At 43.4% G+C, this 72,089-nt stretch overlaps 1 protein-coding gene across 2 annotated transcripts; it reads right to left on the bottom strand.

The window, feature by feature from the left end:
- Positions 1-32,308: 32,308 nt before the first annotated feature.
- On the bottom strand, positions 32,309-71,267 carry CRK (CRK proto-oncogene, adaptor protein). 2 transcript variants are annotated; one of them, XM_082247801.1, is made up of 3 exons: positions 70,897-71,267; positions 57,354-57,886; positions 32,309-33,151 (listed from the first exon to the last, which is right to left on the bottom strand). In XM_082247801.1, exons 1-3 carry the CDS (start codon positions 71,108-71,110, stop codon positions 33,014-33,016), a joined length of 885 nt encoding a protein of 294 aa, XP_082103927.1. In that variant the 5' UTR covers positions 71,111-71,267; the 3' UTR covers positions 32,309-33,013. The 2 variants fall into 2 exon arrangements, with proteins under 2 accessions (XP_082103927.1, XP_082103928.1); XM_082247802.1 differs by having other exon boundaries at positions 33,031-33,151; positions 57,524-57,886.
- Between the last annotated feature and the right edge of the window lie 822 nt (positions 71,268-72,089).

The following is a 72,089-nucleotide window of genomic DNA, read 5'->3' as shown; positions in this document are numbered from 1 at the left end:
CCACCACAGTGTCATCCATCCAAAGATTAACAGGGAATAAACCTTCCCACAAACGGGGGATTCCAAATCAATCAAGGATGGCAAATCTACCAGGAGGAAATGCATGTATGTAAAGTAATTGAGAAAACAGCAGAGATATGTACAGTCTCAGTACCTATAAAACATAAAGGACTGTGCCATTATGAAGAGATCTTACAAATATGGACAGTTAGTGTAATCATAAATTGCTGATTTCTCAAGATTTAAAAAAACACACATATAGGAATTTTAACAGAGATCTCTCAGAGATCAATCCAGACCAAAGAAGAGCTCATCAATAGAAAGAGATCTGGATGCTGTATATTTTCTTTAGATCTTACTCTCCCATATCTGACTGCCTAAACATTCAAAAACACCATAAATATAGTTAATTAAGCCAGGTGGTCCACATATTTTTCTCATAGTGCCAACTCCTGACCCAATCAAGGTTGGAGGGAGAAATTCTATTCCCGGAAAGCTCCCTAGGGCTTTTGGGGTCTAAGGTTCCAAAAATACCTTGAGGCTCATCTCAGTGTTAAGTCCACAAGATGTCCCCCACTCTATGCGTTGCCTCACTGTACCCGTTTGTATATTGGCCAATCATAGGCCTTGATTCCGGGTATATATAGGGATGGCACGCACGACGTAATTACGTCCTGACGAAACGTGCTGGGTTACGTGAAACGTGTTGACGTCACACGCCGGAGCCTCTTGGTCCACCCCACGCGCGGGCGGTAACGCCGCCACCGCCAGCCGTCCAAAGTATGGGGAATCTTTCTGATGTCTGTGATACCTGCTATCTTATGTGCATGGAAGCGGTAATTAATTGAGCCCACCACCATCCACCTTCATTCCTCAGCTTTGTAAAGACGGGATGTCAGCCTGCTGGGAGCATCAAAAACGGCCTGTATCGCCATAAGAAGACATATAGTCTACACCTGCAAACTGGCCCCCCTTCACTTTACCGCTGATAAGAGACATTCTCATTTTATTTACGTCACGCCAGAGACTGTATTGACTGAACCAGGAGAGTATCTGGACTGTTTTCACATGTGTTTACCCTGGCAAAGGTGACCATTACTTAAAGTTACAAATTACCAGCGTGTTATGAAAGATGAAACATTGTGGCCTTTCACAGCAATGATTCTATATACTGGAGTAATAGCTTGAAGTCCTTTCAAGCCCCACAGCTTAACATCTTCATGTTCCCCACTTCCCTGCTGAGGATGGACAAATGTTTTCAGTACACTAAAATCATTGTAAATGGTTAATCGAGTTATCTGATTTTTATCAACTCCTGACATTCTGGATGACACTGGTGTGGCACATATCAATCCTTAGACCGCAACAAGTAGATCATACCTTTATCTGTGTTTCCAATTGAACACCTACCTTTTGGAGAAAAAAAGGATCTGATTCGTGTGTTGGTTATCCAGCACACACAGCATACTGGATTGTTGCCTTTGTTCCCCCCTGTGGATCTTATGACCCCCTGATCCTACCCAATACTTCACTCACCAATATCACTCCAATGGAGCTGTTGATTTTCTACTAAGGTGTTTCCTTACATGAAGTTGTGTCTGGTTCTGTACTGGAGGGGTTTTTTGCTGTGCGGGGTGGGTGTTGTGCGGCCTGGGCGTGGGGTGGAGTGTTTTTTGAGGTCTATTGTGTGATTTATGAGTAGGGATGTGGTCCACTTGGGATATAGTTCACAGGCCTCTGAACATACCTCAATATTTTCATGATATATTATTTGTCTCAACCTCAATAAAGTATATTCTTTTACTTAGTTTTCAAAAACCTGTGTCTGAGCCATTCTTGCAACTTTCTTTTTGCTCTTTTTCTACTGACCCCTGTCTGACCTGTCTGCCCCACTATAATCTAATTCACCCTCCCCCCTCATTTCAATCCACAGCTGGAGTGCAGAGTTCAGTATTTACGTATGGCTCCTGAAAGAATAGGGCTTAACAGGTACCAAGTTACTGCTTCCCATGACATAGAAACCAAGAGCGACATATCTGAAGCTGAAGCCTGCCTAGGAATGAGACAGAATCTGGCAGGAAGGTTTGAAGTTATATTTGCAATGGCTGGGACTCTGACTGGTTAATGGATACTTCTCAGCAAGAGGGGAAAGTGAGCCTGTATAACATCAAACCTTCCAAAATAAACAGCAATGATCTTCTGGGAAATATCAATATATTTCCTCTCCTCCCTATCAATGTTCTTTGGGAGGGTCAGAAGTGGATACAGGCAGGTGGCAAAATGTAAGTCTGAGATCCAGGCAAGAATCCAGTAAGAGGAGAGATTGTATCTAAAGGGTCTGGGTCTACTGTTTATGTATTATTAGAAGGAACAGATAATCCGCTTTGTTTTCCAACCCACATGCTGTCTCCGATTTGATCCATAGGAAGACCAGAGAAAAGTGGCTTAATGATGGACAGAATGATGGAAGACTGCAAGAGCTGTTGAGAGCAAAGCCTTTGATGTATTACATGTGGGAGAGGATTGCATTCAAGACAAATTAATTTTTGAGCATGAGTTTTGCTAGTAATGAAGTGATTTTCTGTGTGGAGTCTGTGAGAAAAATCAAGGGCGGAATGTGTTGTGTTTGAACTGTATACTGTATATATATATATATATATGTGTGTGTGTGTGTGTTTTATGATCTCAAACAAATGCCTTGGTAACAATTACACAGGCTGTCCTTTAAACCAGTGTTTTTCAACTCTGGTACTCAGGGCACACTAACAGGCCAGATTTTAAGTATTACCCTGGGGACATGCAGACTAGAATACTGCAATCACTGAGCAGCAAATGATATCACATGTGATGCATTTCAGTTTTCTTGCAAACCTGGCCTGTTAGTGTGCCCTGAGGACCGGAGTTGAGAAACACTGCTTTAAACAACGGAAACTTAGATACCATGGTTGCATTTTAGTTGACAGTTAGATTAGTTTATTGTTCTATAACTACAGTAAACAAGTTTGTAATCTGGGAAAACAATAGCTTGTTTTTTTTTTTACATATATAACCTATGGCATGTATGATATCATAGTGCCATCTTGAGGTCGAATTTGAGAATGTTTCTCTAAATCAAACCAGTATTGGGAATGGGGCACACCCATGTGGGGATGGTAAAATTTCCAAATAAAAGGATGCCAGGCATATGATTACAATGAGGATTCTATAATGACATAACACCAAGGAAGGTCTGTGCCAGCCAGTAGGGTTGCCACCTTTTCCTCAAGCCAAACCTGAACACTGTAGCGGCACAGGGATGGGGGAGACTTTACTCGCAGTGGATGGATGGTGAGCACCTGTCGGCACCTTTCCTCTTCTGGCTGCTGGGCTTCAAACTTCCTGGCCCACATTTCCCTTTCTCTGAGGCATAGCACTGCCAAGGAGTGTGGGCAGGGCAGACACAGGAGGAGATGGCAGGAAGAAGGGGAAGATGATCAGCTCTCTCTCCTCTCCCGTCTGTGTGGTGGGAACTGTCAGTGCTGGGCTGAGAGAAAAACTTGCAGTTTAGAGCTATGTAGCATTGGGAATATAAGTCCCCCCCCCTCCCCAACAGTGGTGAAACTCCTGGGCGCGGTTGCAAGTGCGATCTTTGCAACCCTGGTAGTTCCAGCACTGGTGCAGGCCATTTATGTGCCTCATGAAACCTGAATGGAAAACTTCTAGGACACAGCTAAGAGAAGCCTAGCTGTTACAACTAATCTTCACCATCACAAGCTTTTTCTCTGATTCCAACCCCCTCACCTGCACTGTCCCCTTATGCAGTAGCTCTGAGCTCAGCCTTTGAGCCTATGTAAACAAGGCAGAGCTCTGTTCTGACAGGGGGGAAAGAGATGGATTTTGTTTCCCTGCAAAGCAGGTAAAAAATTCCATCACTTGCCTTAGTAGAAGCAGCACGCAATTTACACAAAAACACTGTTCCAGTCATTAGTACAGTGACAGTGCATATTTTTAGCATTGATCATTATATTAGTGTCGCTGGTTCCCAAAAAGCTGTCAGTTAGTCTCCAGCTGTGAAGTAGCTGATCGTGGTCATTACTAGTAAAAAAAAAAAAAAAGTTTCAGTATATACAGTATATATACACACCATTGTTTATGGACACTATAACTTTTGTGTAAACCGATCAATATACACTTATTTTGATATTTCTTTTATCAGATATGTAGCAGAATACATGCTGGTCTAAATTTATGAAGAAATGAAGAAATTCGATTTTTAAAACATTTTTTATAGCAGAAAGTAAAATTATTATTATTTTTTTTTAATTTGTTGGTCTTTTTTTGGTTTATAGCACAAAAAAAAAATGTGGTGGTGATCAAATACCACCAAAAGAAACCAAAAATGACATAATAGTATTATTTAATTCATCAATTTTATTAGGCTACAGCGTTGCATGAATACAAAATTGTCAGTTAACCTGTTCCAGACTGCCCATCACAGATATACTGCGGCAGGCAGCCCCTCCTGCACGAACCAATGTAGCCCTATGTCGGTTGCATGCCTGCTGCTAGGGGGCGAGCGTGCGCGGGCGGCGGTGCACTCCTGCCCTTACCCAGCAGCAGGGACTCCGATGCATGGGGCCGGCGGCTCCAATTGCCGCCAGCCACCCGCGACTGCTCCCCGCTGAGAGAGAAAGACGGTCATTTATTGTAAACAAAGCTGACCATTCTTCTCTCTGTAATGATCACAGAGTGCCTGTGATCCTTCTATATAGGATCACAGGTCTCTGTGGTCATTTCACAAGTCCCTCCCACCCACAGTTATAAACACTCCCCTAGGCTTACATTTAACCCCTTGATCACCCACTGTGTTAACCCCTTACCTGCCAGTGTCATTATTACAGTAACAGTGCATATTTTTAGCACTGATTACTGTAGTAACGTCACTGGTCCCTCCCAAAAGTGTCAAAAATGTCAGTTAGGGGTCCGACCTGTCTGACGCAATGTGGCAGTCCCACTAAAAATCGCAGATCACCGCCATTACGAAAAAAAAAGAAACACAATAAAAACCAAAAATTTGTAGCAGAAAACAAATTGCCCTAAAATGTTAAAAAAATGATTTTTTCGTTTTTTTTTTTTTTTTTTTGGGAATGTTATATAGCAGAATGTGAAAAATATTGTTTTTTTTTTCAGAATTGTCGCTCTTTTTTTGTTTATAGTGCAAAAAATGAAAATCGCAGAGATGATCAAATACAACTGAAAGAAAGCTCTATTTGTAGGGATAAAAGGACATCAATTTTATTTAGGTACAGTGTTGCACGACCGCGCAATTGTGCGTTAAAGTAATGCAGTGCCGAATCGCAAAAATGGCCTGGTCATTAAGGGGGCAAATCCTTCCGGTCCAGAAGTGGTTACAGTAACGCAGTGTCGTATAGCAAAACAAGGCCTGGTTATGAAGGTAAATCTTATGGAGGTCCAATGGGTAAGGGTTCAATCACCCTGTTGTGGAGGCTCATACAGAACGCAAAATTGAATGTGTTTATGTGCCCAAGAATGATCTTTTTGAGATGGGAACAAGGGAAACCAAGGGAAACCTATTAGAAAAAGTACATAGGCATAGGTCACACCCTCTTAAAGGAGAATTAAACCAAAAAATGATTCGTTTTTTTTTACCACTTGTATTCTTTTATACTGGCTTTTGACATTTACAAAAGCAGCCATTTAGAAATTGGATGAAAGGTTTTAGGGCTGAAACAACTAATCGATTAATCGATTATGAAAATAGTTTTCAACCATTTTCGTAATCGATTAGTTGGTCAGCCAATTCATTGTCCTGCATATAGAATGCATTATTTGTTAACATATCAGAAAATACAGTGCAACGCACATAGATCTCAGTACACCATCCATACATGTCAGTAGATGGCAGAGAACTTGTAAATGTGTTAGGAGCAATGCCTCATGGGAAATGTAATCCTGGGCAAGAGAAGAAACCAAGTGATTCTAAAAGCAGAGGTTTTTTTTTTTTACCTTGCTATAAGGACACTCTATACAGTACTATACTTTGCTGCTTCCTATAGGGGCACTTTGAAGGCAGGAGGAGCCGGAAGTGCCATGGGGAGGCAGAAGAGGAGAATCAGTGCTGCTCTGTGCAAAACCATTACAAAGAGCGGGTAAGAAGGACAAGTTTGTTGTTAAAAAAACAAAAATACAATGTGCGCGGCCTGGGCTCTCCTTCTAACACAGTAAGTTGTGGCCTGACACTAAACAACTGGGGGCACACATTCTCTTTTTACAGGAAACCCATTTCCGTGCTGACTCAGTCCCACATCTGCCAACCCATCTCTATGACCAATGGTTCTTTAGTAACACACTTAGACCTAAATGGGGGGGGGGGGGGGGTGGCTATTGCGATCCACAAACACTGCCCCTTTATCCCTCTGGACCACTATTCGGATTCGGAGGGCAGGTTCCTCTTTCTGAAGGGGACATTATTCACCCTTAAATTTACTCACTACCCCCAACACTCGGCAGCTTACATTTCTTGACCGGGTTTTGGACTCTCTGTCTGACTTTAGGGAGGGGCGCCTTGTGGTTGGCGGTGATTTCAACCTCTGCCCTGACCTGATTCTGGACACCTCCTCTGGACAGACGGTCCACTTCTTTGCATCTCTCAAACTTTTCTGCAAATCCTTGCAGTCCCACCATCTGGTTGACTGTTGGCGGTTGCTTCACCCCACGGTGAAGGATTATAGTTTTTACTCTGCCCCCCATAATGTTTACATGCGGATTGATCTCCTGCTGGTAGATCACCATCTTCTGGAATCGCTTACGGGCGCGTTTATTGGTTCGTTTACCCTATCGGATCACACCCCCATCACCGTGACCCATAATTTGCCATGTCAAAGCGCTCGACAGTGGACATGGCGCCTAAACGAAAACCTCCTGGATGACAAGGTTGTGGTGAAACAGGTATCTGACACAATTTCTCACTATTTCACTGAAAATGTTCTGGGGGAAATGGGGATGTCTTCAATATGGAAGGTCATAAGGCGGTTGTTCGTGGGGAGTTGATCTCCCAGGGTGCTCATCTGAAGAAGGCACACTAGGGTGAACTGCTGACTTTGTTGGCTAAACTGAAAGAGGCGGAACTCAAACACAAACGTCATGCGGATGCGGCACTTACAGCTGAACTTCTGACCATTCGGGAGGAACTGTCCTTTCTTCTTGAAACGCGTATATGAGCGCGGCTGAGACATGTTTCGCATACGTTTTACGAGTACGGGAATAAATGCAGGAGGTTCCTGGCCAGGGCACTTTGCAGGCAGAGAGGGTCGGGTTGTGTGCATAAACTGACTGACGCACCAAGTTCCTCCACAGTGCTGCCGTCTAAAATTGCCACTCAGTTTCACAACTTTTTACACCCGATTGTACCAGCTCCCTGCTACTCTCCAAGGGTCGTCAGCCAAACAGAAGGCTGTGCTCCTTTCCAAATTCTCGGACGAGGCACGGGCTCGCTTACAGCTCAAGTTAGTAAACAGCTTGATGAGCCTATCACCTCTGTGGAGATTAGGGCAGTCATCAAAGATCTCCCTAATGGCAAAAGCCCGGGACCGGACGGTTTTACCGCTGCCTATTATCGTAAATTTCTACCCCTCCTCTCTGGTCAGATATGCATGTATTTTAACGCCCTGGCTTCTGGCGCCCTCATCCCGCCGGAAGCCCTTACCACCCACATCACTGTTATTCTGAAGCCTGGGAAGGACCCGTCCATACCTGGTAGTTATCGGCCCATTTCTTTACTGAATACCGATATAAAGATCTTGGCGAAGGTCCTAGCGAACTGTTTGGCACCCTTTTTATGGATTGTCATACATACCGACCAGATGGGCTTCATACAGGGGAGGGAAGCCAGGGACAACTCAAATAGGGCTATCCAATTGATTTACTGGGCGCGATCCCAGCCCAACTGCCCCCCCCCCGCCTCCTGCTGTCGACAGACGCCGAAAGGCGTTCCAGAGGGTGGACAGGCAATATCTTTGTGCCTCGTTGACCAGACTAGGATTGGGCCAGACCATGCTTAGGGGGCTGGAGTCATTGTATAGCTCAACATCCACACGTGTTGGAGTAAACGGGGTTCTCTCTGACCCCTTCTCCATTCAAAATGGGATGTGACAGGGGTGCCCCCTGTCCCTTCTCATTTTTGCCCTCACGCTGGAGCCTCTCCTGAATAGAATTCGTTTGAATCCAGATATACAGGGCTTCCGGGTGTGCACGACTAAATACAAACTGTCGGCGCACGCGGACGATGTACTATTCTATGTGGCTAACCCTCAAATCTCGCTCCCTAATATTATGGCTGAGTTATGGGGGTTCCAATCCTTGTCCAATTTCAAGATAAACTATAGCAAGGCACCTTTCGTCCCTGAAATACCTATGGATTAAATTGACCCCCCACATTTCTCAGCTATATGCTCATAATTTTATGTCTTTGCTCTCTGAGGTGAGGGCAGATCTACAGCGGTGGGACCGCATAACGTTTTCCTGGATGAGTCAGCATAATAAAGATGAATGTGTTGCCGAGAGCGTTGTTCTACATGCAGATGATTCTGATCTCTCTTCACAGGTCCTTCTTCTCAACCTTAAACAGCTTGTTCTTGAAGTTTACTTGGCAGGGGAAACACCCTCGTATAGCACTTGGGGTGCTACAGCGTTCTAAGGGGACGGGAGGCCTAGGGGGCCCCTTCGCTACAGCGATACTATGAAGCTATCTCACTGCAATGGATCCTGGACTGGCATCATCATGTCAGATCCAAGGCGTGGGTGCCCCTTGAAAAATTCTTGGCAGGTAGGAACCTATCCCACGCACCCTGGCTGCCCCGAGATTCTTTGTGTCTTTCTAGTCTAGTGTCCCCTACTACCCTCCATGCACTTAGATTGTGGGATAGGCTGCACGAATGCGAGGAGCTGTCCCTATCGGTGTCCCCACTCGCACCTCTGTGGGGCTTCCCGTGGTTCCCTCCTGGAGAGCAGGTATCTTATTTCAGATCTTGGATGGGCGACGGCGAGGTGCCGGAGGTTTGTGCAGGGTCGGGGCCTGGTGTCTCTGAACTGGCTTCTCGACCAGTTTGGTAGTTTCCCCATGAATGACTGGCGCTATAGACAGCTGTACCATTTCATTACTAGCCTACCTCAAGTGGTAAGGCCCGCATCCTCCATGACCCCATTTGAGAAATTGTGTATATCGGCTGAACCGATCCCCCGCTCTATCTCGCTGTTGTATGGGCTTTTGCAGGCTCCTGACGCAGGTGATAGACCCATGTACATTCAGGAATGGGAGAGGGACCTGCGGCACACATTTACAGAGACCCAGCTATGTTATTTATATGTTTCTACTCATAAGAGCTCAGTTGATACCAAGATGCAAAAAAACAGTTATAAGTTGTTAACTAGATGGTATAGGGTGCCGACCGTCTTGACTAGGATTTTTCCGACACTCTCGGACTCTTGCTGGCGGGGGTGTGGGCTCTGGGTTTCTATCCTCCATATTTGGTGGGAGTGCCCTAGACTCCGCCCCTTCTGGCGAGATGTTCGTAAACAGATTAAGGTCATTTTAGACATTGAAATAGATGATTCCCCGTTGTATTTTTTGTGCCACCCATCCCTCTGCGCAATTACCGAAAGTCGGTCTTACCTCACTTGCTAAACGCGGCCAGGCAATTGATTTCTGTGTATTGGAAGTCTGCTCGGGTCCCGGTGCGATCTGAGTGGATCCGCCTGGTCAACAGCATTATGGCAGCGGAGGAGTGGGTCGCGAAATGCAGGGACCGTTATGAGCAATTTCACAGTATCTGGGCCACTTGGATTCATTACACCTCAGTCACTGACTCTGTGCCAAAACCTTGAAGTGCTCCAGGCCATGCTATCTACCCCTGTACCAGTGGACCCTAGGCTTACACCGGGCGAGGCCATATAGTTTTTGCAGAATTGTATATCACTACATCGCTTATTACTATCTTTGTACCTCTGTGTATAGTGGACCCATATGGGAAAGAATTTTTCATACTTTGCTGTTATTTCTGGCGCTGTTCTAGGACGTTCTACTGGCTGTCTTTTCCCCTTGTTTTTTTCTAACTCTCTTCTTCTTAGGGTTTCCCCATACCCCTCTTTCTATTCTTCCCCCTGTAGCTCCAAGCCTCCCCCCCCTTCTTGCCTTCTTCTTTTCCCTTGGTTTCTCTCCTCTCTTTACCTTTTTGTGTTCTCAAGTCGTACCTTCCTACCTGGCTGGTCTGTTTAGTTCAGAGGAGCCAAGTTATATGTAGGCGGATGGCACCCTTGGGGGGCCACTGCACTCCTTTCTATATGCTTTCTGTACGAGTTTACATTCAATGGCTACCTTCTGTACTGTTTCTCTAATGTTATTAAACTGGTTAGTGCCTTATGTGCCTTGGTGGATGGGCCTTTGTCTTGCCCTCCACGCCCAGCCTACTTGGTTGTATTAACAGAGATTCATGTTTTCTTTTTTTGTAACCTGTGTTATTTGTTTTTAAAAAGGAAAAAAAAAAGATTATTGGAAAAAAAAAAAAAAGTTTACAATCACTTTAAGGGCTCTGTGCAGGGAAGATCAGCATCTGAACCCAGAAAAGCTGGAGGCTGATAGACTAAAGGTGATTATTAAATTATTCTATCCATAAAAAAAAAAGTCTCAGATTTTAGTACTACTAATATAAAATTTTTATCCCCCCCTCCACCCTTCATATAGCTTCATGTCTGTCTCCCAGTTAAAATACCCTGCATATCCAACTTCTGGGTAAATTTATTATATACTGTACATACACCTGATACAAGATATAATACTTTCACTGTTTCACAGTAGAAATTATATTTATATTATAGTAGTCATTATCTGCTGTTTTGTATGAATATTTGTACAAAAATTATTTGTATATTCGTTGAATGGACAAGTGTTTGAAAATTCCACTTGCGTTTAACATTTAATTTTAAAATGAATATAACTTCTGAGCAAAAACCACAAAAACACTATTTGAAGATTTGTTTCATCGAGAAGTTTTCTATCCTGCTTCGAATTTTCCTGTCACTGTGGTTGACGATGAACACCTAATGGACCCCACTAATCGTTAGAAAATCAGATGAATGTTCTTAAAAGAAAAATTAGTTGGTGTATGGCCAGCATAAGTCACAACAGGCGCAGGGAGCTTGTATCAAGCTACCTGCCTATTACAAGGGTGTCAGTCATGAATATTATATAACAATCTGGTCTGAAAATTTGCAAGACAGTGTTTTAGGTTTTTTCAAATTTAAAAAATGTTGATTTCTGAGTCTGATATGTACCACATTTAAACCTCTAATAATATATATATATATATTATGTCTCAGAGTGGATTAAATATCCAACTGTATAGCTGGATATATATATTTTTAACACTGCATATAGATATTCAAGTATAATAACTAAATTCTACACCAAACCTTTTTTTTTTTTTTATCCAATTAGTTGTTTAATTAAAACAATAATCAGCCAACTAATCAATTATGAAAGTAATCGTTAGTTGCAGCCCTAAAAGGTTTAGCACTGGTAAACACGTCTTTAAAGATAAATAGCGCATTTTTTATAAAACTATAGATATCAGACCAAAATGAGGGAAAATGAGGAGGAATGAGGGACTGTTCAAAATCAGGGACAGGTGGGAGTTATGTGAGTGCTTTACACAATGTGGTCAGCAGCCTGTAAAAATCAATGACAGGCTGACAGATGTTCCCACACATTAGAGCATTAACATCCATACAGGGATGGATACACAGCCTGGGGCAGAACAGTGTGCATTAAGATCTGTATAGCTGCTGCATCTGTCAGCCTGCTATTGTTTTTAAAATGGCCTTTCTGCATGCTGTGCAGGTCTCTGCAACCATGAGAATAAGTCCAACTAATCAATGGGCTGGAGAGGTCTGTCAGCTTCAGTGAGTGTGGCCTTTTCTTTTCTCAGATGATTTGCCCATATTCTACAGAGACAGAAGCCCAAAGAAACACCTGGAACATTCAAAGTGAACCACTGCTTCTAGAGTTTGAAAAACAACAGCTATTATAAATTCCTCTTCTGCAAAGAAGAGTTAAAGAGGAGAGAGCAATACCTTTCGGGCCATTTAATTAGACATTAGGTTGCCAGGATAATTCCAATACAGAATACCTGCAGGAACAGGAACCTCAGAGGTGTCCTGGCATTGGGCAAAATCACGATTACGTGAGAGACGTTCCCAGCAGGAGACACTCTGCCTCCTCATACTCATCAGTTTGCACTACAGGCAGCAGAATGAGATGGGGGAAATGCCACTCATAAAGGTGCCACAAATTGATGACACAAAAAGCTGCTGAAAAACAAATCTTGGGCGTCAATTTGCTGCCTGGGTCCAATGGACCCAGTGGGACACATGGTTTTGCAACCTGCTGTGTCTCCAATGCCTGCAGTGTAGAGCTAAAGCAGCTGGGAAACATAGGCACGCAGGAGAGGTTTACCCCCCGGCGGTATTCCCAAGTGTGGCTCGAGGTTAACTTTCAGTACCAAAAGCAGTAACCCTGAGCCACACTCGGGCTTACCCCGCAATGTTACTCACCTTCCCTGCACTCCCCCGCCATCATCACACTCTCTCCCCGCTCTGCGCATGGCCGAATGCCGGCACTTGCCTTCCAATTCCATTCCCTGCGAGCGTTGCGACGCAGGGGGGTGGAACTGGCGGCAAATTCAAAAGTGTAAATACACGAATGACATGATACAAAGCTGTGATCTTAACGGATTACACTGTATCATGCCATCTCACCACAGGATTTCACCTGGGGACTTTTCCAGTGCCCTGCCTGTGCTTTTCCAGGGGCCAGTAGGGTACTTCTTGAAATCATCACTGCACCCTGCCTCGGTACTCCTCTCAAGAACTCTCAGCTCTGATACAAGCAGTGGGTTGGCTTTTGGAAGGAGTGTATATTGAAAGGGGTCACAAGCACTGGGCACCCAGGGCTTGCTCCCCGCATCCCCAATGTCTCATAGACTTCAGAGCCAGGGGAAGCTGCACCTAGGCTCCTCCTTAGCTATGATTTGTCACATGACACAAGATGAGAACCTAGAAAGAGCATCATACCCTAGCTATCTGCCATGCTGTATCTAAGATCTGCAAGCAGAGGGAATTGTACTGGGTGACTAAGGCAGATGGGGAAAGTTGGGAAAGGCAGGCATAGGGTAACATATTTATAAAGGGGGGGGGGGGCTGAGGGACATAGTTGCTCTTAGAATGGGCTGTTTTTGGTGGCGGTGGTGGGGGGTTGTACTGTGAGCAGGACCAGAACTAGGGTGGGGGAGCATGTACATCAGGCATGTCCAACCTGCGGCCCGGGGGCCGCATGTGGCCCAGAACCACAGGCAATGCGGCCCACTGTCCCCTGACAATTTTTTTTTTTTTGCTGGGGAGGAAGGAAGTCGGGTCGGGGGCAGGGCCAGAGCAGCTTCCAACTAACTGTAGGCAGAGGCTGCCTCGGAAGGGATCATCCTCTAGTTGTGTTAAATTAGTGCTGGGGGGGGGGGGGGGGGGGGCGGCTTTTTATTACTTTTTTACCTTAACTATAGTATATATTTTATATGCAGCCCGAGAAAATTTCTCTACACTCAATGTGGCCCAGAGAAGCCAAAAGGTTGGACACCCATGATGTACATGCACTGGGAGGGGTAGTGATCACTACTCCAAAGGGCGGCACAGACAAGCAGGGACTGGCAAGTCTGGAGGGATGCCAGTGCAGGAAATGAAGAGTGGCAGCAAAAAAAGACTTCCACCACTGGCTTCCCCTGCTAGTTCTCCATTAATGTGATCAAGTTTATTTGTAAAGAAAATTGTTGAATGAATGTGACAAGTATTCACTCAGCTGTGATGAATTCTGACCGTATTTTGCTTAATACAGTGATTTCGTATGATTGTCAATTTTATTTAGTGGCCATAATGTGGTATGGTTTGTGAAATTCATAAATAAGGAAAAATACTAACATTACAGCCAGAGCTGAGGATCATAGGAAATCACTGTATTAAAGTGATTGTTAAGCCTTTTTATTGGTTAAAATAAAAAGATGTTCTACTTATCTGCTCTGCAATGGTGTTGCACAAAGTGGCACTTTATCTCCTCTTCTGGAGTCCCCCACTGGCGCTGTCCACTTCTCTCCTGCATGTGCCCCCATAGCAAGCCATGTACTATGGGGACAAACATGTGGGCATGCTCCTGCGCTGGGCTGTGTGAGTCCATACACAATGTGGCTAAGTCACGCCGCCAGCTTCCTCACATGATTTAACCACTTATCGACAGCCCGCCCGCCGTCAATTTACGTCGTTCCTTTGACGCTAAATACCAGGGTTATGGCAGCAGATAGCTGCCATAACCCCAGTATTTTTTTTAAAACAACGGGCGATTGGCTTTCAGGTAAGGGTGGTCCCAGCGGCGGATTCACCTCGGGATTACCCTTACGGTGCAGCGATAAAGATGCACCCCCCCCCCCCCGCCCACCACATCCCGGTCCTTTTCCCCGCTTACCAGACCCGCCCGCAATGGAGAAAACGATCCGGTCCTGGATCCTCTTAGACAGGCAGTCGAGTGAGGCCAAGATGGTCTTGGAGGACCAGAGCGACGTCAAACGTCGTTGCCTAGCAACCGGTTTAAAGAGCAGATTTCTTTTTTAGTGCACTTATGAAGTGTGAGGCCTTTTTGACCCCAGATCTCACAATAAAGAGGTCCTGTCATGCCTATTTCTATTACAAGGAATGTTTACATTCCTTGTAATAATAAAAACGATCACATTTTTTTTAACCACTTTACCACCGGAGGATTTTGCTGTCCTACGTCCAGGCCACTTTTTGCGATTCGGCACTGTGCGAATTTAACTGACAATTGCGTGGTCATGCAACGCCGTACCCAAACGAAATTTACGTCCTTTTTTTCCCACAAATAGAGCTTTCTTTTGGTGGTATTTAATCACCTGTGCGATTTTCATTTTTTGCGATATTAATAAAAATAGGCGACAATTTTGAATAACAATATTTTTTTAATTTGACAGTTAAAAAATATCCTATATATTTAATTGTTGTCATATATTTAGGCCAAAATGTATTTAGCTACATGTCTTTGACAAAAAAATTCTCAATGAGCGTATTTTTAACCGCTTTAAGACCGGAAGATTTTACCCCATTCCTGACCAGGCCATATTTTGCGATTCAGCACTGCGTTATTTTAACGGACAATTGCGCGGTCATGAGACGCTGTACCCAAATAAAATTGAGGTCCTTTTTTTCCCCACAAATAGAGCTTTCTTTTGGTGATATTTGATCACCTGTGCGATTTTTACTTTTTGCGCTATAAACAAAAAGAGCGACAATTTTGAAAAAACAACAATATTTTTCAAATTTTTTTTATATGAAATTCCCCCCCCAAAAAAATGTAAAAATCTAAATGTTTTTAACATTTTAGGCCAATTTGTTTTCTGCTACATATTTTGGTAAAAAAAAAAAATCGTAATAAGCGTGTTTTGATTGGTTTGCACAAAAGCTATCACAGCTACCAACTAAGGCAAATTTGTCATTTTTATTGTTAACTAGTAATGGCGGCGATCTGCGATTTTTTTTTGCGGGACTGCGACATTGTGGCGGACAGATCGGACCCTTGACTGACATTTGACACTTTTGGGGGTACCAGTGACATTACTACAGTAATCAGTGCTATAAATATGCACTGTTACTGTAAAAATGACACTGGCAGGGAAGGGGTTAACTTTATTGGAGAGGGAGGGGTTAATGTATGCCTGGTGCTTACTAACGTGTGTGGGGGGGAGGGGACTGAGTGACACAGGCACAGATCGCAGGTTCAGCTATGCTGAATCCTGCAATCTGTCACTGTTTGTCACTTAGGAGATTTCCACACTCGATCCCCCACGATCGGGGATGAGCAGCGGTGATCACCACCTCTCCTCCCCTGGCCCGACTCCCGCTGTGACTGAATACAGCGGGAGCGAGCCTCCGGCGCCACGCGCGCGCCACCCATAAGGGGATGTAGGTCTACGTCGCTGGACGTTATCGAGCCACTTAGCAGCAGTACGGTCAATGTCACCGGTCTGCAAGTGGTTAAACTGTGTAAAAATAAAAAATTAATAGGAAAAAAAAAAAATTAAAGCACCCTGTCCCCGTTAGCTCCAGTGCAGAAGCGAACGCATACGGAAGCCCCACAAACATATGTAAACTGCGTTCAACCACACATGCGAGGTATTGGCATGATTGTTAGAGAGAGCAATAATTTGAGCCCTAGACCTCCTCTAACTCTAAGCTGGTAACCTATAGAAATTTTTAAAGTGTTGCCTATGGGGAGTTTTAAGTACCAATGTTTGTCGCCATTCTGTGAGCGTGTGCAATTTTGAAGCATGACATGTTGGGTATCTATTTACTTGGTGTAACATTATCTTTCACATTATGGGAAAAAAAATTTGGGCTCACTTTACTGGTTTCTTATTTTTCACTTTACTGGTTTCTTATTTTTTTTATTAAAAAAAGTGATTTTTTTCCAAACAAAGTGCGTTTGGCAGACCACTGTGCAAATACGGTGTGATAAAAAAATATTGCAATGATCTCCATTTTATTAAGGTTTCTGTTAAAAAATATATATAACGTTTGGGGGCTCTAAGTAGTTTTCTAGCAAAAAAAAATGCTGGCCAACTGCTGCCTGGGTTCCCTGTGAGACCAGGAAGAGTGGAAAGAAGCGCTGCAGCTAGGTACAGTGCTGGATTAAGAGAGGACTCAGGTAAGTGTATGGGATGGGCGCAAGAAGTGTTAAAACTATTTTTTACTAATACAAGGAATGAAGGTAAAAAGTTTAGAACCACCTTAAGCAAAATATGGACAGATCCTATCACAACTGGGCACATTTTTTATATATAGAACCATATATTTTAAATTGCATGTGTCTGACCCAAGTATTAATTGTCTTAATAGTTGATGGATTCTGGGCAGCCCCTGACTATTTTAATGAAGTGTTAACTCTGGGTCTTTTTTCCACACAAGGTCACTATCGTTGTGAACAAGCCCATGAGGAGTGAAAGGCATTTTGGGGGTGTGGTTTCTTAGGTGGTTACCCAAAAAAAAAAATTTAATATATATATATATATATATATATATATATACACACACACACATACATACATATATATATATATATATATATATATATATATATATATATATATATATATATATATATATACATACAGTGGGTACTGAAAGTATTCAGACCCCCTTAAATTTTTCACTCTTTGTTATATTGCAGCCATTTGCTAAAATCATTTAAGTTCATTCTTCTTCCTCATGAATGTACACATAGCACCCCATACTGACAGAAAAACACAGAATTGTTGACATTGTTGCAGATTTATTAAAAAAGAAAAACTGAAATATCACATGGTCCTAAGTATTCAGACCCTTTGCTCAGTATTTAGTAGAAGCCCCCTTTTGATCTAATACAGCCAGGAGTCTTTTTGGGAAAGATGCAACAAGTCTTTCACACCTGGATTTGGGGATCCTCTGCCATTCCTCCTTGCAGATCCTCTCCAGTTCTGTCAGGTTGGATGGTAAACGTTGGTGGACAGCCATTTTTAGGTCTCTCCAGAGATGCTCAATTTGTTTTAAGTCAGGGCTCTGGCTGGGCCATTCAAGAACAGTCACGGAGTTGTTGTGAAGCCACTCCTTCGTTATTTTAGCTGTGTGCTTAGGGTCATTGTCTTGTTGGAAGGTAAACCTTCGGCCCAGTCTGAGGTCCAGAGCACTCTGGAGAAGGTTTTTGTCCAGGATATCCCTGTACTTGGCCGCATTCATCTTTCCCTCGATTGCAACCAGTCGTCCTGTCCCTGCAGCTGAAAAACACCCCCACAGCATGATGCTGCCACCACCATGCTTCACTGTTGGGACTGTATTGGACAGGTGATGAGCAGTGCCTGGTTTTCTCCACACATACCACTTAGAATTAAGGCCAAAAAGTTCTATTTTGGTCTCATCTGACCAGAGAATCCTATTTCTCACCATCTTGGAGTCCTTCAGGTGTTTTTTTTTAGCAAACTCCATGCGGGCTTTCATGTGTCTTACACTGAGGAGAGGCTTTCCGTCGGGCCACTCTGCCATAAAGCCCCGACTGGTGGAGGGCTGCAGTGATGGTTGACTTTCTACAACTTGCTCCCATCTCCTGACTGCATCTCTGGAGCTCAGCCACAGTGATCTTTGGGTTCTTCTTTACCTCTCTCACATAGTTACATAGTTAGTGAGGTTGAAAAAAGACATCAGTCCATCCAGTTCAACCTATGATATGTGTGCGTGTTTGCTTTTAACCGTACATTGTATACCCCTGTATACCAAGGCTCTTCTCCCCCGATAGCTCAGTTTGGCCGGACGGCCAGCTCTAGGAAGGGTTCTGGTCGTCCCAAACGTCTTCCATTTGAGGATTATGGAGGCCACTGTGCTCTTAGGAACCTTAAGTGCAGCAGAAATCTTTTTGTAACCTTGGCCAGATCTGTGCCTTGCCACAATTCTGTCTCTGAGCTCTTCAGGCAGTTCCTTTGACCTCATGATTCTCATTTGCTCTGACATGCATTGTGATCTGGAAGGTCTTATATAGACAGGTGTGTGGCTTTCCTAATCAAGTCCAATCAGTATACTCAAACACAGCTGGACTCAAATGAAGGTGTAGAACCATCTCAAGGATGATCAGAAGAAATGGAAAGCACCTAAGTTAAATATATGAGTGTCACAGCAAAGGGTCTGAATACTTAGGACCATGTGATATTTCAGTTTTTCTTTTTTTAATAAATCTGCAACAATTCTGTGTTTTTCCGTTAATATTGGGAGCTGTGTGTACATTCATGAGGAAGAAGAATGAACTTAAATGATTTTAGCAAATGGCTGCAATATAACAAAGAGTGACAAATTTAAGGGGGTCTGAATACTTTCCGTACCCACTGTATATACATATAGACACTATACATGTATCAAAACAGATGTACACCATCACCCCATCTAGCTTGGGCTGGAGAGCACACTGTTCTGAATGATACGCCATGTTCGCAAACTCCCAAGTAGGAAACAAAGGGGCACACAGATGTTATATTTTAACGGTTAAGCTTGACGTTACCAGGCTCTCGTAGTCACTTCCCTCATGATCATAGGACCATAGACCATTTTAAAAACATGGTGGTTCCCAATTACATACTGGACAAGCCACTCCTTTTAACCTCAAGCTGGTAATTGAAATTTCTTCTTTGTCAAAAACCTTACTTAAGCAAAGGTTTTACTTTTTTCAGCTTATAGGGCAGAGCATACCGCACCTCACCAGAAACCAATGCGCACCAGCCCCTAGCAGAGAAAGCTTATAAATAACAGAGGGCAAGGTGGCAAGGAATCCAAGGAATAAATCCGATGCATCAAATGCTGGCCTGCTCTCTGCAGGAGCACAGAGACGCCACAAGTGATTGGGTCCCTGCTCTACAATGCCTAAAGAGCTAGTTAGGGATGCACCAAAATGAAAATTTTGGGCCGAAACCGAAAATGCAGGATGCCCTTGGCCAAAAACCGAAAATGACTTCTCCCCCCCCAAATAATTTTAAAATAGATGGAACAGGGGCATACACCAAAAACAGGCAGCGACATACACCTGTCGCTGCCACCCTGTCACAGTATATGTACTGTGATGGGTTGGCAAGTGGTTGATTTAATTACCAATGGTATTTGTATTATGCAGCATGAGGGGGTTAATGTATTGTCACTGCTGGATTAGTGACCGACCAGTGGCAGTTAATTAACCCCTTTGTGCTGCATTAGTGGAACCAGTATCAGTGTTGACACTGATACTGGTTGCACTAATGCAGCACAAAGGGGTTAACTGCCACTGGTCGGTCACTAATGCAGCAGTGACCAGAAGTGACAATACATTAACCTAATACCAATGGTAAGCTGATTCAGCTATCACCCCCCCCCCCCCCGCATCAGCTTCCCTCTCCTACTCACTCTTCCTCCGGCCACGGTGTCAATTATTCAAAAGTCCCACCTCTGGCCGGCCGCCCGCCTCCCAGGGATGTCACTACTACTACTACGATCTGTACATGAATGAAGTGACATACCGGGCGGGAGAGCGGCCGCTAATAGCTGTCACTATGTGAGCCTTTCACTTCTCTTAATTCCCTGTCAGTGGCACGATGTACATGAATTAACTGACACTCCGGGCGGGAGGGGGCAGGGCGAGCGGCCGCTAATGGATATAACTAGGTGATTCTTCCCTGTCAGCGGGACTGTGTGTGAATGAGAACTGACCTGACACCGGGCGGGAGGCGAGCGGCCGCTAATAACTAGAACTATGTGAGAGCTTCACTTCCCTGTCAGCGGAGATACATGCCTGACAGGGAAGTGAAGCTCTCACATAGTTCTAGTTATTAGCGGCCGTTCGCCCCGCCCCGCCCCGCCCCCCCCGTGTCAAGTAAGGATCACAGTTATATCCATTAGCGGCCGCTCGCCCCGCCCTCCCGCCTGGTAGGTCACTTCATTAATGCACAGATCATAGTAGGGACGTCATTGAGAGGCGGGCGGCCAGCCAGAGGCGGGACTTTTAAAACCTACCCTGCGCGACGCCCTCCTCCTTCCTCACGGCAGCCATATTAATTTCAGCAATGTTAACCCATTATCGGCCGAAATGGGATAGGCTCATTTTCGGCCGAAATTTTTCGGTGCATCCCTAGAGCTAGTGTATACCATCCAATTCAGGTCAAGGCACAACTGGTGCACAATTTTTTAAATGTCAAACAAAATTGACCATAGTGGCTTCTAATAACACAAAGCAGTATCTATACCTTTAAGAACTACGGCAAAATACCTCCTACAGTTTTGCAAAAATGCATTTGGAAGTCACAAAAAAAAAAAACTACTAAAATACCACATGAGCTATTTTATGAAGTGATGCAGTATTTTAGTAGTGTGAGCTAGTAGTATTTTAATGTTGGCAGTAACCAGTGTCCTTAACCACCATGATATTTACTGGTTGTTAAGGACACTGTGGCTGCCTGCTCCTTAACAACCATGACTCAATCTGCTGTCAGCGGAGTTCCCACTGACAGCAAAATGTATATATAAAAAAAAAAGAATTGCTGGCGTTTAAAATTTACCTGTTGGATCTAAAATGGATTTCAAGGAAAACATGCCAAAAAAAAAAAAACCTAATTGGCCGGGGTCCCCCCCCCCCCCAAAAATCCATACCAGACCCTTTTCCCGAGCATGCAGCCTGGTGGGTCAGAAAAGAGGCCATACCAGAACACATACACTCAACATAAGGGGGTGCTTAGGACAACCCTGGGCGGTATTTGTGGTGGTCAGCAGGCTAATCAAAATCTGCCCCCTAGATTCTTCCCCTCTACTCATCCACCAAAAATTGCAAAGTAAATAAAAACAGACAGTTTGACAAGGAACCTCCCAAAAAAAAGTCCCCTGAAGTAGATTCAACATCAATCACAATAAACACCGACAGTGGACCCGAACGAAAGGGGGGACTGGGTCTGGGGGCCACCTTGTTAAAGGGAGCTCTCAGATTCTGACAAGTGTCAAAAATGTGTCACTAGATCCAATTACCTCATGCAATATTCTTTAATGAATTGAGCCCGTTATCACATATGTTGTAGGTCTGTAAAAAAGCCACAACTAGAGCAAAACCAAGAAAACAAAAAATATATCCTTCATGTACGCTGCTCAAAAAAAATTAAAGTAACAATTTTTAATCAGAGTATAGCATCAAGTCAATTAAACTTCTGGGATATTGATCTGGTCAGTTAGGTAGCAGAGGATGTTAATCAGTTTCAGTTGCTGACACACAGGTCACTGCCTTGTGGGATGTGGGTATGCCTATTTTTCCAAACACATCAGATAGATATCTGCATTAGCATTGAGCTGTGTAGTTGATTTTATAGTGCTTCTTTAGGCGCAATCTTTTTTTTATTGTAAGTTTTTTTTGTATAAAAGCAAAAAAAAAAAAAATAATAATTTTGTAAAAAAAAAAAAAAAAAAAAAGCAATATAAAAAAGGTCCAAAGCATAAGGTGAATCCTTAGTTGTCTGCTGCATTTTCTTGTACATGAGCTCCACTACAACTTACTGCATAAGCTACTGTTTTCAAATTTAAAGTGAACACCAATACACCCAGAGAATTCGGGAAAAAAAAAAAAAAAAAACACGTGGTATTTTTTCATATCTTTATTTACTAAGCATATTATGAATATACATACATGCTATAAAAAGTTTGGTACTGGTGGAAAAGTGTATAGTGTTAATATACAATGGCACATTTGTTTTTCTTACATTGCCCATTCTATGTAACGCAACAAAAACATTCGAGATGCAATGTATCTTTACTTTTTATTCTTACACATTGTTAGAGCTGGAATAAAAAGTTTACAGAGATTACCCAGACACTTTAATATAAAATATTAGTGATAAAATGCTGGGATCTACTGACATTAGTAAGGAATGCAGCAGCTGATTTGTTCCACATATTTAAAAAATAACACTAAAGTAATGAATAAATGCACTATATAAGTCAAGTGATTTATGTTCTCATTAACATTGAATGCATCAGCCATTTCTAATTTAACGTCCCCTTCAGTACAACCATTACCTACCTACCTTTTTCTTCCAAATTTGACACTCACAAAATCTCAAATTTGGAAGAAAAAAAATCTCAAATTTGGAAGAAAAAAAAAAAAAAAAAAAATCCTACAGTCTTCAGAGAAAAGTAATTAAAAACGTTCACAGGATTACCCGGATTAAAAAAAAAAGTACAGAACTTCTAAGGACAGCAGATTAGGGCTTTCATTGAAACAGTCTGGCAGTTTTCTTTACATATTTGCACCTATTTTGATAGCAATGGCCTAAGTCCCCGTTCACACTGGGGCGACCTGTCAGGCGACCTGGTCGCCTGGCAGGTCGCCTTCCATAGAGAAGCTGCGGACCCGCTCTAATAGGAGCGACACAAGTCGCTCCAACTTAGAAAAAGGGTCCGGAGCTTCTTTGGGGCGACCCGGAGCGACCTGCATAGACTTCAATGTTATGAAGTCCGTGCCGGCCGCTCCGAGGCCGCGGTGCGAGCAGCGCGCCGCGACCTATGAGGTCGCCCCGGCAAGTAGCGTCGCCCCAGTGTGAACGGGGCCTAAACAGTATGTGTTGGGTAAATGGCAAGGGGTTTGCATATTACTGACAATCAGGGTTTAGTTTAAACTTGTAACTAAATGTATGAGGTTTATTTACATGAACGTGAAGACCACTGTAAAGTAATCCTGCTGTAATTTTCTTTATTTAAACTAAACTGAAATGTGATGGACTTACTTTTTAGGAACCAGAAGCTGCCACGATGGCTATATCTGTAAAAATTGCAAGGGTGAGCGTTATACAACACCTTTTCAGTCAGAAAAAATGGACAATTTCTGCAGTTCATTTTCAAAATTGTGTTCTATGTTGCAAGGTAAAAATCAGCAAAATTGTGCAAGTTGGAAATTCCAGGTTTTTAGTGTTTGAATTTATACACCTCTACAAGTTTTAGTTGTCCTAGACAGATTTAGAACCAACAGTAGGTGCAATGTTTGTGGTAGCACATGCAGTAACTGGATAATACTTCCACACCGACTACTGCATACTACCATGTCCCTTTTGTTTGAACAGGGACAATGCATAATGTTCACATTTATGCTGGCAGGAAAGCTGATGCAATAGCTCAACACTGTCAGGAAACTCAAAGCACTGTAAAAAAGCTTGTGTGCCCCCCAACACAAAGCAAAAAAAAAAAAAAAAAAAAAGGGGGTACCTTTCAACAAAGTCAGAAAGAGCATATTGGCCCTAGAAGCTCAGTACATGCTTTCATGATTCCTGGCATATTTCATTATGCTGACCCCTATGTTGAATGCAATGATTGCTATGAGAGCTTTTACTGCACACAGACAGAATGCAGTCTGGGTAACTAGGCCTTTTTTTTTTTTGCAAATATAACTTCATTAGAACACAGAGGAGAATACAACAGGGTAAAACTAGGCCTTTTATATACTCTTCGACTGCTTGTGCATGTGAGCAAAGCTTTAGAAAATTAAAGCTATAAGCACAAACCTTCAGACATAATGCAATGTTGTGCCCAAAGAGAATGAAAGCATGTACTGAACAAACTTGACACCTTACTAGTTTCAGGTTTTTCTTTATATCTTTATATCAACACCAAGAAATAAACCTGCATGTTTGACTTTAATGCCATATTTGACCTTTTATTACTTGGGACTTTGATGAATAGTGTACTATTTCTTTCAATGCATGTGAACCCCACTCGTGTATTGCAAATACTGATTTTCTAAGTCAGTATTAGCAAAGGTTTAGACACCAAGCTTTCTCAGGCACTAAGTGATGTCTTGCAGCAAGCAAGCAAGCGTGTTCCTACTTTAGCTAAATTACAGGGGTCATAGTGAGCATGCCAGTACCTCTTAAAACTGAAAGACCACATTTAACAAGTACTGTATTCATAAACTAGGTTAAAAGTCTAAAGCAGATTTCTTGGACCTCCAAACTACTTTTAGCCCAAGATTGGGAATGCTGAATACAAATCTTAAGAAGTGCCTTGTAGCTTTGACAAGCAGGAATTCTGTAAGCTCCAAGTGTCTACTGAGCTGCGCATACATTAAATGTGTGAAAGTGTTTTTTTTTTTTAGACAAGTGTTTATAGCCAAGATTAAAAAGGCCCACATGTACCTTAAGTGATTCCAAACAATTTTTTTTGGTTTTTGGTCATACTTTCCTACTCTGCAATAATTTTGCACAGAGTAGCCCAATTCTCCTTTTCTCTGGCCCCCCGCCGGTTCTCCTGGCTTCGCCTTCCAGCCCCTATAGCAAGCCACCTGCTATGGGTGCACTTGTGAGGGTTAATTTCCAGGCCACGCTGTCTGGGTCTATTGATAGACAGCAGGACTCGACCCTGGCAGTAAATGACCGCAGCAGGAGCCAATGGCTCCCACTGCTGTGTCTGATGGACTGCATGTATGAAGGCAAAAGAACACCTTTCTGCCTTTAGAACCACTTTAACTCCAAATAGCTATAGACACCGCTGGTCTCATATGTGAACTGTGTTATCTGCCAAGAGCATTTGAAATCCTTTTCAGTCAGCCTTGTTATCCTGGTAACAAATCAAAACATAGCCCAGTGCGTGACCTCGCATTCCTTTACCAGTTAGGCAATACAGCTTGGTTTTAGACTCCACCTTCAATAGAAGCACCACACTGTTCTCTCCTCCAAGCAGCAAACTCCCACAGTAACAACCAGTATTGTGCAATGTAGTACAACCTAACTGGCCACTGTGTAATTGAGTCTTGTTACGCAAGGGACCTCAGAAAATTTTAAATATTGCAAATTCATGATTTTTTTTACCAGCTCTATTCAACAGATGTAAGGGTTTTCATAAAGGCTAAATCGTGCTTTTTCCAACTGCCTGGAGTTCAGCTTTAAATACTTATGCCATGGCCTTCCTTCAACTACACACCGTGGATGCAGCCATTTCTTTAGCAATTAAAAAGAAACCTTTCCCGAGAGAAAACGGGTCTCCTCTTTTTGAAAAGCCACTTGCGATGACCCTCTTGCTTCAGCACAGGAGTCACTAACTTAGAATAAGAGCAAATAAGGCCTTCACCCATTACTTTGCTTTTCCTGAAAAGCACAGTTGTTCCAGGTCAGTATCAAGTATTGAAAGCCAGTGGGTCTACAAAAAGTCATGTGACCAGTTTTTACAGAGGGGGATCATAAGTTAATATGAAACCTTTTATGTTCTATTATATGCATTCAACAAAGACTTCCTGATTACTCTTACTCCCATCATCACAGACGGCATTAGGTCCAACTGAGAAAAAACTAAATATGCTATGCCCCCAGTTAGAAAATTTATTAACCTGACAACTACACACCCTAGATAATATAAAAATGTGGGGATTACCACTTGAAGGACTCAATGCACCCCTTCAAACTGAAGTTATCCCTCTATGCTAGAAGAACACATACAAAGCTCACGCAAGCTAAAAACCTGGCACACAGTAAATTAGAAAAAAAAAAAAAGAAACTGCCTGTTTTTGCCTTTTGAGAGCCTAATAAAAAGATTCACTTTCTGAAGGTGGCATCTTTAGTTTAGAAGTAGACCAAAAGTAGAAACTGGGTGATTTCTGCTCAATGCACAAACCAAACCCACAATTTTGCTATCAATTTTACCCCACAAAATAGCGGTTGCTGTGATTTACAAATTATGTGCAAATGTATGCCATCCAGACTGAGGCTTGCCTTTGTAATATAAATGTCTCACACTTGTGTCCCAAGGTAAAATTTACTTCCAATATCTGAATAGTCTGGAATCCAGTGACTGGTTTAGGGCTTATCTCTACAGGAGATTTTAATCTTATGCTACTGAGCAGATTAACCACTTGTTTGCAATAACCTTATTAACAGCACATTGATTTCAGTGTATTGTGAATTAGGCAGCTGTTAGTTGTTTAGCCTGGAGCTAGGTGTGTGTACATACATACATATTATACACACACTGTATAGAGTAAAGTTTTAGCCATCCCCAGCAGAAGACCGTGGTTATGGCTAGTGACTATACTAGCCACTAGCAATCTCACGTAAAAATCTGGCAGGCTGGTAGTACCCAATCAACTTGGTAAATTCAGCCAACCCATACATGGTTCGAATCTCGGCCGGTTCCTGCTGAAAAGGCCAATTTTCAAACTGTCTATGGCCGGCCTAAGCCAGCTACCACCCTTGAATTTGATCGATCCCCGGATTTCAGTAGATTGTCAATTCTAAATCCGGCAATAAAAGCAACATCTTCATTACAGCATTACAGTTTAATAAGACTTTTGGAAATTTTGTAAAAAAAAAAAAAAAAAAAAAAAAAGCAGAAATTTACCAAAAGGTTTGATTGTAACAATATTGATCCCATCTTGCGGTAGTTCAAAAACATTTTAGGTATTTGACAAAAAAAAAAAAAAAAAAAAAGTTTTATTACTCTTAAATTGCCACATGTATGGCTAGCTTTAATCTAAGTTTGTTGCGAAACTTCTAGCAAGAAGAAAATTGAAGTAAACCGTCAATGGCAGTTGAAATTTAAAAAGAATGGTATTAAGTACATATTAAATCATCAATTCAGACAGCGTATTGTGAAGTAGAATATTGCTACATTTTTTTGAATGGGGAATAAAAACAGCAAAAAAAAAAAAAAAAAAAAGCCATTAAACAATCTAAATATTGCTAGAGTATTGAGTTCTGTATGAAATCCTAGGCAGTATTTTGGCAACATAAGTTCTAAGAATTATGGGTTCATAGGATTCAAATCTGAGCAACATGTACAACAGTATTGCCACTTTGTTTTACAATATACAATTATACAAGGACATTGCATGATCAGTAATACAAATAAAACATTCAGTTTTGCAGGTGAATAAAAAAGGTGCTTCAAACTAATATCTGGAAGAGCCTATTGTTCTGTAACAACCACATACATTAAAAGCCACAGACTTTGGTTAATACATTTGTGGCTGACCAGAGCACCAATTTACTTTGACTATTTACAATAGCGTTCTAGAAAGAAATTAGTGTTTGTTGCAGCTCACTAGGTTTACTTAATTTGGTCTGGAATCTTTTCCAGGTTATCAACAGTGTTCAAAGGCATAAAAAAATAAGTATATTAATTCATTGTTTCTCAACTCATGTGATTAATGGCCACCAACCAGAATTTACAGAAGAAATTAAAACAGGAAATAACAGCTTTAGAAAGACATGAACGCTTGGCAGTATTAAAAACACACAAAAAACAAAACAAAAAAATGCTTTACACCAGGGATATGCAAACTGTGGCCCTTCAGCTGCTGCAAAACTACAAGTCCCATAATGCCTCTGGTTGTCATGCTTGTCACTGTCAGTCTTGCTATGCCTCATGGGACTTAGTTCTGAAACATCTGGGAGGGCCAGTTTGCATATCCCTACTTTACACCATGGCTTTAGCTTGAACCAGAGAAACTAAACTGGCAAAGTGCAATCACAATGGCTCTCCAATAATTAGGTATGGCCTACAGTATACGTATACAAGAAAATTCAAATGACTGAGCATGAATCATATTGTTGGAGATACCAGAACATAAGAGCTGCACGATTCTGGATAAAATGAGAATCACGATTTTTTTGCCAAGAATAAAAATCATGATTCTCAGCGTAACATTTTACATTATACAAAAAATTGGGCTAACTTTACTGCTTAGATTTTTTTAAAAATTCATTAAAGTGTATTTTTTTCCCCCAAAAAACGCATTTGAAAGACTTCTGCGCAAATAGTTTGACATAAAAGATTGCAGTAATCGCCATTTTATGCTCTAGGGTCTCTGCAAAAAAATTATATATATAAAAAAAAAAAAAAAAAAAAAAAGTTTGGGGGGTTCCAAGTAATTTTCTAGCAAAAAATACTGATTTTAACTTGTAAGCAACAAGCGTCAGAAAAAGGCTTAGTCTAAGTGGTTAAACTGCCCTCCTTTACAGACAGAAGATCATTCCTTTGATCTAAAAGAACGAAATGATACATTGCAAAACATTGTGTCTAATGCCGGCTCACACTGTTCCCGTTCTAATTGGAGCGACTCACGTCGCTCCGACTTTGCAAAAAAAAGGTGCAGGAACCTTTTTCTAAGTCGGAGCGACTTGCATTGACTTCCATTATGTGAAGTCGTTGCAAGCCGCGCCGAAGTAGCGGTGCACGGGCGACGGCATTAGTTGCCCGAAGTCGTATCAGATCAGTGTGCACCGACACTTAGACCCGGTCCACACTAGCGCGACTTGTCAGCCTGACAAGTCGCGCTCCCTCGCAGTCCATTGACTGCTACAGGACCCGTTCTAATAGGAGCGACACAAGTCGCTCTGACTTAGAAAAAGGGTCCTGTACTACTTCTGAGCGACCTCGGAGCGACTTCCATTATGTGAAGTCCATGCAAGTCGCTCCAAAGTCGTGGTGCATGGGAATGCACAAGTCGCCCCCGAAGTAGTACAGAGTCGTGTCGCCCCAGTGTGAACCGAATCTATAGTTATCTAGCAGCCTTAATGTTGATAAACATTTGCAGGGCTCTTTTTGCTTGACAGCTGTAAATGAGCAGAGAAGGGCTCTGTATGAAGCGAGGGAATGCCATTTTAGGATCTGAGGGGGGGGGGGGGGGTGAATCAAGATCACACTTTTTTCCTTTTTAACGATTAATCCTGCAGCCCTAGAACATAATGTAATGAGAAATGAAGTGATGGCACATTGACATGGGCATCAGCATCCCTGAGCAGCTAAATAATGAAAGTTAAGAAAAAATCTTTTACAATTTTGCTCATTATGTTTCAGACATAATAGAAGGCTTCGCAGATAAAAAAAAGTATCCCATATTTTCGGTTTCTTTGGGGCTTGTGCCGATGGAAGTTCCTGTCATAATAGGGCATCTTCCCACAAGCCAACAGTAAAGCAAAAACAGATTGAAGATAATGCACCTTAGGATGTCAACTTCAACGAACGATGAGTGACAAAAAAAAAAAAAAAAAACAGACCTCAAAAGCTGGCGGAATGGACTTGAAACCTGCTATCAACGCAGGCCCTAAATTAAAAGAACCTGTCAGGAAAAATACAGGAAGTGCATTTGCTGTCCTTTTTCTAATTTCAGCTCAGGGGGATGACATTTTTATTCTTTCCTTTAGTACCTTGTTGGGAAAGGCGATTTACACCTGTGCTCACTGTCTTAGCAAATAGTTTGTCAATTACAATGACTGAGACAGTCTTCACATTCAAAGTCAGTAAAAGCAACTTCTGTATTTTTTTTTCCTTTTACCAACAAGTTGCCTTAAAACTTTTCCTGTCACTTTTTCTGCAAATTCCTACTCCTAGTTCATGGCCATTTTGGAAGAGACTTTCATAATCTAGCAAATCTCTGTAAAACCAAAAAGGCACAGGCTGGAAAAATTGTAAAGAACTGGGAGCCCACTTAAAAGGTTGTGTTTGTGAACAAGCACCAACATGAAAATCTTGGCTTAATTCTAAAAGTGGGTCCGGGCACTTGAGATCAGGGATGGGAACAAAAATGTAGTGTTTTTATTGGCTAGGCAAGCCAATCTAGGTGCCAACATGCAACTTGACTCCCTCTGCAAAGAACAAAATAAAAAATGCATTAGGCACCAGTGTAACTGTAGGCACACTGGCTGCCCACTTCCCAGGATCTGCTGAACCCAGGTTGATGAGCAAAAATATCCAGGTAACATTACTGAGATTGGAAATCCCAACAGTGGCAGGTCATCTGAGAAACAAGACAAAACGTGGGGACTAGGACCTTGTGTTAAACATTAATTGCACATTTATACGTACACAAGTCACAAAAAAAAAAAAGAAAAAAAAAATAGACTAATGTATGATAAAAGTACATTTGACAAAGGGGGTAGTAGTGCTATAAAAGGCACACCATCCACAGTGATTTAACACCCCCATTAACTTGCCTTTATTAATCCTTTAATAAAAATAAACACAAACTTGCAATAATACAAACATTAACAAATCTAGTGTGCCATTATTTATTCCCACGAAACCACTACCTCAAAATAAACCTTCTATAGACCATCTAGTGGAAGCCCAATGTCTTAATAGTTTTCGGGTTTACTTATAATAGAAAGTTATTTCATTACTATTAAAATCAGTTTGGTTTTAAGAAGTACACATTGGGGCATATTTATGAAGTAGTAAACTGACTTTCACTAAACATTCACTGATTGTGAATCAACCAGTCATTTAAAACACATACACCAATATTCACCACCTGTAGTGAATGCTTGGTTAATGTTGTAGTTCTAAATAAGGGGGGGACACAGGATTTAATTGTAGTCTCATCTGATAAACACATTCACTCAAGAAAAAATGTCAGGAGGTACTCTTGAAAAGCAATTTGAAAGACATACATTAACCACAGTAAGTACTAAACAATAACAAAAAGGATATATAGAAGAGAGTTTGTGGGATGTGCAATTTGAAATAACATACTTATTAAAAAAAAAATACATTTACACAACTTTTACATCATTTAGAAGGGGAGGCTGCTGCAGACATAGCCTAAATGATGCTTCCTGCCCTTGTGTTTCTCCCTTTTTGTCAGGCTGCTATAGGTGTTTCAGTTCACATCTGGCACCATGTTCACTGTTATCTCGATCTGTAATACTGTGCCATTGCTACTGAAAAACAGAAGGAAAACCCTACTCTTTTTCAAGCACATTACAAAACAATTTGGCACCAGTAGTACTTACATTACTAAGTTTTACAATGAGTATTTATGATGCTGTAACTCAAGCTTTTTTTGTTGACCTGTTCAGCATTGAGGCACAGGCAATGAAAATAAACTTGTCCGGAAATAATAGGGTTGACGTAATAACAGTACCACCATAGGGGTATTCTCATTTTGGGATAGCAATGTAACCACAAGAATGAAATTGGCGGGGAAGAGAGGCATGACCAATCCAAGGATTGTACTGAGTTATTGGTTGGTGGGGTTCTGTCAAAGACCGAAAATGTTCAAAATGAGGTGAACTTGACAGGATAAGTCTCCTAAACTCAGGGGATATCATTTTCAGCACTTTTCAGTGACACTGTCACTACTTGCCATTGCTTAGCTTTGTGTAATGTTAATCAATAGCTGTCTTCTCACACGGAATGCTGAATGTGACAGCGCAGATCACTAGAGACACCCTATTGGCGCAGCACTCATAACTGGAACAATTTTCATAGTATTGTAGAAACCCATACTTTGATCATTGGAGATCGCTCACTTGTTTTGCTTCTTTAATGTAAAGCTGAAGACACTTTTTTTTACTCAACGCTTCTCTGCAGTACCCTTGGAAATGGAGGGGACAGATGTAGCAAGTGAAGGGACAGTAGAGCAGCTGGGGATAACAGGGAGAGTGGGATGGAGGATAGTGTAGCAAAGAAGAGAGCCCAATAAAGGATGTGTGGAGCAGGTACAAGACCGTCTAAAGGAATGCTGTTAAAAAAAAAAAAAAAAATAGATGACTGCCGGAAGAGTGGACTGCCGGAAGTGTGGAGAAGAGGAGAAAGCAAAAATGTCAAGAACCCAGGGAAGAAAAGAAACCAGAGAGATAACAAAAGCATGTCAAGGTTAGTGGAGTACAGCCTCCAGGGGGCAGAGAAGTGCCAGGAAAAGGAGAGAGAGAAGCAGCTAGGGGCAGGAGAGCAGAGAGTGCTGGGTGGTAGACATGATTTCACTGGAAGAGGCAGCAGCACAGCATACAGATCAGTTTAGGCAAAAACTGGAACCCCCTTGTCTTGAAACTTTAAAAAGCCTTGCAGGTTCAGCTTTTAATTTATATATAGGATTAAAGAAATAATACTGGAAATAGCAAAGCAGCTCTTTGAATTTCATTTACAGCTGACTTAAACACAATATGCATAATTATTTAGCCAAATAAATTGGCGTACAGTGTTTACAAAAGGAAACGTTAAAAGTCAGTTTTAGAAAATGGTGATGTCCAATGTCAGATCTTGAGGCTTCTGCTGGTCTGGAAAACTATACAAAAAGGAGAAAGAACAAAAGCCCTGTAAAAATGTCCCTTGTTCAAATAAAATGCCTTGCTATAAGCAACCGTGCAGTTCACTGCATTTGCATGTGGTATTGCCAAGCTTTGATGTTTCATTATTGCCTACTTTCAAAAAACAAAATGCAAGCTTGTACCCTGACTCTGCCAAATCTCAAAGAACTGCCTGATCACAATCGAAAGGGTTTGGGGGCATTTGCTACTTTTTTTTAAGCTACACATCTCGAAAACCTGTGGAAGGCAATCTAAGTGGCAGATGGAGAAAGAGGGAAACAGAGCAAGATTGTTCGCATTTTGGGAATTGGTCCAAGTCACACTCAGCTGAAGTCTTCATCAGGGTTCTGTTGATCCAGCAGACGTACATGTGTAAATGGAAAGTGACCATATTTTCCGTTACACTCTCCTTCCCATTGACCACTCACGTTAATCTTTGTTACTTTCACTAGTTCACCAACCTGTGGAAAGAAAAATGGGAGAAAATGAGCCAAAAACAAAAGCAAAACACATATGCTGCTCCTCTGTAAACCAATGAAACAATAGGATTTTTGACTTTCTGTAAAATCCATTTCTCTAATGTTCATTGACTGACAAGCTCTGGATCTTCAAACCATTGGGTTATACTGCCCCCTACAGTTGTAGGACACTATGCAGAAAATCTGGCTACGCCTATGGGCAGTCCCCAGGGGGTATACTCCCCCCTCTGCTATAGGTACTCAGTTTTGTTACAAGCAGTGTCAGAAGAATTACAACAGCACAGAGGGGTGGTTGCTGTGTCCATCAATGAATGTCAGAAATGGACTTTACAGTAAGTCAAAAATCCCAATTCTCTTTCATTGACGGGCACAGCTCCTGATCTTCCTAACCATTGGGATGTTTCAAAGCAGTGTTAAACATGAGGGGTGGGAACAGCAAAAAAAATTCAAAGCTAAAAACAGCCAACCAGGCAACTGGAGCCCATCTGAAAAAAAAACAAAACAAAAAAAAAAACAAAAAAAAATACACCCTCAAATAGGATCAGGTCCTCTAAAAACAGCAGCCTACAAAACCTTGCGGCCAAAAGAAGTATCCGCAGATGCCAACACATCCACTTTATAAAACTTTGTGGAAAGTGTGCGCCGACAACCAGGTGGCCGCCTTGCAAACCTGAGTCACTGATGCCTGATGACGGAAGGCCCAGGAGGCACTAAGCGCCCGAGTAGAGTGCGCCTTGACAGGGAAAGGAGGAACCCGATCCCTGAAGGAATAGGCCTGAATAACGGTCTGTGATCCATTTGGAAACGGCCGCAGGAGGAAGCCGACAACCCTTTCCGAGGCCCATTCTTGAGCACAATAGGGAGTCCGACTTCCTAAAAGGCTCCATAGCTGTCAAGTACACCCTAATTGCCTGGACAACATCCAAGGCATGCACTGCAATTTCCTTTGGATGTTTAGGCCTGGGACACAGGGAAGGCAACATAACATGTTCATTCAAATGAAAATCAGACAATTTAAGCAAGGGAATAACGGAAGATTCTCAAAGGGAGACTTCTGGGAGGACCGAAGGCACCAAATGAGGTCCCAAGGCGGCAACGGAGACCGCACTGGCGGAACAAAAAATGTCAAACACCCCTAAGAAAAGGTATGCACCAGGAAATGTGACCAATGGTCATTGGAAGAAGACCGCCAAAGCCGACACCTGACCCCTGATGGTACTCAAGGCCAATTTGCGTTCAATTCTACCCCCCCCCACACCCGTTAAAGGAAGGTCAAGATCAGAGCCACGAGAAGGAGAAGGATGAACTCCAAGGGACTCACACCACGCAATGTACGTCTTCCACGTATGATGGTAGATCTTCCTAGAAGTAGATTTCCTAGCTTTTAACAGCATATAAAATCACAGACTCAGATAAACCTTGATCCTTCAGCACCCAGCAATCATAAAGCAGTATGGAGGATTGGTCCTTGGGACAGCAGATCCTTCCAGAGAGGATGCCTCCAAGGAACGTCGGCGACCAGCCTGGCGCCACTACGATGACCAGAATTCCTTCTGCTTCGATCATGCGTAGAAGTCTTGGCAGAAGCTTGAGAGGGGGGGAAGGCATAAAATCAGACGATCCTGACCCCACAGGACCACCAGTGCGTCTGGCATCTGCCAGAGGATCCCATGACCGAGCCACAAACCTCTGCACCTTTGTGTTGAGCTGAGACACCAACAGATTCACTTTGGGGATGCGCCACCAGACACACAACTGATGAAACACCACCGGGTGAAGGGACCACTCCCCTAGGTCCAACGCCTGCCACCTGAGGTAATCCACCTGACAGTTTCCACCCCTGGATAGTGTGCGGCGGAGAGGGCTGGAACGATTCGTTCTGCCCACCTTAGAATGCCAGCTACCTTCAGAGCAGCCAGGACACTTGCCCCCCCTAGTGATTATTGACATAAGCTACGGCCGCGGCATCGTCCGATTGAATGCGCACTGGACATCCCTGAAGACGATCCATCCAATGGTCCAGACACAGTGATTGCTCGGAGTTCCAATACATCGATCAGAAGTCTGGACGAGTCCAGATCCCCTGAGCAGAATGCTTGACGAGCACACCTTCCCAGCCAGACAGGCTGGCATCAGTAGAGATCCCTGTCCAATTAAAATGGGAGGAAGGATTTATCCCAGTAAAAGCACCAGAGAACGAAGCCACCATATCGGGGACTCCATGCCCAGCCTCAGCCAGATCCGATTGTCCAGAGACTACGGAGCCTTGTCCAATTTGGACAGAATTTCCCTTTGTGGGGACCTCATATGGAACTGTGCAAACTGAACCACTTCAAAAAAAGGTAGACATCAGAACCAGCACCCGCATGCAAGTCCGGAGGAATGACCATTTGTTGGATAGCAGGAGGAGAATTGCAGCCTGCAATTTCTGGAATTTGTCCAGAGGAAGGAGCACTCCGGTCAAGTTGGGGTCCAGGGTCGGACCCAGATGGCCCAGCTTTGTGGACAGAACCAGAGCAGACTTCTGAAAATTCTGAATCCAGCAAACAACCGTAGAGTTCTTATTGTGATCTTAGATTCTCCACCAGAGCAGAGGGAGAATTAGCTCACAGAAGGAGATAGTCCAAGTAGCCAAGACCACGATCCTCCATTGGCATAGCAAAGCTAGCACCTGGGCTAACACTTGTGAAAATCTGAGGCGCAGATGCAAGACCAAAGGGTAACGCAACAAACTAATAACGCTCCTCTCCCACGGCGAAGCGGAGGAAGTGCTGGTGACCACATATCGGAATGTGAAGGTAAGCATCCTCGAGGTCGATAAAGGCATAAAAATCCGACGCAGGGATGCCACCACCGTGCAAATGAACTCCATTCTGAACCCACACAAAGCAGTTCAGCACCTTGAGGTCCAGGATTGGACACACCTTGCCTTCTTACCTGGGAAATGTAAATAGGTTTGAGTGAAAACATTCTGAAGTCGGAATTGGAAGCAACAGGTCTTGTACCACCCCAAAACAGACCCTGTAAGCGGTCCGGGGACAGGTACAAGTTGGAAGGAAGAACATTGCCGGGGACAAGAGCAAAAATCGATCTTGTAGCCATACCGACTGACTTCGTGGACACACTTGTCTTGTACCAGGGAAGTCCACGGATCCGGGAATCAGTGAAGACATCCTCCCACCCTGATACGGGTGAGGGCGCACCTTCATGCTGAAGGAACCTTGTCTGCGGGTCTGGAGAAGCCCGCTCTCGGCTTGCCAGACCAGGTTAGTTTGGATCCTCCAGAGGAGGCCCTGAAAGGCTACGAGCCCTTATTGAGGGACGAAAAAAAAAACTTATGAGCCAAGAAGGAGGGCTCATTGTTTACGACGAGGTTCCTTGCACTCATAAGCCTGCGAAACAAAGGTACTCTCCCCCCCCCCCCCCCCCCGTTAGACCTTTTAATCCAGGGTAGCTCCAAACAGGCCATCTCCTTGAAAGGGAAGATCAGTCAAGGCCTTTTTTGAAGTCTGGTCTGCAGACCAGCATTTGAACCAAAAGAAACAAAGGACCACTGCTGAAAGAGCCGAGCCACATCTAAATCTAAAGAGGCATCACAGATAAACTGCAGCCCCTTGACCAGCTGCCAGCTCAGCATAAAAGCCCACTCGGTCAGAATTTGTGACACCAGGGCAATGGTGAATACTGGTCTCCGTGCCGAACCAGCCAAAGAGTGCACATATTGCAGCCACAGCCTCCGCCTTCCTGTCAGCCAGATCCTTAAAGGCAAGAGGCTCTTCAACTGGAATCATGGTCGTCTTGTTCAACCTGGAAACCAGAAAGTCCACCACTGGGTGAATAGTCTACTTAAGGGGGTCCTCACAGGGGTAACGCATTGAAAATCGATTAGGGACCCCCAAGAGAACGCTTTGGTTGTACCCACTCTTTAGCGACAATTTTGTCAAAATAGGCAGGGAAAGGAAACGCGTTTTACGATTGAGAGTGCCAAAGGGAACCTGCGCCTTCGCCCAAGCTGCGTCCTCAATCTTTAATCAATCAGTGCTTCCACCAGCGCCTCTTCGTGCGCGATTGCAGATGTGGTGAAATCATCCTCACTATCAGAGGATTCCAGGGGCGTGGTTGCAGACTCAGCAGGGGGTCATCCAAATCAGATTCAGGATCTGATGAGACAGATGAGGCAGGGAAAGGCGGTGGAGCTTGTTGCTAGGCCGTCGCCCGAAAGCCACCTCCACCCGGGACACAAAGGACTCAAGGACAGTCAGTGCATTGATGGATGGTTGGGACCCGGAGGGCCCCGTAGCCCCAGAAAGGGGAACGAAGTGAGATGTGCTCTGAAGACTCCATGAGTCACCAGGGAGACCCCACAAAGTAAAAACCCCACCACGCTGGCAGCACCACCCAGTCGCCAGGCACAAGCGCCAAGCAATCCTCAGCAGAGGGGGAGAGAACCCCAACAGAAACCAGCACCTGCAGCCACCAAGATAATCTGCACTCCAAATGCAGCGATCAGGAAGTGAAAAGATCCAGGACTCGGCACCAGGGTATAGGAGGGCTCCCACCACCAGAATCACCGCCCAGAGGGCTCCAGTGTCATGGCCGCCGCTATTTTTAATGGCAAACCACTGCAAAATGCCCGCCGGACTACACAAACATGGCTGTAATGCATAGAAACAGAGGCTACAGCAAAATGGCAGCCCTGCGTGGCTCCACAAGGCCTTCAGGGACATAGGAGGGATCCTTGGGCCTCAAGGATAGATCCAGGCAGGACGTGGGGGGGCACTGGCAGGAGCCCCAACCAGGTATAAACCCCCCCCACCAGCACAGCGTATCGTCTGGTCGTGCACTCCCCCGGCCCCCATTGCCAGAATAGCGCCCTGCCCCCACCCCAGGAGGTGGACCAAACCACCCACACAGCCCCATCATATGTGGGGATGAGGGGCAGATGAAAGGAAGGTGCTTGATGGAAAGGAGGGGAACCAGGAGGTCAGACTATCCCAAGGAGGAGCCCACATCCACCTGAAAACCCTCCACGGGGGGGGGGGGGGGGGGGGGGGGGGGGAGGGGGTACAGCTACACACCATACCAGGAACCAGGTGGGCATCGCTCCAGACAGAATCTCCTGCCAACGAAATGGGGGGCTGTCCGCCAGGACTAACGCTGCAACTCGGGCCGAGACCCAGTCATATGCGACCTCACGAGGCGTTTAACTCGCAGGCCAGCCCCTGTCCAGTGGGGCTATGCCGCAGCCGGCCTGGCGTGGAGCTGAGGTCTGCGCATGCTCGCTGACCAGACTGGGGTGACCACTGGATCTAGATTATCCAGCCTGTCGCCCAGTCCGGCAGTTGATTGTAGATCTCACAGGAAAAACCAGCAGAAAAACAAAGTTCTATCTTAAGAGAAAAAAATTGCCAGGACCAGAGATCCCAGCATGGAACTATGTCCTTATTCCTGACTAGGCAGAAAAATACTACCTATAGCAGAGAGAGGAAGTATACCCCCTGGGACTGCCCATAGGCGTAGCCAGATTATTTTTCTGTCTAGTGTCCTACTCCTGTAGGGGGCAGTATTACTCAATGGTTATGAAGATCAGGAGCTGTGTCCGCCAATGAACGAAACAGAAATTAACATTTTCAAATATACTTCGTACAATGGGCTAACAATTCATGGAAAAACCAGCCAGGTATAAACAGTTTAGATCAGGTTGGGTTCGAAAATTGGACTATTAAGTGATGCGCCTAAACCGCACGTAAAGCAATAAAAATAACTTGTTGCTCACTTTTGGTCTATTAAAAATACACCCCAAAAAGCAATGTTATAGATTCAGTCAGAGGGACAAACTGAATTTATTAAAACGATTCTCAAGTCTCCTGTGTAAGTATTAAAAAGCAGCTACAAAATATTCAAAAATCGGATTACACAAGAAAGAAGGTTCTTGGTGCTTTATGCTCACAGGAAGCGACAAGGACAGTGCATTTCTAGCAAAATTAAACAGGTATTTTCTGTAGTTGCTGAAAATGTTCTTAGCCAGAAAAGTGAAAACAAACAAAGCCAGCACATCTAAAGACAGGTAAACTGCAATATATTCAGGTTTAGCTACGCTTTAAAGCAGCTGTGCATCAGATCAAAGATCTTACTCTATTTTTGGAATGGTCTAATCAAAGCTGGTGGGTGGTAGCCTTATGAAAGTTGTATATTTGGTAAACAATATCAAATTTTGACATTCAAGACTGGCAAGTCTGGACTAAACATCTGCAAAGTCTTGTTTTCTCTGGTCCGTCCAAGTTCTATCCTGTGTTGCCCCTGAAATGCATTGGCGTTTCACATGACTGGTTTTGGTTTAGCGCTCATTTCTGTATTTTCTAAGGTTTGAACCCATATTATCAACAGTATGCTTTCCACAGGATCACATGTCAAATTACCATTTTTGGGCATTTAATCTTCCTGCAATATTTGATATAGGATATTTAACAGACAAGGGACTACTGGTGGGTGCCAAAATCTTGAATGTGACATCAACAGTCCCAGAGCTGTCATTCAAATGAGATTGTAGTATTCCCCTGCTATAATTTACATTCCCTGCCTCAACAGCCTCTCATTTATCTGATGACAGGGCAGAGGCACCGATCATAGGTGCTCTGAGAGAGCATAGAACACCACCAGCAGTAACACTGCACATATTACAATCAGCTCCACCTTGGTTTACATTTTTGTGCACCAATAATTCTGCTCCAACTAGCACTATTTAATAACTATGGGAACTCTGCTGAGGACTCGGCTATCCCAAGAAGCAGTGGTAAGGTGCAGGGACATCAATCATACCTTCAGGAAGCTGGGAGTAAGGCATTTCTTTTTATTGTAACCACTACATCTTGTAAACTTTTCTTTGCCAAAAACTGTTTGGGCACAGGTAAGGAAGGAAAGGTGGTGGGGGGTGGGTTGTGCCAGAAAAGCAAACCTTACATTTTTTTTTTTTTATAAGTATTTTTAACCATTTCTTGGCTGACATGGGTCTATACAGTTGTGCTCAAAAGTTTGCACACCCTGGCAGAAATTGTGAAACGTTGGCATGGATAATGAAAAAATGACTGATCATGTGAAAAAAACTGCCTTTTATCTAAGGATAGTGATCATATGAAACAATCACATGAGTTGGCTCCTTTTTAAATTACAACAGAAATCACCCAAATGGCCCTGATCAAATGTTCACACACCCTGGAATGTTTGGCCTTGGTAAAGACACACAAGGTGGCACACAGGTTAAAATAGTAAATCAAGGGTAATTAACCACAGGTCAAATACTGAGCCACAGGTAGAAGAAGATAACAGTTAAAAGACTTGCATAACAAGGCAATGGAACTTTATAAAGATGGAAAAGGATATAAAAAGATATCCAAAGCCTTGAATATGCCAGTCAGTACTTTCTATAATTTATTAAGAAGGGGAAAATATGGGGATCTCTTTATCCCAAGCCAAGGTGAGGTAGACCAAGAAAGATTTCAGCCACAACTGCCAGAAGAATTGTTCAGGATACAAAGAAAACACAGTTCACTTCAGGAGAAATACAAGCTGCTCTGACGCTCCTAAAAGCAGCTGCAAAAACGCCCTGTGTGCATGGGGCCTAAAATGTTGTATTATGCTCCTTGAAACAAAAAACAGATTGGAATCTGATGTAAACACAGCGGTCTGTCATTCTCCCTTAGATCATCACAGAGGCTATGCGATCCTGCTATATAGGATCGCATGTCTCTAATGATCTAACAAGCCACGCCCCCTGACAGTTAGAATAACGCCCCTAGGGTCACCCTCAACCCCTTGATCACCAATAAAGTTAACTGTGATCTCCCGACTCCAAACCAAGACGACCCTCTTGCTAATATAGTCCTCAAACGAAAAAGGACTATATTAGCAAGAGGGTCGTCTTGGTTTGGAGTCGGGAGATCTTTATTCTGAACCTTGCTTCAATTTTATGAGGATCTGGTAAGCGCTTTTTACACCTATTGACCTCAAGTCAAGAAGTGGAGATTGTCCCGGATTCTACAAAGACTTTATTGACTCTTTGAATATCACTAGGAACCTATACCCTACTGCATATTTAATTTTCACCACTTAAGACACTTTTTGTCTACACATTGAGTTGTGTTGGGACTTACTGTCAATTGCTGTTATTCATATGTTTTTTACTGATTGAGTATCAGGGATGAGTATCAGGGATGGAACAGTCATAACCCAGCGCAGATTACTTTACCTGATTTTATTTTTTGTGTTTGTCACACTTTAAGTTGCTGCTTATTAATTAGGAGCCTAGCACGGTTATTACCCTTGAAATTTATGCAATACCAATATATCGAGGGCCGATATGCACTTTCCCCGATATATCGGAATCAGCCCCTGAGGTTACCGATATTGCCAATATTTCGGGAATCACACCAGTTTTGGCGTCCATAGCCGACGGTCGGCTGTCTTGAAATGACAACCAATGCGGCTGAGGAGTCTCCATGTACAAAACCCAGAAAGGGATGTCATGACCACTTCCAGGTACTCGGTGGGAAATTTAAAAAAAAAGCAAGCATTCAAAACAGCCAAACTTGGCGTTTTGAATGCTTTTAAGTGCAGAGGAGGGGTTTGGGGATCCCTCCACAATAGTACCTGTGGAAAAAAAAAAAATAGATATCCGATGACCAAAATATCGGTATGGATAATAAAAAAAAAAAAAAAAAAAAAAAAAACGATATTGGTCGATCACTAAATAAAACCCTCAAGACACTGGTGCATGTACCTTCATATCAAATCCCACTCCAGGTTTCCTCCTGCTTCTCCTAACTTCTTGAGATTCATCCCCAAACCATGGGCCTTCTTCATTTAACTGGCCAACACACCCTTAACCCCACACCCTATGGCAGAAGCTACAAGGAACAAAATTTAGTCCCTTTCCATCTCCTTCCCAAAACCAGCCTTTCCTTATGTGCCTTTAGGAAGTAAACTCACTTTTGTCCACGTCTTTTTTTTTTTTTTATCACCAACTCCTTTAATCTACCTGCCGTTACTGAAACATGGTTTCATGAATCCAACTCTGCTTCCCTCCCCCATGGTGGCCTTCTCTGGACTCTCTTCCAGATCCAGCAAAAAGAAGGGTGGTGGAGCTGAACTCCTATTTCCACAAAGCACCTTGTAGGTTCTTCACTCTCCTCCCTCTCATTTGAGGTGTACTGTATTAGTTTATTTTCTCCAGGTTCTTTGAGAATGGATGTGATCTACTAGCCTCCTGGACCAGCATCGATCTTCCTTGATGACTTATCTGCCTGGCAACTTTTCTTTTTTACTTTTTCTCTTATAAAAATGCCCAATCATGCTCTGACTTCAACATACTTGTAAATACCAACACCCCAGCTACTTCTAAACTTTTCAGTCTACCCTCCTCCCTTGATCTGAAACAATGCATATATATCCCCAACTCTGATGGCAACATTCTTGACCTTTTATTCTCCTAAGCACTCCGTGCAACATGTCCAATGATCCCTTTTCCCCTCTCTTATCACTACCTTATTAGTTTCACTCTGTCCCCGTCTTCCCCCTCCTCTCCCACTAACCGCCTAACAGTTACCTTTGCCACTTTACCTCTTCTCTATTCTGCTTCTGTCTATTTCTATGGAAAAAAAAGTCTCATCCCTGCCCCAACCTAGCCATTGCTGTCTACACAGTTCAGTCATCCTCCCTAGACACGTCCCCCCCCCCCCCCCCACAGACACACTGAATTCAAACCCATGACCCCCACAACCTTGGCGAACTGACAGCCCCAGCAGTCTCAAGAAATGTAGCCGCGCTCTTGAGTATGTATGTGGCTTAGGACTAAGGCTGGCCATACGCTATCAAAGTTTTCTTTAGATTTACCAAAACCATATAATATGAGGGTAAACCTCTCAGAAAGATTTTAATATAAATCTGCCCTCCAAAATATATATATAATATAATTCCTACCTCCACATCCAGGCCCCATCAACTCTTTCTAACTTTAACCCTCTACTTTGTCCTCTGCTGCCTTCACCCACTAACTGCCCACAGGAGATCACCAATCACTTCAAAAATAGGATCAATACTAAATGTTTCTAATGCCCACCTAACCACCTGCCCAGTTTCCTCAGAATTACTATGACCAACCTCTGGCTCTATCCTACACACTCTACTGCACATATTTAATCTTTCCCAACTCTAAAACATGCACCAGTCACCCCACAGATTAAAAAACTACTGGTTCCCCTTCAGTCCAGATTTGGCCCTAACTCTTCACAGAATCAAATCTCTAAAAACTCAAACAATTTACTAAATGGCTAAAACCAATGGCCACTCTATACTCCTACTCCTGGACCTCTCTGCTGCCTTTGATATGGCTGACCATACCCTCCGCCTCAAAAAACTTCACTCCTCTGGTCTCCATCACTGTACTCTTGTTTGGTTCTCATCCTACAAACCGCACCACACTGTCACCGGCAGTACTAACTCCTTTTTCCATCGGGGTCCCCAAAGGTTCTGTTCTTGGACCTCTCCTATTTTCGATCTACACCTCCTCCCCTGGGTCAGCCTCTCATTGCTTTCAACATTTCTATGCTGAAAAAACCCCAATCTCCCTCCACCCCTCAAGTTCACTCCACTTTCGATCATACAACAAAAGAAATTCAAAATGGGGGGGGGGGGGGGGGGGGGAGAAAAAAAAAAAAAAAACACCCACAACTCTGCCCCCAGCTACATCACTAACTCTCAAAACCTCCTGGTCTCCAACTCCCTCATCACCCCCCCTACCATGCTCGCCTCCATGACTTATCCCAAGCCTCCCCCATCCTCTGGAACTACCTACCCCAATCAGTCTATCTCATGCTCTGTCCACTTTTAGTTGATCTCTGAAAACCCTTTTTAGAGAAGCCTATCCTAACTCCACTTAACCGCACATGTTTCTCTATCAACTCATCCTCCATAATTATTACCTTTGTATCACTTGGCCCTCCCTTTTAGCTTGGAAGTTCAAATGAGCAGGGCATTCCAATTCCTCCTGCACTGAATTGTATTGCAACTGTACTGTCTGCCTTAATGTTGTAAAGCTGTTGGTGCTATATAAATCCTATGTTTGAGGGTTCCAAGTACTTTTTATAGGAAAAAAAAAAATGTGGATTTTAACATGAATGTGAGAAATGGCAAATTGTCCCAGACGGCAAGCTGTCATAACCTTTTTTCTTTAAACTAAGGCAGATTCTCTTTCAGATAAAGTACTCGTGGGCGGATTCGCCACAGGATCAATTTTAAAAGCAAGAGGCATCTCTCGCCACTTCCCGGGCTTACCCAATGGATCAGTAAAACCAGGGAGCAATCTGATGCAGCCATGGAGTCGAGTGAGGCCAAGATGACTGCCAGTTCCATTTTTTTTCTTCCTTTGCTTCAAAAAAGGTAAAAATTTGGGGTCTAAAAAAATTAAGGTACAGTGTAGGTATGTACAGTTGTGCTCATAAGTTTACATACCCTGGCAGAAATTATGATTTCTTGGCCATTTTTCAGAGAATATGAATGATAAACTTTTTTCACTCAGTGTTTGGCTGAAGCCATTATCAACTGTTTACTCTTTAAATCATGACAACAGAAACTACCCAAATGACCCTGTTTAAAAGTTTACATACCCTGGTGATTTTGGCCTGATAACATGCACACAAGTTGACACAAAGGGGTTTGCATGGCTATTAAAAAAGGTAACCGTCCTCACCTGTGGTCTGTTTGCTTGCAAATAATTAGGGTGTGTGTATATAAAAGGTCAATGAGTTTCTGGACTCCTGACAGACCCTTGCATCTTTCATCCAATGCTGCACTAACATTTCTGGATTCTGAGTCATGGAGAAAGCAAAAGAATTGTCAAAGGATCTGCAGTAAAAGGTAGTTGAACTGTATAAAAACAGGAAAGGGATATAAAAAGATATCCAAGGAATTCAGAATGCCAATCAGCAGTGTTTAAACGCTAAGAAGTGGAAAACGAGGGTTCTGTTGAAACCAAACCACAGTCAGGTAGACCAACTAAAATTTCAGGCACAACTGCCAAAGAAAAACCCAAAAATAACCAGTTAAAATACAGGACTCTGAAAACATGTGGTGTGGCCGTTTCAAGATGCACAATAAAGAGGTACTTGAAGAAAGATGGGCTGCATGGTCGAGTCGCCAGAAGAAAGCCATTACTACGCAAATGCCAAAGTATCCCGCTTACAATACGTCAAACAGCATCAAAATTGAGCTTTTTTGTCACAACCATAAACGCTACATTTGGAGGAGTCAGCAAGACCTATGATGAAAGGTACACCATTCCTACTGTGAAACACGGAGGTGGATCGCTGATGTTTTCGGAATGCGTGAGCTACAAAAAGGCACAGGAAATTTGGTCAGAATTGATGGCAAGATAAATGCTGTAGGTTATCAAATAGTGGAGGAAAATTAGCATTCATTAGCACAGAAGCTGCGCATGGGACGTACTTGGACATTCCAACATGACAATGATCCTAAACACAAGGTCAAGTCGACCAGTTATTGGCTACAGCAGAATAAAGTGAAGGTTCTGGAGTGGCCATCTCAATCTCCTGACCTCAATATCATTGAGCCACTCTGGGGAGATTTCAAAACGTGCAGTTCATGCAAGACAGCCCAAGAATTAACAGGAACTGGAGGCTTTTTTCCAGGAATTGGCAGCTTTACCATCTAAGATAAAGGGCCTCATCCACAAATACCACAAAACAGTTCAAGCTGTCGATGTTTAAGGGGGCAATGTGGTATTAAGAACTGGGGTATGTAAACTTTTGATCAGGATCATTTGGGTAGTTAAAATACAATAAAATAAGAATATATGTAAAGCGCTTCATCCCTTTATGCGCGCAGAAGGGAACGCATACATAAGCCGTGCAAGCATATGTAAACTGTTCAAACCACGCATGATAGGGATCGCCGTGATTGTTCGAGTGAGAGCAATAATTGTAGCGCAGGACCACCTCTAACTCTAAACCAGTAACCTGTAAAAATGTTAAAGCGGCGCCCATGGAGATTTTTAAGTACCGTAGCGAAATTACGTACCTGTATGACGTTTTTGTACGACATTTCGCTGGACAGCTAGTAGAGCGAGTGCACGCGCTGATCAGCAACAGGGGGAGCCAATCAGCAAGTCCGGTGGCCGCAATGTCCACCGGGCACCCGCGATCGCTCCCCGTGGAGACAGAATGGAAGGCTGCAGATGTAAACACGGCAGACCGCTGTTCTGTCAGTAATGAACACAGGGATTCTGTGTTCCTTCTATTTAGGAACACAGGTCTCCGTTCATCCAGCAAGCCCACCCCCCCTCAGTTAAAAAGCACACCCTAGGGACACATTTACCCCTTTGATCGCACCTGCGGTTAGCCCCTTCCCTACCAGTATCATTAGGTACAGTAACAGTGCATATTTTTAGCACTGACTAGTGGTGCACCAAAATATCGGCAACCGAAATTTTCGAACGAAAATGGGCTTCTTCCATTTCGGACAAAAATGGATTAAAGATGCCGAAATTAATGATGGCCAAAAAACAAAAATCCTGCCTCTGGCCGGCCTCCCGGTGATGTCACTACTACGGCTGTGTGTATGAATGAACTAACACACCGGGCGGGCGGCCGCTAATAGCTGTGACTAAGTGAGCCCTTCACTTCCCTGTCAGGCGGGTATCTCCGCTGACAGGGAAGTGAAGGGCTCGCTTAGTCACAGCTATTAGCTGTCGCTCGCCCGCCATGTTAGTTCATTCATACACAGTCATAGTAGTGACATCACGGGGAGGCAGGCCGCCAGCCAGAGGTGGGATTTCTAAAAGGAAGGACACAGAAGGAGCAGAGTTAGTCTGCCTGTGACATGGAGGTGCCCACAAGTAAGGAGATTGCCATAATTGGGGTGGGGCGCTGAGGTTACCAATGGTATATGTATTATGCAGCATGAGGGGGTTAATGTATTGCCACTGGTCACTGATACATTAGTGACCTACCAGTGGCAGTTAATTAACCCCTTTGTGCTGCATCAGTGCAACAAGTGTTAATTAACACTGACACTGGTTGCACTAATGCAGCACAAAGGGGTTAATTAACTGCCATTGGTCGGTCACTAATGCATCAGTGACCAGTGTAAATACATTACCCCCTCATGCTGCTTAATACAAATACCATTGGTAATTAAATTAACCACTTGCCAACCCATCACAGTACATATACTGCGACAGGGTGGCAGCTACAGGTGTATGTCGCTGCCTGTTTCTGGTGTATGCCCCCATCTATTTTAAAATCATTTGGGGGAAGAAAAAAAAAAAAAAAAAAAAAAAAAAAAGTTTTCGGTCCAAGGCATCCTGCATTTTCGGTTTCTGCCCAGAATTTTAATTTCGGTGCATCCCTACTGACTGTATTGTCACTGGTCCCCCCCTCAAGTGTCAAAAATTTCAGTTATGTGTCTGATCTGTCTGCCGCAATGTCGCAGTCCTGCTAATAAATCACTGCTCGCCGCCATTACTAGTAAAATATAAATAGGATATAAAATCTTTGCCCTAGTTTGTAGACGCAATAACTTTTGCACAAACTAATCAATATACACTTACTGGGGTTTTTTTTTTTTTTACCAAAAATATGTAGCAGGATACACATTGGCCTAAAATGATGAAAAAAAAAATTAGATTTTAAATGTTTTTTTTTGTTGGGAAATTTTTATAGCAGAAAGTAATTTTTTTCCAGAATGTTCACTCATTTTGTTAATAGCAGAAGAAAAAAATTGCAGGGGTTCTTAGATACCACCAAAAGAAAAAGCTCTATTTGTGGGGTGAAAAAAAAAAAAAAAAAAAAAAAAAAAAAAAAAAAAAAAGGACATCAATTTTTTTTTTAAGTCACTCGACCGCACAAGTTGTCAATGTAACGCAGTGCCGTATTGCAAAGAATGGCCTGGTCATTAAGGGGGGTAAAACCTTCTGGTCCGTAAGTGGTTAAAGCATGACGTTGGGTATCCATTTTACATGACATAACATCTTACACACACACACACACAATGGGACAGTAGGTTACATGGATTTCAATGGCAAAGCTTACACAACCGCAGTGTTCAAAAATGAGTAGAGCATGCTGCATTTTTTCTGCAAGGAACTGCACTGGAACGTAGTAAACTGCTTATAAAATGCACCAGAATGCATTAAAGAGGTTGTAAACCGATAATTTTTTTTTTTCTTTTCTTTACATCCTGAAAGATAAAGACATAATGAGCTAGTATGCATCGCATACTAGCTCATTATCAAATACTTACCTTAGAACGAGCCCTCGCTGCGCCGCTCTCTTACCTCTATGACGGGCGACATGTACAGTCGCCCGTCTTCCGGGATCGCTGCATCCGGCCATCTGATTGGCCGGAGCCGCGGTGACGTCACTCCCGCGCACGCGCGCGGGAGCCGACGGTCACGGCACAGGGCGCATGCGCCAGTGACGTCACTGGCTGCATCAAATGTAAATATCTCCTAAACGGTACATGTTTAGGAGATATTTACAGTACCTATAGGTAAGCCTTAACATAGGCTTACCTATAGATACAACTTCCTGAGGAGGGTTTACTTCCTCTTTAAAGCAAAAAAAAACAAAAAAAAAACAAACACTGAAATGCATTAAAAACCCATAAAAAATGAAATTGGAATGCATAATGTAGCGCATACAGAAACGCACTAGGAAGTCACCTGGACTGCGTTTCTGTGGTGTGAACTAGCTCTAATCTACAGGGTTATCTGCTTACACTTGGCATTTGTGATGTAAAGTACTGCCCATAAAATACTACCGGTTCACTAAAGACAAAACAGCAATTTTTCCTCAATGACCCTTAAAATCAAAAAGGTCTTGACAAAAATGTTAATGCAGTCTGTAAAATTAGGAAGCAATAGGATGTCCAACTGGAAATAGTACAGATATAAACATAATGAGTCAACTTGGAATCTCATGTTCCATCTGTAGCGTCGAGTTTCCGAAACTCAAATTAATAAATGACTGAAAATTCCCATTTGTACACAAACATATTACAGTCAGGCTAGCTACTTATACAGGTCCCTCATAAAAAATTAGCATATTGTGATAAAGTTAATTTTCTGTAATGTACTGATAAACATTAGACTTTCATAGATTTTAGATTCATTACACACTACTGAAGTAGTGCAAGCCTTTTATTGTTTTAATATTGATGATTTTGGCATACAGCTCATGAAAAAACAAAATACTTATCTCAAAAAATTAGCATATCATGAAAAGGTTCTCTAAACGAATTATTAACCTAATCATCTGAACTAATTAACTCTAAACACCTGCAAAAGATTCATGAGGCTTTTAAAAAATCCCAGTCAAGCAAGAGGGTAAGACACAGAAATTCCTGAACGAATAGGCTGTTCCCAGAGTGCTGTATCAAGGCACCTCAGTGGGAAGTCTATGGGAAGGAAAAAGCGTGGCAGAAAACGCTGCACAACGAGAAGAGGTGACCGGACCCTGAGGAAGATTGTGGAGAAGGACCGACTCCAGACCTTGGGGGACCTGCGGAAGCAGTGGACTGAGTCTGGAGTAGAAACATCTAGTGCCACCGTGTACAGGCGTGTGCAGGAAATGGGCTACAGGTGCTGCATTCCCCAGGTCAAGCCACTTTTGAACCAGAAACAGCGGCAGAAGCGCCTGACCTGGGCTACAGAGGAGCAGCACTGGACTGTTGCTCAGTGGTCCAAAGTACTTTTTTTCGGATGAAAGCAAATTTTGCATGTCATTCGGAAATCAAGGTGCCAGAGTCTGGAGGAAGACTGGGGAGAGGGAAATGCCAAAATGCCTGAAGTCCAGTGTCAAGTACCCAGTCAGTGATGGTCTGGGGTGCCATGTCAGCTGCTGGTGTTGGTCCACTGTGTTTTATCAAGGGCAGGGTCAATGCAGCTAGCTATCAGGAGATTTTGGAGCACTTCATGCTTCCATCTGCTGAAAAGCTTTATGGAGATGAAGATTTCATTTTTCAGCACGACCTGGCACCTGCTCACAGTGCCAAAACCACTGGTAAATTGTTTACTGACCATGGTATTACTGTGCTCAATTGGCCTGCCAACTCTCCTGACCTGAACCCCATAGAGAATCTGTGGGATGTTGTGAAGAGAAAGTTGAGACAAGACCCAACACTCTGGATGAGCTCAAGGCCGCTATCGAAGCATCCTGGGCCTCCATAACACCTCAGCAGTGCCACAGGCTGATTGCCTCCATGCCACGCCGCATTGAAGCAGTCATTTCTGCAAAAGGATTCCCGACCAAGTATTGAGTGCATAACTGAACATAATTTGAAGGTTGACTTTTTTTTGTATTAAAAACACTTTTTTTATTGGTAGGATGAAATATGCTAATTTTTTGAGAACGGAATTTTGGTTTTTCATGAGCTGTATGCCAAAATCATCAATATTAAAACAATAAAAGGCTTGCACTACTTCAGTTGTGTGTAATGAATCTAAAATATATGAAAGTAATGTTTATCAGTACATTACAGAAAATAATGAACTTTATCACAATATGCTAATTTTTTGAGAGGGACCTGTACACCGTGTCAACTGTCTAAGAGCTACTTAATCTTTATCATTAAAAAAATAAATATGTTATACAGGTCTGGAATCAGGCATCTTAGCACAACCATTAAAAAAACAAAAAAACAAACACGTTGCTTTACCTGCCTAAAAAGTTTAGCTGGACTTCGGCTTTAATCTGTAAATCCATCTAAATCTGCTAGTGCATCCAACTACAGTACACTCTCCCCAGATTGACAATGCTGCTTTCCAAGAGCAGCTCTGTTGCTCCTCCATCCAGAGTGTTACTGGCCTGATCATTAGGTGAAAGGAAAAACCCAATGCAGCATTTATATATACATTGCAGTTCACAAGTGGTTTATCAGGGTTATGGCTGAAACATTAAGCCATAATCACCACATATATTTTTTTTTTAGCCAGCGGCTGGCTTTTTCATGAAAGCTAAATAGCTCATTGGATCGCTTTTTCAAAGCACAGGAAGGGGGCGTGCCCCCACCACCCCCCTCCCGCCGCTTGGTGTTCTCAGGCTTACCGTTTCCATAGTGAGAGACTAGATAGTCTCCGATTGCCTCTAAGGAGGACGTGAGTGATGTTTGGATGTCATGTTCATTCTAGGACGGAAGAAAACTGGATTTTTGTCTTACCGTAAAATACTTCCCTGATATTGATCGGCGGAGTGTACTCCTCCCATTGATGGGCACAGCTCCATATCTTCTTGACCACGCCTATAGGGCAGTCCCAGGGGGGTATACTCCCACTTCTTTCTATAGGACTTAAGTTTTGGAACAAGCGGTATCAGAAGAACATAAAACCCAACTCAATAGAATGGCGGGTGCTGTGTCGGTCAACGAACATCAGAGAAAAGGATTTTATGGTAAGACAAATCCAGTTCTCGCTTTCGTTCATTGACAGACACAGCTCCATATCTTCTTGACCGATGGGACATCCCAAAGCAGTGTGAATAAGGGTGGGAATAACAGCAAGGAAAAAAAAAAAAACTTCCCTAAGGCTAAACATACCCAACCAGGCAAAAACAAGAGCTCAACCAGGAACAATTGGAGCTCACCTCACAAAAACAATACACACATGCTCAATGAGGACTAAACCTCCAACACCGGCCTAAAAAAACCTTGCGGCCAAAAGAAGCATCCACAGCTGCCAACACATCCGCCTTATAAAATTTTGTGAAAGTGGGCACAGGCGACCATGTGGCTGCCTTGCATACTTGCATCACTGATGACGGAAGGCCCAGGAGGCACTAAGCACCCTCGTAGAATGCGCCTTAACAGGGAAAGGAGGATCCTGACCCTTATCGGAATGGGCCTGCACCACCGCCTGTCTGATCCATCTGGAAATTGTCACAGCAGACGCAGCCATCCCATTACGGGGTCCAGCCATAAGGACAAACAGAGAACCCCATTTCGGAACAACTCAGTTGCCGTCAGGTACACCCCGATTGCCCGAACCACATCCAAAGAATGTAAGGCAATCTCTTTAGGATGCTTAGGACACAGAAGGCAACTTAATGTCTTCATTTAAAATGGAAACCAGAGACAACTTTAGGAAGGAACAACTGACCGGTACAAAGCACCATGTTGCCTCGGTGAACCACCAGGTAATTTGGACAGGACAACGCAGCCAGCTCCGACACCCTGCGCATAGCCAATAATGGCTGCCAAGAAAGCTACCATCCATGTCAAAGTGAGCAGAGGAATCTCACAAATATTTTCAAAGGGCAGTTTCTGAAGAATCAACAGCAACAAATTGAGGTCCCAGAGGCAACGGAGACCTCACAGGGGGGAGCAAGGTGGCGGACCCCCTAAACAAAGGCTCGAACCAAGTAATTTATGGCCAACGGCGTTAAAAGAAAAATCGCCAGGGCTGATTACCGGCTTTTGATGGTACCCAAGGCCAAAACGCTGATCTACACCTCTTTGGAGAAACTCCAAGACACGGACACCGAGCAGGAATGGGGGAAAAACCCACCCCGACAGTGTGATTGGGGGAACTCCACTGACTTGGACAATGTTGTCGAAATAAGCAGGAAAGGGGAATCCCTTTGCCACCTTGGAGCTTCTGCGGGTATCAAACTGCACCATCGCAGCTGACGCAGTAGTAGCTGCGTCCTCCAATTTTTAGGTTTCCTGCACTTATACAATCAATGCATCCACCAGCGCCTTTTCATGCACGACTGTAGTGAAAGAGGAATCATCCTCACTATCAGAACACTCAGGGTTGCGCGAACACAGAACCAAAAGAGTGACTCATGTCCGCGGAGGTCAAATCCATTTCAGAATCTGGGGCAGAGGATGCATTTTACTCGTCCCATTTTGATGGGCCAAATCTACTTTAGACACCAGTGACTGCAGGTCCGCCGTCATAGCAGATAAGGTGGACTGGCACCTAGCAGGTCCTGCAGCCTCAGAGAGGGGGTCAGGTGGTAACACGTGCTCCAGGGACTCCATGGGTTAACCTGGAACAGCTAGCAAAATATGTAAAATTGCTAAGCAAAACAAAAACCAGCCCACCGCTTCACCAGCAGTACTAAAAGTCCCTGTGCACCAAGAATCGCTACAGCTGTAAGATAGAGCCAAATAACCCCTGCAGGGACTCACCACCTCCACAGATGCAGAGTGTCAGGCTGCATGCTGTGCAGTGATCAGAGAGGAAGAGGAAGTTCGTAGAACTGCCACTAGAGGCCCACCGCCGAATCACCTTCCCATAGTCTCCAAAAACATGGCCACGGTTGATAATGGGAAACTACAAATAAATGGCCGCTGGACTACACAAACATGGCCACCGATCGATACAGTAGCCATTAACAAAATGACGGCTGCACGCAGCACCCAGGATCCTCCAAGGACCACTAGGTACAGTTGGACAGCCAGGGGAACCCCGCTAGGGACCCCCACCAGGACCTTCCCACTCCAAAAAAAGCCACATTTGTGCCGCCGGCGGTGCCCCCTCCCCCCAGCACCCGCTAGACAACCCCACCATAAAAATCAGGCATGGCCACCCCGGAGGGGGAACTAGGTATTGGTGAATGGGGGGTGGTCCGCAGAAGGACCGCGATATTAAGGGGGAGCATAAAGTGGGAAAGAAGAGCACTCCGGGTCCAACCAACCCAGGGAAGGGGCCCCATCTACCCCGAGGGGCCACCAGAGCGGCGGAGGGACACTACTTTCCACACCATGGAACCAGGTGGTCACCACTCCAGAAAGACCACCCACCATCTTGGCATGGGGGGTGCTGCGGGTCAGAGGTAAGCATGACTGGGATCGTGACCAGGGCTATGCGCCCTCAAGAGACGTTTAACTCGCTGGCCATCCCCCGTCCAGTGAGGATATGTTGCGACAAACCCAGCGCACAGCTAAGGTCGCGTTGCGCGTGCTGGCCAGACTGGGAAGACCGTAAAGATCTAGGATATCAAGTCCGTTGCCCAGTCCGGCAGTTGATTGTAGTTCTGAAAGGAACAGAAAATAAAATTGAAAAAATAAAATAAAATACTAGAGATCCCAGCAAGGAACTAGGTACTTACTCCTGACTAGGCAGAAAAAAAAAAACTGAAGTCCTATAGCAGGAAGTGGGGGTATACACCCCTGGGACTGCCCTATAGGCGTGGTCAAAATGTTTTCAGCCTAGTGTCCTACTCCTATGGAGAGCAGCATAAACCCATCGGTCAGGAAGATATGGAGCTGTGTCCGTCAATAAAAAGAAAGATACATTTTTATTTATTTTTTAAAGCCAAGGATCACTTTTTGATCTTTTGCTTTTAAAAAGGTAAATCAGTCAGATAAAGGGTCTTTTTGATCCCAGATCTCTCCATAAAGGAGGACCTGTCATCCCCAATTCTATTACAAGGGGTGTTCACATTCCTTGTAATAGAAAAAGTGATAAAAAAAAAAAAAAAATTTAAAGTGCTCCCTTACCTACAGGCTAGCATGCAGAAGCAAACACACATGTAAAGTAGCGTGCGCATATGTAAACAGTGTTCGCACCACATGTGAGGTATAGCTGCAAGTCGTTTTCCAGGAAAAATAAAAAAATCTGGATTTAAACTTGTAAACTAAACTTGTAACAGTGCCAGAAAAGGCTTGGTCTTCAGGTGGTTAAGGATTGGTCAGCTGTCATATACTAAAATGCTATTGGGTTTAACACTGCTTTAAGACTGGAGTGCCTAGTTCAAGGACGCATCCAATTTTAACACTGGTCTCATGGCATGAGAAATCTCAGGTCTGTTCTACTACATTGCATGATAACCAAGCTGTCAATATTTTACTGCACTTGATATAGTTGTAAACCCTTACACATACCAAGTGAAGTGACTATCCTTAGGTGATACACAGATTAAACAAATCCTCCCACACAAGTCGTACTTGTTTATATAACTGCAGTCTTTTTGCGACAGTCATACAAACTGCAGAATTTATACAGCACGTATGAGCATCCAGAAAGCAGGGGGTGGGTAGCTGAAGTCATACTCTGTAGATCTCAGTGAGGGGAGCTCTGAATCCCGAATAGAGGGAAGGGATACCTCCCCTTCACACAGCACAGAGGAACAAAGCTAAGGCTGTCAACCACAGGTTGCATGCTGGAGCGCCCTCACCTGCCACATTCTTACCTCATGCTGGTCAGGAAATAAATAAAGGAGGCAGCAGACAGAAATTACATTTAGTGCTCTGTACTGAGACAAGTAGACACTATAGAGCAGGGGTGGGGAATCTCACGATCCTTCTGTCTGACCTGCACAATCGTTGCGATCCGCCCCCCCGTGCCGCTGTATCAGAAGGAGCCGATTGCTCCGTTCCGTTCTGACACTGAATCTCCGAAAAGGGTGGACCCGAGGCGCAGAGCAATGCACCTCAAGCCCGCCCATTTGTGTGACAATAGCATATGAAAATTCGCTACCGTCTCACAGATCCTTCTCCTCCTTGGCCAATGTCATTGGCCGAGGAGGAGGCAGGACGTGGGAGGACTGAAGAGAGGAAGCCGCCGCTACAACAGGTAAGTCAAGTGCACTGGGGCTTGGCACGCTGTTCACTCTGCGCTGTGGTCACTCACTCCGCATTGAAAGGGGGCACGCTGTGGTCACTCCGCATTGAAAGGGGGCACGCTGTGGTCACTCCGCATTGAAAGGGGGCACGCTGTACCATGATTACTAAAGGCCCCTTTCACACTTTTGTGACCTCAAAGTCACGCAATGTTTTTACAGCGTTTTTTGCCGCAAAGCAATGCCTATTACATTTATGCATACATTTTGTACGGCCCCCGAATAATGTTACAAAAATCCAAATGTCCCTTGGTAGAAAAAAAAAAAAAAAAAAAAAAAAAAAAAAAGTTCCCCACCCCTGCTAGAGGGATATGCTTTTTTTCATATTTAATGTGAGGGGTTTACAACCACTTTAAAATGTAACTGCACTTTTGGTGTATTCTGTACCCCCAGCCCCTTGCCCGTCTTACACTCACCCGTCTCTGATACAGTAAGGCATCACCCACAAAGTCAGAGTTGTTTATCAATATTTTCAGAGCTGGACAAGTACAAGCATTGTGTGCTCTCTACTCAATCCTTTGGATATTTTGTACTATCTATAGAAGTAAATTAGGAATGTGCAGAGTGCACAAAGTACAAGAGCTCTGTGAGTAACTGCTCTCCAGATCAAAAACAGTTGAGAATATAGTCAGCCATACGCTTCTAGATTTTTGAACTGAACAAAAAGAAATACATTCCTAAAGGCATGCTAAACAGCGTTGATGGAAGAATCTCCCCTGCCGACTACCTGGTTTTGACAGGTACCCGCTGCCACTTCTCCTAGGCGATCAGAGCAGAAGCTCTCCTGCCCACCTTCTTTACCGCAGTCCTCTGGGACATGTCATTGGTCCCAGAAGACTGTGGGGCCATTCAAAATGCACAGCGTGGCTCTCGCATGTGCAGTGGACACACGGCTGTGAAGCCACAAGCTATTAAAGCCGGGTGCCTGCAGTTAAAGATGCCGGTGACCAAAGATGGGTGGGGAGAACAGCTTAGGACCCTGGGAAAGGGGTGTGGGTGTCTGTTTATTAATTAAGTCAGCAGCTGACTTCATTTTTACAAATACGAGTTAAGGGCACACACCAGGACTACATTTACACTGCGTGAAGCATGTTCATGGGTGGTCACATACTCCATGGAAAGTTATATATGGAGCAGTATCCACAAACACAGGGTTTCCGTTGATAGAAATATTCTGTCTAAATATGAAAAAAAAAAAAAAAAAACCCACAAACAATTATGCTGCATAACTATTCTTGTACACCGTACAGGCATCTAACTTAAATTTAAGACGTTCCAATAAACATGAGTTATGTTAAACTTGACTAAAAAACACGGATGATGCTTTTTTAGAAAATCTCTATGGAAGGCAAACATAGTAAGATTTGAATATCAGTTTCAAATGGCAAAAACAACAAATCTCATAACATGGCTTTTCCTAAACTCCCATACTTCAGTCTGCAGAAAAATAATCTATACTACTTTTAATTTAGCCTAAACAATGATTGAACTTGAAAAGGAAAATCAATTTGAAAATACAATTTTCCTTCATGGCTGCCCCCATTATATACCTCCAAAGCCAAGGCTGTCTTGTCGTAGGCATTGGGGACTCGCTTCTGGATAACCCTGGCAAAAATGGGCCCATTCTGGAGGTTAGGCAGCGGAGTGTTGACACTGGGCTGGGCATAGGGCCCTGGCTCCGGCCCACCCAGTGGCTGCAGATGCGAATTTTCCTGGTTACCTCCAATCAGAGCAGACCCGGAAGTTGGGGGAGGCTTGCACTTTTCCACATAAGGCACTGGTATCATGCCCCGTTTTCCTTCGGTGTCCTCTGCATTCCACCACTGCTCCTCAGGCTTTTCCCGGATTCTCAAGACGTCTCCTTTCTTAAATGGTAGATCTTCTTCATCATTGCCATTAAAGTCAAAAAGAGCCCGTACATATTCTGCTTCTTCCTGCTTCTGGATCACTCCAGACTGCTTAGACTTAGAGACAGGTTCTATTAAAGTGGTAGTGTCTAGATAATGTATCTTATAAAATTCCAGTAGAGCAGGTAATGAGTCAAACTCTTGATCCCCTATCCGAAACCTGGTCTGGCCAATCCCTGTAAAAAATAGGAAAGAAATATGAGCAAACAACCTAAACTGTGTGTGTACTATAATATATATTTCCTTCCTGTAGTTAAAAGCAATCTAGCTAGACAGATTTTTGAAGAAAAAAAAAAAAAGTAATAAAATTCAAAATTACTACTAAACCTTTAATGCCCCACACCTGAGTGCAGCCAGCCTAGTAAAAATACTTGCCACTATCCCCATTCCAGTGAAGATTACTGTAAACCCATGCCACTGTACAGCCTCAGCAACAAAACTGCTTTCAACAGGTGCTCTTACTGTGCATGGGCACCGTGGCCGCATTTATTCCCATGAATGACCTGCCACTTTGGTGACTTCCAGCTATCCAGCAGAGTATGGCTCATTCATAGTAAAAAAAAAATGGAGCCATACTGTGCATGGGAAGTGAGAGGACGACCTTGCAGGGCCATTTTCATTACAAGGGCTTACAGGAGGGTGTTGGGGTTATTTATGCATTCTTAGCACAGGTTTTGGTGCCCATGGATGCACATAAGCAGGGCGTGGACACTAAGGCCCAGCCACATTGCTGACACACAGGTGTTACATGAGCAACAAGAGGTTAAGGGGTTCCAAATTATGGGCTCAGGAGCCCAACTTAACTAACTAAACAGACTGGGAACTGCTGGTGACAGTGTGGTCACAGTGCTGGGACACTAAATGAGGGCACTCACAAAACAGAAGCATTAGTTGTACCCATTTATGGGGCAGCACGGCATTAAAGCCCACCACTTTAAACATCTTAACCACTTCCAGCCAAAGGCGTGTTCTGGCCCTCTTCTCCTACATGTAAAAATCATTTTTGCTAGAAAATTACTCAAACCCCAAAAAAAATCAATATATTTGTTAGCAGAGACCATAGGGAATAAAATGGTGGTCACTGAAATTTTTTAGGTCAGTATTTGCGCAGCGATTTTTCAAACGCTATTTTTTTGGTAAAAAACCCCCCACTAAAGTTAGTTGGGCTGCAACTAACGATTATTTCCATAATTGATTAGCTGGTTGATTATTTTGATTAAATCGGATACAATACAACCGTAAAAAAAAGGAGGCAACTTATTCTTAAAAATCTATATGCAGTGGTAAATATAAATAACCAGCTACATGGTTAGGGAGAAAAATCTAATCCACTCAGAATACCAGACAGAAGAGATATACAGTACATACCATTAGAACTTGGTAAATAACAGACTCCAAGATCAAATTTTTTTATTTAAAGAGAAAAAAAAAAAAAAAAATTAAACACCGTTGTGTCCATTTTCAGACAGAACTGTAATATATTATGCATGACAGACTCCCTTGTCATAGGCAGGTGGCTTGATAAAAGCTCCCTGCGCAGGCTGTCAATTATGCTGGTCATACTAAAACAAGTAGCGTCTTCCTTCAAAAACGTTCATTTGATTTTCAACCACAGTGATTATATATATATATATATATATATATATATATATATATATATATATATATATATATATATATATATATATATATATATATATATATATATAATCACTGTGGTTGAAAATCAAATGAACGTTTTTGAAGGAAGACGCTACTTGTTTTAGTATGACCAGCATAAGTGACAGCCGGCGCAGGGAGCTTTTATCTCTCATATATTATGTATACATATATATACACACATACATATACATACACATACAGTGGGTTAACGGAAAGTATTCCTTAAATTTTTCACTCTTTGTTATATTGCAGCCATTTGCTAAAATCATTTAAGTTCATTCTTCTTCCTCATGAATGTACACATAGCACCCCATACTAACAGAAAAACACAGAATTGTTGACATTGTTGCAGATTTATTAAAAAAGAAAAACTGAAATATCACATGGTCCTAAGTATTCAGACCCTTTGCTCAGTATTTAGAAGCCCCCTTTTGATCTAATACAGCCAGGAGTCTTTTTGGGAAAGATGCAACAAGTCTTTCACACCTGGATTTGGGGATCCTCTGCCATTCCTCCTTGCAGATCCTCTCCAGTTCTATCAGGTTGGATGGTAAACGTTGGTGGACAGCCATTTTTAGGTCTCTCCAGAGATGCTCAATTGGGTTTAAGTCAGGGCTCTGGCTGGGCCATTCAAGAACAGTCACGGAGTTGTTGTGAAGCCACTCCTTCGTTATTTTAGCTGTGTGCTTAGGGTCATTGTCTTGTTGGAAGGTAAACCTTCGGCCCAGTCTGAGGTCCAGAGCACTCTGGAGAAGGTTTTTGTCCAGGATATCCCTGTACTTGGCCGCATTCATCTTTCCCTCGATTACAACCAGTCGTCCTGTCCCTGCAGCTGAAAAACACCCCCACAGCATGATGCTGCCACCACCATGCTTCACTGTTAGGACTGTATTGAACAGGTGATGAGCAGTGCCTGGTTTTCTCCACACATACCGCTTAGAATTAAGGCCAAAAAGTTCTATTTTGGTCTCATCAGACCAGAGAATCTTATTTCTCACCATCTTGGAGTCCTTCAGGTGTTTTTTTTTAGCAAACTCCATGCGGGCTTTCATGTGTCTTACACGGAGAGGCTTCGGTCGGGCCACTCTGCCATAAAGCCCCGACTGGTGGAGGGCTGCAGTGATGGTTGACTTTCTACAACTTTCTCCCATCTCCTGACTGCATCTCTGGAGCTCAGCCACAGTGATCTTTGGGTTCTTCTTTACCTCTCTCACCAAGGCTCTTCTCCCCCAATAGCTCAGCTCAGGCCAGCTCTAGGAAGGGTTCTGGTCATCCCAAACGTCTTCCATTTGAGGATTATGGAGGCCACTGTGCTCTTAGGAACCTTAAGTGCAGCAGAAATCTTTTTGTAACCTTGGCCAGATCTGTGCCTTGCCACAATTCTGTCTCGGAGCTCTTCAGGCAGTTCCTTTGACCTCATGATTCTCATTTGCTCTGACATGCATTGTGATCTGGAAGGTCTTATATAGACAGGTGTGTGGCTTTCCTAATCAAGTCCAAATCAGTATAATCAAACACAGCTGGACTCAAATGAAGGTGTAGAACCATCTCAAGGATGATCAGAAGAAATGGAAAGCACCTGAGTTAAATATATGAGTGTCACAGCAAAGGGTCTGAATACTTAGGACCATGTGATATTTCAGTTTTTCTTTTTTAATAAATCTGCAACAATGTCAACAATTCTGTGTTTTTCTGTCAGTATGGGGTGCTATGTGTACATTCATGAGGAAGAAGAATGAACTTAAATGATTTTAGCAAATGGCTGCAATATAACAAAGAGTGAAAAATTTAAGGGGGTCTGAATACTTTCCGTACCCACTGTGTGTGTGTGTGTGTATGTATATATATATATATATATATATATATATATATATATATATATATATATATATATATATATTTTATTACTAAGAGGCGACCCCAGGTCACCGTGTTAAACATCTACGCCTGGTTTTGGTTAAGACAGGCCTGCTGATTGCACACCTGTGCGCTGGATTCATATTATTCCCAGGATTAGCACTGAGGGCTCCCAGTTGGGAGACAGCTGCACCCGGACAGACAGAAGGTCGGGCCCAGGAGTCAGGAGGGCTCCCAGTTGGAGACGACTCCACCCAAGAGAGACAGGAGGTCTCTAGGAGTCAGAGGCTGTAGGTGGCAGCCAGAGCAAGTGTGTCTGCAAAAAAGACAGGTGACGGCCAGAGGACTAAGGCCAGAGTGAAGCTACCAGCTTTGTGGATTTCATGGTTTGGGGACCAGCAAAAAGAGCAGAGGTACTGCTACTGAGAAACTTACTTTGGTTTATTATATTTTGACTGGAGAAGAACCCCTGTGTGGGAAACTTGGACTTTCCTTATTCCTTTGATAAAAATGGGCTGCCATGCCCTTAAACCAAAGTTCTGACTGACAGTGAATCACTGGAAAAACGCATCTGCCACTGAGCCAACGACCCCCATATTACAATTATATATAGATCAGTGGCCACTACAGTGCCTCACAAAAGTGTAATGGGTAGTCAGGAAATTAGATTTGTAATTTTATGTCCCTAGGGCACCTGACTCCCTAAATGTTGGGCCTCTGTACGTGGCTAGGCTGTGTAAAAGGTGTCACAGGTGGAATCGCCATACTCCGGAGTAGCAGAATGTATTTTAGAGTGTAATTTTTGCTATGTACATGCTATGTCTTAGAAATATTTTATAAATGGACAACTTCACGTCCCTGTTTAACCACTTGCCGACTGCCTAACGCCGATCTACGTCGGCAGTCAGCCCCTCACAGGCAAAGCGACGTAGGTCTACGTCGCTAGCCTGTAAGGGTCTAGGGAGCGAGCGCGCGCCGCCGGAGGCGCGCTCCCGCTGGGTCACGCACCCCCCCCCCCCCGCGCGTGTGACCGGCGGACCCGATGTCCGCCGGTCACTCTGCGATCGTCGGGGGAGAGGGAGAAAGTCAGGCGGCTTGTGTAAACAAGCTGCCTGTCATTCTCCCCTGTGTATGAAGGATGATCATACGGTTCTACTATGTAGAACCGTTGATCACTGTTCATACATCTGAAGCCACAGCCAATCACAGTAGAAAGCACGCCCCTAGGGACACATAGCCCCTCCCTTTCAAAAAGGTTAACCCCTTCACTGCCAGTGTATTTTTACAGTAACAGTGCATATGTATAGCACTGATTACTGTAGAAGTGTAACCCCAAAAGTGTCAAAAATGTCAGTCAAGGGTCCGATCTGTCCGCCGCAATACCGCAAAAAAAACAAACAAAAAAAAAACGCAGATCGCCGCCATTACGCGTTAAAAAAACAACAAAAATCTTTCCGTTTGTTAGTAAACGCGATAACTTTTGCACAAACCAATAAAAATACGCTTTTTGTGATTTTTTTTATCAAACATAGGTAGCATAAAACAAATTGGCCGAAAATGTTAAATTTTGATTTTTACATTTTTGGGGGGGGGGGAATTTCATATAAAAAAAAATTTGAAAAATATTGCTATTTTTGCAAAATTTACGCTCTTTTTTTGTTTATAGCGCAGGGCTTGACAAATTTGCCTGAAATCTAGGAGCCAGCTAAAAAAGTTAGGAGCCAGTTTTTTTTTTTTTAAACTAACAACCAAGCTTTATTTAATAAAACGGATACTAAATTTACACATAAATACGACTAGAACCCCACTCTCCTCTATAGCGCAATTGGATGGAAACAGACTGTCTGTCTTTTTCCATCCGATGCCATCTGATCCGATCCTCCGATTACCGCTCCATAGAGGAGAATGAGGGGTCCGATCAGGTCTGTCTGAAAAACTGACAGGCGGACCCGATCAGACAGCCCGTGTGAAAGGGGCCTTCGGCTGTATATATATAATATAAACATTCTTTTTTTTTCAATTCTTATTAAAAAAAAAAAATGATATATAATAATATATATATATATCATTTTTTTTTTAATAAGAATTGAAAAAAAAAAAAAAAAAAAGGTTTTATTTTTTTTTAATAATTAAAAAAAAGAAAAAATGTATTATTATTTATTTATTTTTTAATTTAAAAAATAAATTAATAATAATAACCACACTCCCTGTCCACTTACCTTTAAGCAAAGGTAACTGGACAGAGAGATGAAGCCTGCAAAAACTTCCCATCTCCTTCCAAAGAGCAGATGAGAAGGAAGGCATTGAGAACATGCATTACTCCCGGCCACCACAAGAGGGCGCCAGTTCCCCTAGCCTCTCATCTAACAGAAGAAGGCCGAAAAGCCGGGGCCTCAATTTATGGACGGCGTGGAAGTCCGTGCACTCGGGAAAGAAGGTGGGGGCGCAAAAGGGACAGGACAGCTCCTGCAGGGCCCCCCAGGCGCCAGGTCGCTAATTCTAGTCGCAAATGCGACCTGGCGCCCGGGGTTTGTCGAGGCCTGTTATAGCGCATGATAAAAAAAAAAAAAAAAAAAAAAAAATCGCACAGGTGATCAAATACCACCAAAAGAAAGCTCTGTTTGTGGGAAACAAAGGACGCCAAATTCGTTTAGATACAGCGTCGCACGACCGCGCAATTGTCCGTTAAAGTCACATAGTGCCGAATCGCAAAATACCCCCGGGTCAGGAAGGGGGTAAAATCTTCCGGGGCTTAAGTGGTTAAACACAACTTTTGACTACTGGAGAGCCATATAAATACAGGAGGCTTCAATGTCCCTGGCTCCTGGCTTTATTGTGGGCCAATTGAGAATATATAGTATTCTACATGGCACAAGATGCTAGAAAAGCAAAGCTGCTAGGAGCTTGGAGAAACATTTTTAAAATTTGCAAATACTTTGCATGTTCCTTGGACAAAAAAAAAAAAATTAACTACCAGCAGTTTTAAACGTTAGGACTTTAGTTTCACACATACCATATGTTCAATACTCCAACTTTACAGCCATAAAATATATAAAATACACCTGATCTGCCACCTCAACAAAGCAGTCAAAATGAAAACCCTGCCACTAAATAGTTATCTTCTATATACACATATAATTAAACCACATGCCACGCTAAACTGATTATTTCCACACCTCATGAGAGGTTAGACTCTCTGAAGACTAGTCTTAAAAAAAAAAAAAAAAAAAACACGCCTGTGTGGAAATAACCTTCCACTTGGTATCACAAGCTTCCCTGCACAGGTCCTCTGTCAGTCACACTCAGACAATGATAAAAGGGCACCAGGCCCACAAAGTGTAAAATGGTCACGAGTTTTATCGAGATACCAAATTAAAAAAACTGTACAAACACGGCCGGCACGCAGAAGGAACTCCAATCTTCACAATCCAGTGTCACAAATGTAAAACATGGTGACATCACAACCTCTGGTTATGTTTTGTACGTAAAACTTAACCAGGTGTTAGGATACCACCTTTTAGGTTTTGTCTAGAAGTGCACCAAAAAGAAATTGTGCAGCAAAAACATGTGTTTTTGGCATCTTTGTCTCTTACCTGCAAAACGTCGATAACACCATTTCCGGCGGATATGTTTTGGCTCCTGAAATTTCAGTGCATCTCTAGTTTTGTTCCACTGGATTGTGGGGATTGGAGTCCCTTCTCCATGCCAGCCATGTTTGAAGAGTTTTTAATTTGGTATCTCAATAAAACTCGTGATTTTACACCTGGGCCTGGTGCTCTTTTTGTTATCATTGCTGGAGTCTGAGGGAGGACCTGTGCAGGGAAGCTGGATACCAACTGGAAGGTTATTACCACATAGGCGTTTTTAGACTTGTCTTCACAAAGTCTAACATCTCAAGGTAAGGAAACCTTCACTGGAGTGTGCACATGTGGTGTTTTAAGTGGAGCTATGACACACGGATATTCTATTACCTGGATTCAACATATGGTTGTGGACTGATTACATCATCTATATGAACTTTTTTATGTTTCATATTATAATGTGGTTGGTTTGTTGATTAATTTACATGTATGTTTTTCAATACATTTACTTGCTGCAGCTCATTTATGGTGCACTTCCATTTGCGTGGTTTCACTTGAATGGTTAGATTTACACATAACCATGCAACAAACCTGTACGATTTATAGAAATTTACAGTGTCACCAACATTCTGTATAACAGAAGAACCCCGCGCTTTAGGTGTATTTGAATAAATATATAATTAATTATTTATGAATAAATTAACAATCTGAATAAATAGTGAGTAAAATATGAATATAAATGTGTCATAAGCTGCTGTATTTCTCCACAGTTTACGTGACTATTCATACAGCATTGTATTGATATGTACTCGGGATACAGTCACAAAAGTCCACAAATTGGTAGTATAAACTTTTGTATGACAGAAGGTCATTCCATGAACAGTAGCAACTTTTCCTTCCAAGGAAATTGTAAGTTTTCAAAAGACACATGACAAAACCACAAAATGTCTACAAAAATGTTTCCAGGCCTGGAAAAAAAGTAGTGTCATAAATTAAAGAAGGATTCCCGGAGTTTATTTTTTCTTGCCCAGCTTCTTCCGTGGTCCAGTACCGCTGAGTCTCTGGGCAGGACACTCACACACTCACATCATTCCTCCTATGGAGTCCAGCTTGTCATTGAAACACTTCCATGGGGGTGTGCCACAAAGTAGGCTAGGCTCACAGTACTCCATAACTGAGAAGCCACACGCATGTACCTGCTTATTAAGAGATTACCTGTGAATGATCTGCATGACATGAGTGATTTCATGCGAGTGGGCACGATTAGCTGTGGAAGCTGTCAGACTCCCACAGCTGTCAATGAGGCTGCTGCCTGCAGCTAATCCCCAGAAACCCCTACGAGTAAATGCCAACAGCCCCATTTGAAGGTGTAAATGGGGCAAAACACTGCCATCTACACCTAGGGAAGATGGTCTTCGGTACCATCATTGCAGTGTCAGAAAAAAAAAAAAAAAAAAAAAAGGCACTCCGCATGCAAATATTCTCGAAATAAATTGTAGGCTAAAATCTACTGAATACTGAAAAATAGCAAATACTGCAGTGTACTTTTGCTGAAGCACCACTCAGTACTCGCCCAGCCTGCAAAGTATCATTCTTTGGCACTGCATCTCATGCCTACCCTAAAAGGACCGCAAGGATTTCTCTTTTAGGTCGGCTTCCCAACCCGTTTGCTTTTTGGATTTAGCATAAAATAAGGCAATTCATATTTTTGCTATTTTTCAAAGCAAACATTATTTCAGATTTGCAATTTAAAGTGTACCTGAGTTAATGTAACTTTTGGAACCCAGCATTACTTTCTTTCATTGTGGTGCAAATTTCTAAACATTGAATGCGGCTTTCACCAAAAATGTACTGGTAGTGAATCAAGCACTGATGTATGCACCTAGAAGATTCACCTGCAGTGAATGTCATACAGATTTCTAAATATGCCCCTATGAGTTCTGGAAGTGCATAAATGGCAACTTCCGGAAAACTGGAGGACACAAACAAAACAGAGCTCATTGAAATGTCCAGGCACTGAGCTGTTCATAGAGAGGAGAATGCCTACACTAAGAAGTCAGTACACACATACAGATGGTTCAGAGGATGGACAGTGTCTTTAAATCCTTATACTGCCCATTAGAGCTGCACGATTAAGGGCTCTTTCACACATTATGTTCGTCAAACGGACTCCGCTTTTCTCAGCGGGGGATCGATCCGCCGATCCCCCGCTGAGCAGAAGGATGACAGCTGTGTCTCCGAGCTGTGTGTGGACAGCTGTCAGTTCCCCATGCATCTCTATGGGGGAAATCGGATGGGAAAGGACCGCCGGTCCGTTCTCATCCGATCCGCTGGACGGATGGAAAATAGGGTTTCCATCTGTCCAGATATGACGGATCGGATGTCAGCGGACATGTCTCCGATGCCCCATAGGAATGCATGGGGGGGATCGTTCAGATCCGCCAAAAAAAACGAACAGGCGGATCTGAACGGTCCGACTGTGTGAAAGGGGCCTAATAAATCGTGATCTCGATTTCCCCACCCCGCACGATTTTAAAACCGCATGTCCTCGATTCTTAGAGTTGTCTGCTCACTCACAGCTGTCTCAGAAAAAAAAAATAAAAAAAAAACTCTGGCAAATGATTATCAACATTGTTAATACTGCTAGATAACTATAAACAATGTTTTACAATTTATCATTTTGTTCTTTTAGATCAAAGGAATGAACTTCCTCCTGAGGGTAGTTTAACCTCTTAAAAACTTATGCCCCGAACACGTTCTGATAATCGTACGACTTATTTGCATTTTGTTGCATGATACTAACATCTAATTCAGCAATGCGTACAAACTGTATGATTTTTGTCGTACGATTCGGGAAAAGCTTCTTGGCTGCTTAGCTACGTATCAGATGGTGCAAAACAAAAACAATGGCAGCCAGGCTTTTTCTGTGCTTTTTTAGTGTTTCTGAGCATGCGCGGTCTTTGTCGATCGATTTTTAGCGTCCATGCAGTGGTGTCATCACAGAATCATGCCTGTTTCAATACAGTATGTGAATAGAGTATCTGAATTATCAGGGGCCTCCAAAACTGCGTTTCTGCCTCGTCCCTTGAGCAGAGGTTTCTCCAGATGCTTGGAAGCTTTGGATGTTATATTTAAAGTTTTTGCAATTTTAAATTTAGGAACATTATTCTGAAATTGTAGACAATTTTTTTATACCCAGCTTTTCCCAGATTGCTGTACCTCTGCCTATCTTTACTTCTGGGACATCAACTCTCTAAGATGCTCTTTTTACCCAATCAGGTTACTGACCAGTTGCAAGTTAACCTAATTAGTTGCAAAATGTTCTTCCAGCTCTCTCTCGTTCGTACCACCTACTTTTTATTGCCCTGTTCCAACTTTGAGACATGTTGTTGCTGACATCAATTACTTTTTAAAATGATTTATCTTTTTAAACTAATTTAACTGGTAACACTATTCATACAATACTGTACTCAAACTTCAATATTTTTTTCCCCACAAATAAAGCTCCGTTTAAGAGCCCATTCAGACTAGCGTGACTTGTCAGGCGGTATGTCGCGTCCCATTGAGTAGTACAGGACCCGTTCTAATAGGAGCGACACAAGTCGCTCCGACTTAGAAAAAGGGTCCTGTACTACTTTGGGGCGACCTGGAGACGACTTGCATTGACTTCAATTATATGAAGTCTGTGCAAATTGCGCCGAAGTCACGTTGCACGCTGTGCACCGCGACTTCACAGGTCACCCCACAAAGGCGTGTCGCGCCAGTCTGAATGGGCTGTTATTGATATTTGATCACCACTGATTTTTTTTTTTTTATATTAAATAAAATTAAAGAAAGGGCCGAAAATTTTTAGAAACTTTTTTTACTTTCCACTATAAAAAAAATAAAATTTCTTCATAAATTGTCCAAAATGAATTTAGCTACATGCCTTTGGCATAAAAAAAAATCTCAATAAGTGCCTATAAACTATGGTATATATACTGAATTATTTTTTGCCTTATAATGGGACTGAGTGTGGTAGGAAACCGGGCACAGTGGGAACTACCACTGACAACGAGTAACACTAATACAGCGATCAGTGCTAATACTATACACAGTCACTGTACTGACACTGGCTGGAAAGAGATTAACATCTTGGGTAGTCATGGGGTTAAATGTGTACCTAACAAATGTAATTTGTGTAATGAGTCCTGTCTTTTACAAAAGATTTTGGTTTCTTATCCCTTTGCAGGGAGAAGAAACAGATTATTCCCTTTGTACAGTGCCCTGTGTTTATTGTCAGTGTGCCCCATACCCGGAAAAAGGCAACGACGTAGCAGTGTGTTATATTTGTACAGGCAGCCCATTCACAGAACATTGCAGGTGGTCTGGAAGTGGTTAAAGGAGGCCAGGTACTAACATGTAAATAGACATGAAGCAGCCCCATCACTACAAGCAAGGCCACCCCATTACCAAAGCCCCAGGCCCCTCATCACCCCAGCCTTCTTATAACTACAGTCCTTGCCCCTTTTAAGGCAATATTATTATGAACCCCCAGACTAATATATTGCATCTTATTAGATGTGGTGGATGCTTCTATTTTCACCTGATTTGGCCAGTAAAACACCTCCTGCATGAAGGTGTCCTACACTCTCAGGGAGCAACAGAGACACCTTTGAACAGCAGCATTTTCTGTCTAGGGGGGGGGGGGGGGGGGGGATGTACTACCAGATTTAGATACACTAACAGACTGAGGCTGAACTCCAGCTTACACTTTATCCCAAAAGGGACAAACCTGTTTGCTGTAACTGCATATAAAGGTTTCACATAAATAAAAGCTGATCATTGTGCGCAACCCTGTCAGTGGCAAATTGTTTGTCTCATCTCTCCAACTGCTACATCTTCAGGACACTTTGTTCTGTTGAAAACAGACATACTGGCCAGATCAATAGATGAATAAAATAAAATGTAAAAAGTTAAAATAAATTCAGCCATCACATCTAACGATTGGTAAGCATCAATAAATGTTTGCTTTTGGGTTTAAACCTAGTTCTGGGCCTCTCATTACTACAGACCTGGACCTATTCCCCCCTCCCCCAATGACCATAGCCCCTGGACCTTGATCACCCCCTCCCCCACCCAGAACCTGGATCATCCCCCCTAATAACCAAAGCCCCGGACCTTGATCATCCCCCCTAACAATCATAGCCCCGGGACCTTGATCACCCCCCTAAATAACCATAGCCCCAGGACCTTGATCACCCCCCTAAATAACCATAGCCCCAGGACCTTGATCACCCCCCTAAATAACCATAGCCCCAGGACCTTGATCACCCCCCTAATAACCATAGCCCCGGGACCTTGATCACCCCCCCTAATAACCATAGCCCCGGGAACTTGATCATCCCCCCTAATAACCATAGCCCTGGGACCTGGATCATCCCCCCTAATAACCATAGCCCCGGGACCTTGATCACCCCCCCTAATAACTAGAGCCCCGGGACCTTGATCATCCCCCCTAATAACCATAGCCCCGGGAACTTGATCATCCCCCCTAATAACCATAGCCCTGGGACCTGGATCATCCCCCCTAATAACCATAGCCCCGGGACCTTGATCATCCCCATAAATAACCATAGCCCCGGGACCTTGATCACCCCCCCTAATAATCATAGCCCCGGGACCTTGATCATCCCCCCTAATAACCATAGCCCTGGGACCTGGATCATCCCCCCTAATAACCATAGCCCCGGGACCTTGATCATCCCCCCTAATAATAACCATAGCCCCGGGACCTTGATCATCCCCCCTAATAATAACCATAGCCCCGGGTCCTTGATCATCCCCACTAACAACCATAGCCCCGGGACCTGGATCATCCCCCCTAATAACCATAGCCCCGGGACCTGGATCATCCCCCCTAGTAACCATAGCCCCAGGAACTTGATCACCTCCCCCCCCCCCTAATAACCATAGCCCCGGACCTAATCACCCCCCCCCCCCCCCCAATAACCATAGCCTCAGGACCTTGATTAGCCCCCCTAAGAACCATAGCGCCAGGACCTGATCACCCCCAGGTAACCTCGAGTCCCATCCCCCTCACTCACCGCTCTGCCGGTTGTTGCTGACGCTGTTGATGATGTAATGGGAGACTTTGGAGTTCTCGCTGACGGACAGCACGTAGTCCCCGGGTATGGTGGTGGAGTCCCGCACCAGGAAGACCCCGTGCCGCTGGCCCTGCAGCAGGTTTACCGCCTCCTGACGGTTCTGTCTCCCCCAGTACCAGCTCGCTCGGTCCTCGGAGTCGAAATTGCCGGCCATGGCCCTTTCCTCCCCCCTTAGTCGCCGCTCCCCAGTATCCCTTCAACCCGGCTCTAGGCGCCCACCGACGCCGCCCGTCGTCACTCACGCAGCACACGGGCCACTTCACACCGATCCCGACCTCACCAAACCCGAAATGGCGGCACAGGAAAGATCTGACCTCACCTTCCGGAAGTGCGTCATCTGAGCGGCGTCCGCGGCGCGTGTTAAAACGTGCGCCGCCTTCTTTGTAGAGGTCAGGAGGGCCCAGGGCGGAGATAAATGGCTTCTTCAACACAAGCCTGGGAAGTAAAAGAACCGACACGGCAGGCTTTCTCCAGTGTGCGCTTCTGAATCTAGTTTCACCTTATTACTGCAGGCGTGTCTTCTCTCAACTAAGGACTGAGCCTGCCTCGTGGTGTGGTTTATTAATGTGCATTGAATGCTGTGTGCTTTGGAACTCCAAAACAGGCAGAAGACAAATAAAATGAATAGAAAATAAAACCAGAATAGGAGACCGGGTGATGTGACCTGTCAAAGTCATGTGATTGGACGCCCCGCCAATCAAAAGCTCTCTCTGCAGGCTGGTGAAGTGGAACCAAACCCACCAATCAATTATAGCCAAGGAAGCTGTCATGTTAGCCTCTGATCTGCAGGTGCCACCATGCTAGGCATCATCACTTATGACACACCAGCCATTTGATGAATTGAAAAGAGGATTGGTGTGAAGCACCAACCAACCTGCACTAGTGAATAAAATTAACCACTTTACCACCGGAGGATTTTGCTGTCTTACGTCTAGGCCACTTTTTGTGATTCTGCGACTGTGCGACTTTAACTGACAATTGCGCGGTCATGCAACGCCATACCCAAACGAAATGTACGTCCTTTTTTTCCCACAAACAAAGCTTTCTTTTGGTGGTATTTGATCACCTGTGCGATATTAATTAGAAAAAGCGACAATTTTGAAAAAATAACAATATTTTTCTACTTTGACAGT

This window comes from Pelophylax lessonae, assembly GCF_965119305.1.
Source record: "Pelophylax lessonae genome assembly, chromosome: 2".
Taxonomy (NCBI): domain Eukaryota; kingdom Metazoa; phylum Chordata; class Amphibia; order Anura; family Ranidae; genus Pelophylax; species Pelophylax lessonae.
This window is presented reverse-complemented; position numbering and strand designations above follow the sequence as displayed.

What these genes read in the sequence shown, in the direction of transcription:
- CRK (XM_082247801.1), bottom strand. Translation starts at nt 71,110, where the DNA reads ATGGCCGGCAATTTCGACTCCGAGGACCGAGCGAGCTGGTACTGGGGG. An exon ending in CAGCAACAACCGGCAGAGCG is followed by an intron (nt 57,887 to 70,896) that starts GTGAGTGAGGGG and finishes TATTTTTTACAG; the next exon opens with GGATTGGCCAGACCAGGTTT. An exon ending in AGACAGCCTTGGCTTTGGAG is followed by an intron (nt 33,152 to 57,353) that starts GTATATAATGGG and finishes TTCTTTCCACAG; the next exon opens with GTTGGTGAACTAGTGAAAGT.